Below are 60,948 nucleotides of genomic sequence, written 5' to 3'. Positions count from 1 at the left end.
ATGTGTTCGTATTTGTAAGAAACCTAATTTATCACATATTAATGTTAATGTTACTAAACAAGGCAAGTCCAATGAACAACGTACCTAATTCAGTATTATTAGTGGGCACTAGGGCATAACTAATTAAGCTTTTGATTTTTCAGAAATATGAAATGAAGACTGAAGAGGCATTTGATATATGAGAAGGAGCCAAGTAAGTGCCACAAAGGTTAATGACACACACACGGGTTCTAATGAAGAATGTCAAATTCACACCATAATAAGTGAAGCAACTGTCCAAGGTCAAAAAAATCGTCATCAAAGAAGTTGAGAACTGACCCAAAGGAACAGAAAGTTAGCTGGGAAAATTTAAAGCTACAATGTATGAAGTGAAAAGTAGCCCCTATTGAACCTTCACTTTGGTCTCAGAAAAATCTCATACTGGGTCCTTTTTTCATTAATTGGCCGGTTCCTAATACTGCTACTTCTAGTGTGACTCAACGAAGCAATTTTAATGCCACACGATCTTTTAGTTTTATTCTTTCACTGAAATGATAATATCCACAACTCCATTCAACGAATACCAATTAATGGGAGTCATGAGTGGAAGAGCCTGATCCATAAATGCGCATGAGATGACTCCAACTAGATATTGAGCTGTGATAAAAGAAAGAAAATTAATTTTATGAAAAATATGATATATATGAGTGAAATTAGAGCAAGATTTTATTAGTCATTGTGATTGTGATTGCTATAAAACTTGTAAAAAGTTATTGATGAATGTGGTTATCATGTGGCCCAATCACGGTAGACATGAAATCAAAGAAATGTCCATAATTTTAATATTGTGGCTGCAATTGTAATTATAAATCATAATCTAATAAAACCTTGAATTTGAACATTTATTTCATGCATATATGTTAAAAGTATGATCATAAATCCTAAAACATTTACCGTATTTGATCTTGAAACTTTGTGACTTGAAAAATAAAAATTTTCATTTGCTTATACATACCTTTAGTAGTACTCTTAGGTTTGAAAAAAATGTAAATGCATGTGCTTGTTTAAATTTTAAAAGAATTAACGATATAACTTTTTTATAAAAAAATTTAAAAGTTTAAATTTCATATATTGGTAAAGATTTTATACTATCAATTAACAAAAAATTATCGTAAATAAAAATATTAATTTAAAATAATTATTATAAAAATTAATAAGTTTTTATCATACATGTCAATATATAATTACATGATAATGTTGAAAAAAATATTGTAAGTTTTTCTAATTTTTTTCTTTCGTCTCTTCTTTTAACTGAAACGACTTTTTTTTTAGGGAACTGAAGCAACTTTTAATGATTTTTTTTTTTGGTAGAGTAATGAAGATAAACTCTTAAGGATATAGCTTTATAATTTTCTTTTTTGAAAAAAAATAGACAATTATTATTAAGTTTTAAGTTAGGTGCTCTGACAAGCATCGAGAATGAATTAAAATAAAGTGAATTACTTGAATCTAACTTTATCTTAGTTGATAATTTCAATCCTGATCTTTGATCAATCTTATCTTGATCTTTCTGATGGTGAAGATATACTTTTCAACCTTCCTTTTTTATTAAGGCTGGGTTACTAGGTGCCTGGCTGAGTGGACTTCCTAACCGAATAATAACTGTACTCGATTAACTGTTAAAAAACCTTAGTTTTACTAAAAAAAATTCGATGAACCAAATATTAGGGGAATATTTTATATTCCTTTGGAAATCATTCCAGACAAGTGCCATCATTAAACTTAAATGCATTTCTACACCCAAAATATCAAGTTTTTTAAAATAATATATTTTAATTAGATTTCAATAAATTCTTTTAATACAATTATTGGCATCAAATAATACAAGAGTACATCGACATCCTTTCACTAGTACAGGGATCCCTTCCAAATTTAAGCTACATAACTTATATAAAACTAACATAAACTTCTCAATTATTATATTTAAACACTAAACTCAATTAATATAGTTTTAAGAAATAAATTGTGATATCCTCAAAAAAAAAATAATGATAATTATGATTTCAAAATGTTCTTATATTTAAGAAAGATACTATTTCAGAATAATTAAGTGAGAAAAAAATTTCCCAAATCACCCCGAAAATAATTGCCTGTGTAAATCAAAATAATTCCTCAAATTATAAAAATAACAGCTTGAATTTATATTCTAATAATAAAATTGTTTTTTATTTTCTACAATTAAATTCTTTATTTATTTTTAGTCTTTAATTTAACCAAAAAAATAATTAAATACTAAAGACTAGAACAACTATTCTTTTATAAATTAATGATTTAAAACAAATAAAAAATTATAGAAACTGTCATTTCGTAGTCTTTTCTCATAATTATAATATGCTCTCTTGTTTTTGTAAAGAAAAGTTTAGTGATTTAGCATATATATATATATATAGTGTGTGTGTGTATATATCAATTGACATATTCTTGGTATTTGCAAAATGATACCCGATACATCCTTAGATGATACTACTAGCCGAGGATAGAAAAGCTCAAGGAAGAAGGTTTTATGGTACAAGGCTAGTGAATGAAAATGACATATATAATACACTTCTGTTCACAGTTGAGAAATAAAAGCTTTGTACCCAATGGGACAACAAAAACCAAGGAAAAAAGTTGAGGATTGCAGTGAATCTCAAGGCCAACCTATACCTTTGCAGAATGCTCTATCAAACTTCTAATATCCCCTACTTGTTGAAGGACTATGAATTGAGGCTATCATACATGTATATATGATTTTTGCCATATACCAACACCTACATCAGTACAACCCATCTGATGTTTTTTTTTTCATCATGCTTGTACACTTGGTTCAAAAACATCAACTAGCCGTTCAATCATCTGCAATTGATCATAAGGAGCAATCTGCAACACAAGGCAGAAATAAAAAAAAATTAACTATAGATCGAAGTTGCTTAATACTAAACAACTAACAGTAATAGCCTGTGTTAAGAACTGCTTGCTTGCTGAGTACTTGCTAGTTTCCACTGTTATTGGGTTCATCTACTAATAAGCTTGAGCCAAGGACTACGGGCTATAGTTCTTAAACCAATCAACCAGCTAAAAATATTGTTACAATTGCTTAAATGTGATGACTATAACTAACAATGGCACAGCATTAAGGTGTCAGCACTGTCTTTGGTCAAACACACGTTAGGTTTGAAGCCTATTCTGCTTACATAAAGCCCAGTCCAAACCTTATTTCTAGTTAAGAATGATTGATATGTTAATAATTTAAAGAGATTAATTTCTATACATTGTTAGTACAAAAAAGTTGACATTGTCCAACAATCAGATATCATATTATGTATTACTTTTAAAGCAATTATTGTAAAAATCAATTAACTTACCATACATGACGATTTTTGATTGGTTGATGATGAAAAAAACTCTTTACACGGTACATATACTATCTACTCATTTAAAGTTTTATTTTTTCCCTGGGGACTATCGCATCTGATGTATATATTACCTGACTAAACCCATCAGGCCAAGTTATTGAAACTGCATAATTTCCCATTGGTCGAATTTCTTCAGGTTCAATATCTTCAGGAACATCACCGTACTGCAATTTCTGCTCCCCCGTCCATTCATCCTGTTTTAAATAAAAGCCTGATGAGATGGATACCTAAATTGAATATAACATGCAAAGGATCCATGCAGACATGAATTTCAATTATTTAATTACATCAATATGGATTACTAGTCAAGGTGCAATTTTTCTTCTTAGAAAGCAACATTTTTTTTTCTTTCAAAGTATCTGGTATGGACTTTCTGTCACAACAATCCACTCTCATCAGCGGCCACTTTGAATTCCTGGTTAGCATGAATTTCAACTTCAATCCAAAAGTTCCCTTTTCAATTCAAAACAAAAAATAGACTTGAGTTTAGGAATTCCAGTTTTCTGTCACGAAGAGACTTTTGGCTTTAAGTTTGTTGAGATCCAACATTGACTAAGATAAGACCTAAATAGTGCTTATAAAAGCTTACATAAATTCGCTTCAGTCCTTCTGGGTTGAGTTAGGCTCAGCCCAAATTCAAGAAATCTTACTGGGTTGCAATGACAAATGCGCCACATTGTTATGCCAGCCATGCAATAACCTCCAAAACTATCCTTTCATTATATTTTTATCTTTCTTTTTTTACTTTCAATTTTCCTATTCCTGCAAGTTGTTTGACAAATTATGTTTCATAGTTTCTAACTTTCTGTCTGAGCAAGATATGAAATGTTAAAAGATATAGCATCCACAATATTTTCTTGGGTGACAAAATAAATAGTCCCAGAAGTATTTATATAGGATCATTCTATCATTCTCGTGTATAGTAAGCACAATACAAGTTAAGTATAACTATAACTTTAAAATATTTTGAAAATAAAATTTATCCACATACCACACTTTGAGCAGAGCGATCATTCCGTCTCACTGTTGCAGGATGCAGAAAGAATTCTTCCTTTGAATCTGGTACCTTCACTTTGATTGCCTTGATTGATTTATCATAGGTGACCGCAGTTGAAACTGAATTGAAAGTAAAGTATTTTATAATCAAAGAAAAAATATGAATGCTAAAGAGAAACTGATATCTGTATTCAAATCAATAGAAAGAATAATTTCTGAACATTGTTTCCTTGCTACAGTTGTACAGAGGTTATAAGACTTAAAAACAGCATATCTATAAGTTGTACCAGATGGCACTACTTGTGCTTTTATATATTAATATATCTCATTTTCTGATAATAATAAAAAAAAATACTTATGCAAACAAGTGCTTCAAACCATATAGAACATGGTTGGTTTATAGGGTTTTGCAAGGACCTTTTTCAATTACCACCTATAATGTTGCTTAGTTGTCAAGTTTAATAATGTATCTAGTTAATGCATAGGTTTAATTACTCATTTAGTTCTTATAGTCGTACAAACTTTACCTTTTAATACTTAAAATCATTCCTTTTAGTCCTTCTACATACTATTTTTAATCCCTTTTAATCCATATGAGTTTAGACGGTAGGGATTAAAATGGTATATGTCGGGACTAAAATGGATAATTTTTAACTATAAGGACTAAAAGGTAAAATTCATGCAACTATAAGGACTAAATCAACAATTAAACATAATGCATATTTAAAGGAAAAAATGCATACTGTTTCTCTAGACAGTATCCAATACAATAGTGGCACTAAACATTAATAAGATAACATTAATTCATAAGAGAAGAAAGACTCAACCTCTCAATTACCCCAAGTTGATCAGTGATCAACAACTTAAAATTTAATATCAGTTAGATACAAGAGAACAATTAGCTTCAGTATCTTGTTATTAATAGATTTTATTAGAGGCTTTTTCTTCTCAAACATTATCAAGTAGGAAAAGAATACCTTGTTGGCGTATTTTGGCACACTGCTGAACAACACATACTCCTAGATTTTGGAATATCTTGGAAACTTCACCTTGAGGATCAGCTACCACTTCAGGCATTCCACTGTCTCCAGAAGCAGAGAGCTGTGATGATTATTTAAATAAACTTCACTTGTTCTCAAATCTTAGTTTGTATTTAGCAATAAAGCCAGAACACTTAGGGCTTGAGAATGGTATAAACATAATATCTTTGAAGAACTAAACAAACTCATTGTGTACACTCTGCACTGTATAATTAATGTGTCACCAAACAATGCTCCTACAAAATTTACAATTCAGTAAGCATAGGCAGACCTAATTTTTGCAATTTACTATTGCTAAAACATATGAAACACAGAATGCCTTCAAACTGCCAGATGAATATCAAATTTTATAATATCTTCCTCTCTTTTGCATGTGATTTGAACACAGCTTATATCACGATGGAATTGGGTTTGGATATGCCAAATCATAAACTACTTCTAGTAAAACTGTTAGAAGCTTTTAATGGAGAAGAGAAAGAAGGGAGACAACGAAGGTGAGTTTTTTTTTACAAGATCAGTACTTTTTTATTTTTAAATTGAATTAATTTTACTTTAATATTTTAAGAAGAAAAAAAATAATTCTGTTTTTGACAAGCAAACAAAATATATAAACATTTTCCTTTTCTTGGCTTGTTCTTCAACGATCATGTTTCTAGGCAACATTTATGACACCACATGGTTTATGTCATTATCAAGTTAGGATTTTAGTTTTATGAATTTGATAGAGCCGTATATCCAAACACGGTTCACAACGGGTCCAATAAATAGAGTACTTTACAGTTTTATACCTTTAAGCCTAAGACAACAATAGTTTAATTATGATTAGGAGGGAAACATATAAATGGAGAGGGGAAGCTAGTTATAGGGGGAAAGTAAAGATGGGAGAAAATATAGATCTGAAACATTTGAAAGGCTTTGCGTTCTCTTTCAAGTTCCCTGTATTTTAAGGAGGGCAAATAACAACTATGTTTGGTTCAGGTGGCAGATTTTATGCAATATTAAGGTGAAGTGCTGTATCCAATGTACCCTTGCATGATTGGGGGTTTAAACTTTTAAATGGAATATTGTCTTCAAGTCCTCTATGTTGATAAACTCTGGAAGGTTAAAGATATTTTTTTTTGGTAGTATAAAAGATGTGAGAGAAGAGCAGAAAGGATTGAAGTATAAAAGATAAAGTAAAATGAAGCATACAGTTGGTCTAATAGGGAGATCAAATAGATGAGGTATTCCAAACTGCTGAACAACCTGCAAACATAATCAAACTATCAAACACATGCCACAGACAGAACATAGTTGTTTTATATTAAGTATCATGAACTTGTCAATATTTTTTTCTTTGAATATGATGAAGCAAATAAAAAGTTAACAATCAAAGACATTATTCGTGCCTGAGAACCTGAACCTCTGCCAAATGGGTAATATCGTTTTCCATCAGCATCAAAATGACACATGTTCTCCACAACAGCAACACAAGGCACCTTATGCATTAACAGACGAAAACTAAATATAAGTATTAAATGAAAATAGAATCAAAAGAAGTATGACTAGCAAATACTTTCACATTTTTTTTTAAATATATATAAACAGAGGAAGGATAAAAAATGCAAAACACAAGCATGGGATTGAAAACAATAAAATGGAATAGTTATGTCTTCAAATTGTAGAAGAAGCACCTTAAGTTTTGAAAACATCCGAACTCCTTTTGCAACATCAATGAACGACAGCTTTTGAGGAGTGGTAACAATTACAGCAGCAGTTAATGGAACTACCTAAAGAAATATGCAACCAAAGTCGAATCAATGAGAACTGGCAACTAAAAAGACATTGGCAAACAATTAAAGGATATATACACTATACAGGCTTCCTAAGCCAAATGTGATAAAGCTGGGCCAAATTTAAGCTAAGAGGAGTGCTAGCAATACACTCTCTAACACACTTTTTCTAACACATATTCCGCTATTGGTTGAAATTTATTGAAAACTTCAAAATTAGAAGAGAGAATCATTAAATGAGAAGTGGGATCCACCAAAATAAGTAATTTCTAATAAACTCCCGCCAATAGTAGAAAGTGTATTCAAAAGAGTGTGTTGCTAGCATTTCTCTTTTGAAGAGTGCTAGCAACGCACTCTCTAACACACTCTTTGTAACACACTTTGTCATTGGTTGAGATTTATTAAAAACTACAAAATTAGGAGAAAGAATCATGAACCCACCAAAATTAGTGCAAAACTCCAAAAATAATTGGACAGACCAGATTTCCACTAAAAAAATGACCCAGCTGAAATCAGGCCAGTCCAATTACTTTTGCACTAATATTGAGCTGAAATTTGGATCAGCTTGATCACCTTTGGGATGAAATCTGACCCAGCTCAATCACATTTGACTGTTCTGATTTCATATCAAAGGTGTTCAAGCTGGCCCAATTCCAGCCCTATCAGCCAAAATGTAATGTGAAACAAGCTAAAGGACCAGAACCTGGCATAATGTGAGTTGAATATCTCCAGTTCCAGGAGGCATGTCAATAATGAGGTAATCCAGCTCACCCCTACATTGCATAGAAAATCAGGACTATAAATCAAGCAGAACCCATTTGATCTTCAAATATAATTTTTGGAGAGGACTAAAGTATAGATTACTATATGAATTCAATTTTTTTTAAATCCAATACATGCTCTGGGGTGGACCCATAAACTTGAATAATATATATATAAAAAAAAAACGGTAACAACAAAACAACAACAAAAGCCTTATCCCACTAGGTGACTTATACAATAAATATTAAATACAGTGCAAAATTCTATGAAAGACATGGTTTGGTAAGCCAATAAAGCATGTAACAAGTCCCCTATGCCCTCCTTAGTATTTTTTTAAAATGTTTTTCAGAAATGCATACCACTCAGTAGTAGTCAGAAGTTGATTAATGACTCCAGAAACCATGGGGCCACGCATTATTGCACGTCCTTGTCCAGCAAATCCAAAAGAGATCAACTTTACTCCCAAGTATTCAGTAGGAATTATGGTCTTCTTCTCTGGATTCTGCAGCAAGAATCTGAACAATTATGTTTGCAGTACTCAATCAACTAAATATTAAAAAGAAAAAATTGGTTTATCAGATCATACCATTACTAACAGTCGGTTTTCAGGAGAGACCATAGTCGGTAAGCTTGGACCATAAACATCAGCATCAAATAGACCAACTCTAGCACCCATATCAGCCAAAGTGTAAGCAAGGTTTACTGCTACAGTTGATTTTCCCACACCCCCCTGCAAAGTTTGACATAAAAGGCATTCATGACATGAAATGAAATGCAAATCGTGGTAAATAGATTGGCTCATAATTCCACATAGCAAAACTTTTTAGCTTCAACCCATAGTTGAAACGATATAGTGGTATTGTTTTTTTCAGAATCATTCTCTAAATGCATTTGATAGAATATAATGCAAAAATACTTTTGTTCCTTTCATCATGGAAGAGCAGCATTTAGTTTATGTTCAATCAAAAACTCGAGAAATTTTTCAGGTGCTATATATCAAAAACTACCATACATAATTTAAATAAAAGTTCTATTTAACTCATTTAGAAACCACAAAGTCTTTAATCAGCATGAATGAGGGTAAAGTGTGAGGAAAAAATATTGCAAGAAAGCAACCAAATCATGGCAAATAACTTGATATAACAAGACCAATATATGAAGAAGAAAAACCTCCCACAAGACCAACCTTGCAACTGGACACAGCCACAATATTTGAAATTGTCTGTAGACCTGCTGGAAGTTGCTCAGCATATATGGGTCTTGCTGGTTGTGCAGACATTGTAACTTTTACATTCTTGACCCAAGGGAGCATTGCCACCACTTCATTTGCCTTCTGCTCAAACTGTCATGCATATATATTCATTCATAGTCAAATCAATACATTAGAATTAGGGATGGGGAAAATCAAGTACGAAACATTTCTTTCTCTATAATGGAAGATAGATGAAATATTTCATTTATTATCCCTGCTACATAATGAGCATACAAAAAGAAAGGTCTACCACTCTAACCTACATCAGATATAGCTCAAACAATGGCAATTTGTGTCATTTACCACGTCCTTGATTGGACATGCTGGTGTAGTGAGCTCTAACCGAAACGATACCTGAGATTCAAAGGAAGAAATTTCAGTAAGAACACTATCATTTGCATTTACATGTGTGTTGCAGAAAGTTTTGGGCCTATGCTTTTTAAGACCTCTCCTAGAGCTTTATCAATCAGCAGATCTTTCACAAATCCACAAGTAACAATATCTGTTCCAAAGTCTGGATCAATGATCTGAGACAAGGCTTTCAACACATCATCCTCAGCCGTTCCAGTTGATACTGAAGAATCTCCAACTGCATATATGAAAATCCACAAAATTAAGGCATGAATCAACTACAAGTATTCCATTAATAGTATAAGGTGGCTAAACAACTTATGGCATGTTTACTTTTTATGACAGGTTTTATGCATGGGAATATTCAAACTTTTCTAATATACATCTGACATCATGTTTAACCAAAAACGTGAGTCATTAGGCTGTGAACAACAACAACAACAACAACGCCTTATCCCACTAGGTGGGGTCGGCTACATGGATCAACTTCCGCCATAATGTTCTATCAAGTACCATACTTCTATCCAAACCATTAATTTCGAGATCCTTTTTTATAACCTCTCTTATAGTCTTTTTGGGTCTTCCTCTGCCTCGAATTGTTTGTCTTCTCTCCATCTGGTCTACTCTCCTCACTACAGAGTCTACCGGTCTTCTCTCTACATGCCCAAACCACCTAAGTCTATTTTCCACCATCTTCTCTACAATAGGCGCTACTCCAACCCTCTCTCTAATAGCTTCGTTTCTAATTTTATCCTGTCGAGTCTTACCACACATCCACCGCAACATCCTCATCTCCGCTACACCGACTTTATTCTCATGTTGGCTCTTGACCGCCCAACATTCTGTTCCGTACAAAATCGCCGGTCTTACCGCAGTCCGATAAAACTTTCCCTTTAGCTTGATCGGTACCTTTGCATCACATAACACCCCCGATGCTTTTCTCCATTTCATCCATCCTGCTTGAATGCGATGATTCACATCCCCTTCAATTTCCCCATCATCCTGTATTACAGACTCAAGATATTTAAACCGTGTGACTTGAGGGATAATATGGTCTCCTATTTTCACCTCTGAGTTAGAAACCCTCCTTCTTTTGTTGAACTTACATTCCATATACTCCGATTTGCTTCTGCTTAGGCGAAAGCCATGTGTTTCTAGAGCTCGTCTCCAAGTTTCCAACCTCTCATTCAATTCCTCCCTCGACTCTCCAAGGAGGACTATGTCATCTGCAAAAAGCATGCATCTCGGCGCTATCTCTTGGATTTGTTCCGTGAGGACATCCAAAATTAAGGTAAAAAGGTAGGGGCTAAGGGTTGACCCTTGATGTAAACCAATTGTGATGGGAAAATCGTCTGACTCTCCACCCTGTGTCCTAACACTAGTCGATACCCTATCATACATATCTTGGATAGCTCGAATATATGCAACCCTAACCCCTTTCTTCTCTAGAGCTTTCCACAAAATCTCTCTAGGCACTCTATCATACGCTTTCTCCAAGTCAATAAAAATCAAGTGCAAGTCTTGTTGGGCCATGCGATATTGCTCCATCACCCGCCGTAATAAATAAATCGCTTCCATGGTCGACCTTCCCGGCATGAAACCAAATTGATTCTCAGTAACTTGAGTCTCCTTTCTTAATCTCCGTTCGATCACTCTTTCCCATAATTTCATGGTATGACTCATGAGCTTGATTCCCCTATAATTTGCACAATTTTGTATATCCCCCTTGTTCTTATAGATTGGCACTAACGTGCTTCTCCTCCATTCCTCCGGCATGCGTTTTGACCTCATAATTTCGTTAAAGAGTTCGGTGAGCCACTCAAGACCTCTATCTCCAAGAGTTTTCCACACTTCAATAGGTATGTTGTCTGGCCCCACCGCCTTACCATTACTCATTCTTTTCAACGCTTCCTTTACTTCCTGTTTCTGAATCCTACGATAGTACTTATAGTTCCGGTCCTCTTCTCTTGTGTCTAGACTGCTAGAGTCATATCCATATCCATCATTAAATAAGTTGTGGAAATACGCCTTCCACCTTTCCTTGATATCTTTTTCATGCACTAAGACTTTGCCTTCTTCATCCTTAACACACTTTACTTGATCCAAATCTCTAGTCTTCCTCTCTCTACCCTTAGCAAGCCTATATATAGATCTTTCTCCGTCCCTGGTTCCTAGAGCTTGGTATAGTCCGTCAAAAGCTTGGGCTCTTGCCTCACTCACCGCCTTCTTGGTTTCATTTCTAGCTATCTTATACTTATCCCAAGTTTCAGAATTTCTACACCTAGACCACTCCTTGAAACACTCCTTTTTTACTCTAACTTTGCTCTGAACATTTTCATTCCACCACCACGATTCTTTACCCCTAGGTCCAAAACCTCTAGATTCACCCAACGTCTCTTTAGCCACTTTAATAATCTCTTGGGACATCTTGTTCCACATATCATTTGCACTTCCTTGTGATTGTCCACACCAACCCTCCCATATCTTTTGTTGGAAGATTCCTTGTTTCTCACCCTTCAAGTGCCACCATTTGATCCTTGGTGCTACCAGAGGACTTCTTCTCTTTGCCCTATCTCTAATTCTTACATCCATAACCAAAACTCTATGTTGGGTAGTCAAGCTCTCTCCCGGGATAACTTTACAGTTCAAGCAATACTTCCTATCAGACTTCCTGATAAGGAAGAAATCTATCTGAGAACATGTCCCTCCACTTTTGTAAGTGATAAGATGTTCCTCTCTTTTCTTAAACCATGTATTGGCTATAGAAAGATCCAAAGCCTCCGAAAACTCCAAGATGGATTTACCCTCCCCATTCATCTCCCCTAGGCCAAAACCCCCATGCACCCCCTCAAAACCTCTAGCCACGCTACCTACATGTCCATTGAGATCCCCTCCTAGGAAAACTTTCTCTCCTTGGGGTATATCCTGAAGTACCCCTTCTAGATCCTCCCAAAATTTTACCTTAAAGTGTTCTGCTAACCCAACCTGAGGTGCGTACCCACTAATAACATTAAAGGTGTCCTGTCCCACTACCAATTTTAAGACTATGATACGATCTCCTACTCTTCTTACATCCACGACATCCTTCTTCCACTCCTTGTCCACAATAATCCCTACCCCATTTCTTGATATGATTTTTCCCGTATACCACAGCTTAAATCCCGAGTTGTCTAATTCTTTCGCTTTTTCACCTGTCCACTTAGTTTCTTGTAGGCACATAAAATTGATCTTCCTCCTCACCATAACATCCACTATTTCCATAGATTTTCCAGTAAGTGTGCCTATATTCCATGTACCAAAGCGAATCCTCCTGTCATGAACTAGCTTCTTTACCCACACCCGTTCACGAAAATGTGGGAACCCTTGCTTACTTTTCACTACATCCGGGCGGCGATGCAGCGGCTCTTGCTCTTTTGACACTGTACTCGAGCCATACAGCGCGTTGCTTCCGGGCAACGACCTAGCATTCACATTATTACGTAATTGATCCATGTCATAGAGATTCGACAAAGTTTAACGTTGGCTGTCGAAAGCCTAACACAACCCTCTCCTTTTATCCGGGCTTGGGACCGGCTAAGAATAGCAAAGCTACCCTAGGCTGTGAACATGCATGTATATTCCTTATAAGTTATAATCCATCACCTGACTGACATGACTTCCATGTGCACATCTTTATATCATTTGACACACAACCGGAGATACTTACATTGACATGGTTTAACAATCATCTCCAAAAACAACACCAGGCAGCGAATAAATATGAATAATTTCTGCAGTCTCCACCTATACAAGTAAGCCTAAATCCCAAACTTTATCCTCTAACAATCTTCCTATTTTAATATAGAATTTTGAAATTCTGCCCATTCATTTATCACATCAATCCTGAAAGGATCTGATAACAAGTTAGCCAACCTCTGGCGAGCTTAAGGTTGATCAAGCATTGGATTTACATTCAGAAACATATCCACCAGAACCCAGAAACAGGGAAAATGGATTTTTAATTATAAAACAGTTCCATTATCCATACACTCTAAACCCATAACCACAACTATATTCATAATGCCCACATCCTAGTTCACAAAACTTTAACCAAATTCCAAAACTTTTGCACACATTTGAGGCCGGCCAATGAGCAGAATTAAGCACCTTCCTTCCATGTACAGAAAAGGAATCAAATTTAGTAGTTTACCTTCAACAGAAGCAGCTCTGGTAGTGACCCTTTTATGGGGGGTCCACAATAAATGCTGGTCCCTTTGGGAGTGAAGAGAAAAATGAAAGGTGGAAAAAAGTGAAGAGTTTACACTCACAGAAGAAGGAAGCAAACCTGCAAGTAGAAAGAAGTGTGATGAGCATGACATGATGTGAAAGGGGTCTAAGAGGGAAGTGTATGAGAAGAATCAGTGGCACACCCCATGTTCGTTGTGGTGCTTTTGAGGTTTGGATAGAGAAATATGGAGAAGAAGATGGAGCCTGAAGAACTTGCATTGTGTGTGAGCAAAAAAGAGGGTGAGGTAAGTGACAGTTTGTTTCTGAACCTCATGTTTCAGTTGCTAGCTGCGACTACCATATAATAATTTTTTATTATTTTTTATTTTGCAAATTACAAATTCAATGTTTTCTCAACCAAAATAATTTGTTTTATGAAAAATTGTGGAAATTGGTTTGTCGTTTGCTGTAGTAAGGTATGGGCTAAGCCCGCGGCTGGTCCGAATAACTTGCGGTTCATACAATTTAGGATTAATAAAATGATTGAATTTAAATGCAACTATAATGTAAAGATCTTTTATATTATTATTCAATTGTAGATTATATATCATAAAATTATTTATTTTTGTATTAATTATTTTAAAAACCATACTTATAACGATTGTTTTTACAAGACTTATAATAATTTTTAATTAGTTGATAATGTAAAGAATTTTACACTAATAATATAAATAATTAAAATCTTAGTAAATATTTAGAGTTATTTAAATATGCTTTCCTTATTTCATCTTTCATACAAATTTAATTGGAATGCACAAATAATATAAAGGTATTAAAAGTTTGAAAATCTCGGTTAGTAAAATGAATAAGAAAATATTTTTTAAGTAATAAACTGATAAAAGAATATATTTAGATATGAAAAATATATTTAAATTTTTATTTTTTAATTTTAATATGATATAAAAAAATTTATTTTTACATTTTATTTGATTAATGAATGCAACTTTGTTATATTTTAAGTTGATCCACTGATTTAATAATAAATTTTAGATCTTTTTTAAAAAAATTCATATTTTTAAGTTTTATATAATTTTACTGATCATGCAAGTTTAGACACTAACTTAAAAAGTTAAAAATAGATTAAAAGTAACTTAATAATTTTATGGATCTATTTCTTTCACATAAATCATGTTGATGTGAACTAAACCACAAAATCTTAAATGGTATTTAAATAATTCTCACAAACAAAATAAAATATCCACACCCAAAAGGATCGTGAGAACACATAAGGATTATATCGTAAAAAAATAATAATAAATAATTCGACACACTTATTATCTATGCTCACATAATCATTTCAAAAAAATATTTCACTATCATAAAAATGATTACAAGATTGTAACTCATTTCATGTATCACTCTATAAACCCGAGTACCCCAGTTATAAGAAATAATAACATTTTCACATATTTCTACATGTGTGTTGTTTCTCCACTAAATATCTTCTCTATTTGTAGTGAAGATTCTCACCAAATATAATAAATAAGTTCTCTTAGAAGTTGGAACAAAAGCAACTTTCAATGTATCCATTCAACTAAATTTTATCTAGTAAAATGTAATCTTTCACTTTGCATTTAAGTCACCTAAATTTTATTGATAAAAAAACTCAATTTTCAATGTGTATGCCTCTTATCTTTTGAGGTGAAACTCTATAAATGATTCTTCGGATTTTCTCATACCAGAATGATATGATGATTTACTAGTTGCTCCAAATCAGGCCGCTGGTTCCCTTCAATTCCATCACGCATAGCAGAATGAAATTACTATGAAAATTTTAATGTTCTTCCAGTTGTTTCACCTCTTAGTTTTTGCAATTATCGATATAAGCAAAATCCTCTGTACAAACACTCACAAGTCACCAAACTAAAATGTTAGCGGAAAAACATTATAAGCCGTACGTTCTCATTTAGGAGCATTCCATTATTATCAAGTTACTTAGATGTCAAATAAATAAAGGCAATTTCCATTTGTTCAGTTATGTTAATTTATTGTGGTCAGCAACCTGTCAAACTTGGTTGCAAATTAGTTCTGAGCTTATGTTCTTATCTTGCTTCAATTTTTCTTTCTGGAACAAAGCTTCTGTATTCAGTATTTTACCATAAAGAATGTTATTAAAAAATTATTGTTAGCCTCGAGGGTTATAGGGTAATGTTCTCAAAACAGGACCAAGAATAAACTAATTGTAGATGCCGAACAGAATATTGAAGGCAATAGAGCCTGCTCTCAGACTGTTAAAGTGAATTTCAATCCTTAAATCAATACAAGCTAATTATACCACAAACAAGGCAATGATCACGATTCATTTTAGTTTTTTTTCTTAAAAAAAAGAAGTATTTAAGAGAACCAAAAAAAAATAAAAAATCTTACACTTGCTTGACCACTCTAATAGAATTTGTGGCATACAAACAGACCATATACTTATCTATCAGAAAGTAAGCAGTGAAATAATTAAATTGGATATCTCCAATGGAAAACACGAGGAAGGTGGAAAAACAAAGTGTTGATGAGAGAGAATCACAATCTTCTGTGTTCATCATCTCCAACTCATAGCATGCCATCTGATTTTGCCGGCATCCTCCTGAGGAAGTTTTGTGGGACTGCAGGCATATCAAATCGAAACCTTGGAGGCCTTAAGACATAAGTGACCCACATGAACATCAAAATGCGAAAAGGAACCAAATATGTCACAATGACAGCCACAAAACAGAAAATAACAAACAAAAATGTTGCTCTTGGATCCCTCCAGCTGAGTAGAGCCTGCACCCTCTCTCCTTGAGTTGCCAAGTCAGCCATCATTTCTAGCACCCTCCCCGAAATGGCTCTTAATCGATCATACCTCTTCTTCAAATTATCACCACTAAATTTAGATGGAAATGGGTCAAATTCTTCTTCTAGTTCTTCAACGGTGGCTGTGTCAGCCTGAGACAATCTCATCCATATGGGAAGGATATCTTGGCCTTGTTCTATAGTGCCAAATCCCAACCAAGAGGAGGAAGGAAAATGTTGATGGCAAAACTATTCTTGGACAGAAAATAACAAAGACAAACATTAAGTAACTAACACCGTGGTAATTGAATTCTTCCAAGCATGTATCTCATGAAACTGTTTAGCAACAGAAACCAAAACATTGAGAAGACAAGCAATCCTGAAAAACTGAACTTTTCCCCTCCTCATGCTCCACACATTTGTCCCCATGTCTAGCATGTACTCCACAACCTCTTTACTGAGTGGTGGTTCAGCCCTTTTGAACCTCAATGTGGCGATGGCAGCAGCTTGGTTCCTCAAATTATCCAACTGAAATATAGACAATGGGCTTATATAGTGCATTCTTGGGAGCAAAGGTTGTGCATAAGTTTGCAAAACATTCAACAATGATGAACAAGAAAACCTCACAGCCAATTGAATTTCTCCCATCTTCCTGGCTCCTTGAGTGTGCAAGTTTATAAGAGGGTAAGAGTGAGAGTAAATCCTATCACTTTCAAGTGTTGACAACCGAATCCTTACCTTGCCAATTCTCCTATCCATTGCTCCTTCAGCCTTTTTCCCTCCGGCATTTTTGCCTCCATTCAAGTTTCCATTATGAAACACAACAATGGTGATCACAGTGCAAGGATCAAACACTTCCCATGTATATTGCTCATTCCAATTGGGAGAAAGACTATCTACAATAGTCCTTGTCCTCACCCACTTGGGACCATACTTAGCGACACAAAAGGCATCGGTGCGGTTTTCCTTACTCATTGGAGAGAGCCCCACAGCATTCAGGATTCCCAATTCAAGAACACCAATACTTGGCTTGCATAAATACTTAGAAGATGGCCTTACATCACTTGTGTAGTGAGTGGCCTCATCAAGAACATGGTACCCTCCATCCAAAGAGATCCTCATGTTAAGTTTACTTGAAAACCCAACCTCCTCTTCACCCTCCTTTTCCTTTGGCTTCTGAAGATTGCACCACACACTAGCTTGTGGAGTGGCATCAATTCTCTGCTGCACATTCTTCAAAGGAACCACACAAATTCCCAAGCTTTCGTGTTTGTGGGGATTCCCCTGCTCAATGGTCACAAGCAAGCAATCGTCAAAGGGTTCTGCCACAACAAACATCAAATCCTCATTCCACATGGGGCTTGCATTACACTTCATAGGACGGCTCCTCAAAGCTAAGTTCCCCAAAACACCTTGGATGAAAATTCCTGATAACGGCTAAATAATTATATTTTAATAATAGAAAATTAGTCAAATATTGACCTGAAATTAATTATTTAGCAGTTATTTGTGATTAAAAGTTAAAAAATTAATTAAATTGAATTTTTGGTTGCAGATATAAAAATTGGAGGTGTAGCAAGCAAAAAAGGCAGAAAAATTGAAGAAAAGAAGAAAATTTGAAGAAGGCCCAGTACAATACGCGCACGTCACGGGCTAAGCGGGCCAGGAAGTACACGCGCTAAGCGCGGGTGTCGTGCTAAGCGCGCCTACGAAGGCCCAAAGCCCACTTCAGCAATTATAAATAGAGAGCGAGTCCAAGGAACAGAGACACCACCACAGAACCCCCTCTCCTAGGGGTTTCATTTACTCCCTTCCTTTCACCCCTTATCATTGTAAAGCTCTCTTCACTATGAGTGGCTAAACCCCCTAGCTAGGGTCTGGCCTAAAAAGCCAATGATGTAGAGAGCATTTCAAGAGTTATCAATAAAAATTTTGTATCTCAGAACTTACTTTCTGTTAGGGTTTAGTCCACTCGGGAGAGGGTAAAGCCTAATTAAGGGTAAGGAATGAATACTTGAATCTGTTTTAAGGGTTAGGTCACTCAGGAGAGGGTAACGCTTAATAGAACACTTAAAGGAAGAAATTATCGTGTTATCTTTTAGAGGGTTTTCCTTCTACATTCTTTTATGTGCTTTTCTTTCTTATTTATTCTGCATCTTTATTTTCTGTTAGTCTTTAGGCCACTCAGGAGAGGGTAAAGCCTAATTAGGGATAAGGAATGAATGCGTGAATCGATTTTAAGAGATAGGTAATTAAGGTAGGCTTGTCATCATGAGGCATCAAGGGCAAGTAGATGGATAGATGTGGGGCAGAATTAGTTCGTATTGATAACAGACAAATCCTGAATCCATGTATCTAGGCTGATTAGACTTGTTAGGTTTTAGCGATTTTAATATATAAATTTTATTCCCTATTTTATTGTTGACTTTTCGTTATCTTATTTTTCTTATTTGTTTTTCTTAGAAGTAGTTATTCCTTATTTGACCGTTGGATTTTTTTATTAGGAGTAGTTATCCTCTATTTAGGAGTAAGTATTTAGGCTTAGTAGATTTAGATTTTATTCTGCCTTTATTTGAATTTTGTAGAAGTAGTTATCTTTATCATATCGCAATTTAAATATTTTATCTTCTATTTTGATCTTTCAATCTTTTATCTTCTAATTTTATCTTTAAATATCTTATCTTTTCTTTACCTTATCTTATGAGATGTGGATTCGACACTCGAACTTCCGAGAACTTTACTACTTTGTGACGATTTGGTACACTTGCCAACGAGTTAACAATTCCCGAGTCATTACCAATATTACTATTTTTTAGCAACAAATCCTCGGCTTGAATCACATTAACTCTAAGGTACCAAAGCCTGGGAGAAATATATACCTTGGAACGAGTGTGAGCAATGCTTTCACCACTAGTTTCTGATGCATCTGAATGCCAAGCCTCAGAAAAAGCTTCATCTGCCTGAGTTCCCATCCAAACAGACACCATCAACTCTCCTTGAAGCTTCACCCCATTTTGATCCTCAAGCTTGTACCATTGCGGCGCCAAGGGGCTATCGGGACGAACTCTCACTGGGACATCACAAATTGTGAATGCAACACGTCCCATGAACTCATCAGGGTCATCATTATCCTTGTCCTTCACCACAATCTCCAAAACTAGCACTTGAATTCTCTCCTTGGCAAAAGCAAAGACTTGGTTCCATTCTGGGGTGGTGGTTTTCTCCAAGCATCTTGTTCTTCCTGTGAAGCTTCCAAGATTCACTTCCACAAAAGGGTTGCAAGGTTGAGATTCACATTTCTCAGACAAGTCTTTGGCTTTCACGACCCTGACAAACAGAAACTGCATTTTCTCAACCAAGTCAAATGCAGTGGGGAGCCTATCACTACTGATTGCTCTTCCAGCACTGATGTTTGGAGTTGTCGCCTTCAGAGAGAAATCCTCTTTGTTCTTCTTTTGGTTTTGGTTTTGGTTTGCCATTGCTTATTCTGCAAAAAAGTTAACACAGACTACAATTAAATCACTCACACACACACACATGTATATATATAGCATGAACAAATGGCATATAGGACTAACGAGAAAACATACAATCACAAACTGTTGAATTTATAAAGAACTCAGAATGTTTGCTCAGAATTTCAAAAGATAAAAATGGTGTGAATCCTTATAATGAAGTGCAGGTTTGGTGAAAAAGATAAAAACAATTGTCAGTTGAATGCAGTGATTACGGTTTGTAACAACAGCAACGTAAACATGAATTTGAAATTGAAAAGATGCCATTTTTTAGTTTTTGAATTTCTACTATTTATGGTAATGCATATAAACATAACACCACACCATGCATCGTGAGAGTACTAAATAAAAAAAATGACCATGCAAGCAAATTTAACGAGAAAATTCAGTATTTTTTTTTAAAGTAACAAGGATGAAAATTCAGAAAATGAAAAAATGTGACGCTCACACACACACAAAAAAAAAAAAGTGAAAGATTATGAGAGAAAGAAGAGGGAACTTACGTGAACTTGGTTGGTCTGACAGTTCAATTTGCCGTAACCACCAAAAAGACAAACAAGTCTACCACCTTTGACGGTGTTTTGACGGCGTTTGCACGTGTTTCTTTTTCTTCAGAATTACTTATTACTTACTAGCACTGGTCGTTTTTAAAAGAAGAAGACGCATTTAATTTAATTAAAACTAAAAACAGCGGTTACTGTGGCTGTTACACAATTTCAGAGTATAAAAATGATGGAAGAAGGCGAGTGGTCTTATGGATTATAGATTATTTTGATAATAATACACATTTAATTTTATTAAATCATCATAATGTGTGCTCTTATGGTCTTATTTTTTTATTTTTGGTTTGATTCTATTATATTATTAGTAAGGTTTCATTTTTTCCTTTGGAATGTAGTATCAGTTTTGTATTTGAATTTTTGAAGACGATTCAATTTAAAACAATTGATGTCATCTAATAATTGACAATTAATCACTTTAGTTTTACTTTTTTCTGCGGCCCTTGATTAAATATTTTTTGTATATATTAAATGAGAAATTTTTATTTCTATTTTCTAAATAAACTGAGGAATTATTAGTATGCCAAGTATATGAGGAATAAATAATTAAAAAAACGTTAACTCTGTTTAAAATTATCAGAAACTTGGAAATCATTTTAATTATCAAGATCTTTAAAATATTACAAACATTTCCCGCCTATTTCAAATTATGATTGCTATAAAGTTAAATCACGTTATTTTTTCTTACATAAATCTCCCAAGAACGCGTATCGTTACTACTGAACCAAACACACTAAATTGACAACATTAAGAGAAAACAATGCAATCATTAGTTTCAAAAAATGAATTTAAAACAAAAGATAAATGTGATTAATTTTTTAAAAGAAAAATAAATTCCAAGATTTATCCACTCACTTTAATTTAATACATAATGTTTTTTTTTAATTTACTTCGATTTCTTACCCTCAAGTTTCAATTAAAAAATAGAAGTTGCAACTTGCAACATTAGAAAGATTTCCTTAATCTTAACATGGCTGCAAAGCATGATACAACTACAATGTTAAGTTATTGTGCCGGGAAATCAAAAGAAGTGAGTGATAAAACACCAAAGAAATCAAAAGAATGACGGGATGAATAAAATCAGCCATCACAATGTTGCTTGTCAAATGATGAAAGTAATTAAAAGAAAGTTCAACACTAATATCTACTTTGACTAAATTCATAATTGACAAATAATTGCAGTAACTTAGTAAATAGCAAATTGACTTCAACATTCTGAGACTTCATGTCCAGAGATCCTTCTTCCCTTCAAGGATGAATGAGTTACTGTCTGCGCAATCATCAATGCAAATCCTTTTAGCAGGACAAAAACTTGTCCCAATAAATTGAATTGCGGTGAGTAATAAAAAATGCATGTACAAGGCAGAAACAATCAGGGTGATTTGTAGTTTTGAAATGGTACTAGTCTTGAAGCAAATAGGGATCTCGGGTAACAGGATTCCACAGCCTTAACTTGATGACACAGCCTTATTGGAGAACCCATTTCTTGGCCTCTTGTTGGATATAATATCAGAAAATGAGTCAACTAGTTGCCCTGCCAAACTACTTGGATCATCAATCAGAGCTTGAATGAAAGTATTTACCACCCGACGTTCTTGTTCTGTCGACCTCAAACTAAACCATGTCAGCAATTTCAACCTAAATTCCTGCTTGATATGACCCTGGCATTCTAGCCAGCGAATTACTTTCACGCAATACTCAAAGTTCTCATCTAAGGAGAATGGACCATCAGATGCACGTAAAGGAGAATCATTTATCAAAGTGCTGTCACAATCATGTGTCTCTTCATTTGTGCTTGCTACCCTCTTCCTACATGCATCTCCACGAGAGTCAACTGCTGGAACTTCACCAGTAGGTCCATGGTTCCAAGTTTGGGAACCACCACTACCGTGTGATCTTGCTAAATTTTTTTCTAAATCATGCGAAGCAGCATCATCATCTGCCTCAACAGCCTGCTGCAAAGTGCAACCATTATCTTCATCCCTAGAAGACTCGAATGGAGGTGTAAGCTCTTCATTTAAATCAGGCACCGAAACAACATTTAGATCAAGGTCGCGAGAAACTGAAGGCAACAGCTCTTGTGGATTGGTAGGCTTGATTGTTTCACTTTGCCCACAGCATTTTCTCTTGTCAGCGCAGCAAAATTCCTCAGAGCAGCCTTGTTCTTGAGCCCAAGAAAGATGCAAAATTTTCCCAAGGTCTCGAACCTTAAATCCAGAGTCTTCCATTGTGGGATTGGGCTCCATTTTGGAGCCAGAAGAATTGCATTCAGTTTGAAGGTTCTCCTTTTTTTTATTCATGGCAACTGATGACGATGAATTCTTTTCCAATATCTCAATGCTCTTGGTGAAACACTTGGCCTCAGAATGACCCAGGTCACCCATATCTGTAAAAGATACAACCCGAAATGTATATTCTGTGCAAGGCTGGAGGTTGGGTATCAAAATCCTTCTCTGAGCTTTGGGAAACACAGAAACGGGATCTTTAGTGTGCGACTCCTCCCTACTCTTGTAATACCAGAGCTTGTATCCCTTAATGTCCCCAGAAGATGCATTTGACATTTCAATTAAAATGATTTTGACTGAGGAAGCTGTTACCTCTTCAAACACAACCTTGCATGCAGCAGGAAGAGAACCCTCTGCAAGTTAAAGAAGTTCATCATATAAATCAAAATTGCTTGGCACGCAAAAAGAATTTATATATTAAAAAGAAAAAAAAGTAATAGTTCCCACCTCTGGATTCTGGATGTACATTGGGAACAGTGGCCAACCATTCATCAGCTTTCTCAATAGCAAGAGAGCAGAGTTTTTGTACGTCACTGGCAATAGGGAGTCTGCTGACAATCCCACGGGCCATCTTGGCAGAAACCCCATTAACTGGACCAACTTCAGTTTCCAGTTTAGCCTTTGCCTCTTTTACCATTTCATGCAATTCTTTAAATCTTGAAGTACCATCCAAAAGCCTGTAGCTCAAATATATTCTGTAGCATAGTACATCTACACGCCGGGCATCTTTTGCTATATTTAGCTGCTTCTTCCAACATCTGTCGGTATTAAACATGAGGCACCAATTTCATCAACATAAACTAAAATTTTAGTCACAAACACAAGTTGAAAATGGTTTAAATCACCACAATATTCCATTTCACAATCAAATTAAAGGAACTGAGAAAGGCCATAAAGGAATTCATTTCTCTTGGAAAAAGACACAAAGGACAACAAACACAGTAGCAATTAAGTTTGCTTCATTGTTGCATGCTAGTCAAGTGAATAATGGACAAGAGAAGCAGGAGACATGGGTGAATTCATTTTTAATTCTCTTATTCAATATATAGTTATATACAAAATGCAGGTTGATACATATTATTTCACAGCATAAACAAAGAAATTTGAAAGATCAATTGAAGCCTCCCAGTATCAATAAAATGATACAAAGAAGAGATAACTAGACAGGTAAAGAAAATTACTCACCCAAGTATCCCAGTAACTTTACCGCAGGATGCACAACAATAACCACCATCTAGTTGCATCAGTTGTCCATGATCAACAACTCCTACTTTTTCATGTTGAAGAGCACACTCAATATGGCAAGACAACCCACAAGAGTCCCCTTGAGAAGATTCACATGTGCATACCAACCAAAGACTAGGATCCTTGTTATCATCAAAAAGGTGGCAAATACAGCAAGAGCACCTTCTACAAAATGTGTCATCTTTAGAGAGAACAGCTCGGCAGGCAGAATTCTTACAGATCCAAGAGTTTGAATGTCCAAAATCACTAGGTGGGTCAGGAGTTGGTACGAACCGCACCGGGTTTTCTCCTTTGCGATGTTGCTTCCTAGAAGGCTGATTGCTGATACCAGAAACTTTTTTTGAGTCCTGTTTCTTGGCAATCTTACTGGTTGACTTGGTTTCAGCCATCCTGCTTTTTGAAGAAATGTTCTTTTTGTCCTTATCAAAGCAAGTTCGTAAAATTTCCTTCTTAGGACCAGATTTTAGGAACTCCTGAAGAAGTTCTGAACTTCTTGAAGCATCATCTGAATGGCCATTTTTTTCTGGAGTACTTTGTGCACTGGATGAAAGGCTTTGAACACCAGAAACTGAAATAACAACCAAATACAAAGTAAGTCCAGGGGAAACAGAAGGAAAATCCAACTAAAGTAAACGATGAAACCTGCTCTGTTAATCAACTGAAGAGAAATAAAATAAAATAAAAAAATAGCAGATTAATCTAGAGCAATAACAAATGAGATAAGTAATAAATTACACACAGGTTCCACCAAAGAAATATGAATAGAAGATTAATCACAGAGCAGTTTAACCTTGAACAGAAGAACTTCAGCCCTTCTGTGACTACATCATTTAGATCAAGGTAATCAAACTCGAGATTTTACTTAGACTTGTGAAGAGGAAACAGAAGCAAAAACCATGGAATCATAATTCGTAACACAGCATAAGATTCTACAAGATTCATAAAATTCATTTATAAGCATATTGCAAAGCATAAATAAGAGAAAAAAACATTATAATGCATATCAAATACTTAAATAAGCTTAAATTCATAATCATAACCATCTCCTTCATCAACCATATTAGCAAGATGATCCTCATATAGATGTGGCACAGCAAGAACATCCTCATCCATATTTTGTCTTGAGGGAGGGTTGCGAGAGGTTGAAGATGGAGACAAACAGTTGTTTTGTGTTTCTCGGTTCTCTCAGTAGATGCTTCTAGGTTCTTGGTGTTAGGGTTAGTGAGCACTTGATTTATGGGCTTGGGTTTACGGGCTTAGGTTTGCAGAATCCTAGAATGGCCAAAACAATTTGGAGCCTGACTTGCCAAGTAGAATCAAAAACTCTACGATTCTGTGTGGCAGTGCTGCAGATTTGTGAGTCTGAGCTCACACCAACTCATGTAGGGAGTGTAAAATCGTGCATTCTATGACTCAGCATGTAATTGTGACTACCATGGTTCAGATTAGGGTAACCCTAAAAATCAGCTTCAACAGAGCTTATTTGATTTCCTTTCCCAAACAAAATCATGGCCCCAATTGTATATATTTAACATCAAAGCTGAGCATATGTTGCTACTCTTGGCCCATTCGGTCTCATTCTTGCTCTAGCACCTGTGTTATTATTAGTAAACCAATACCTGCTTTAGCTTCACACTTGTAAGCCTCATATTTTAACATCATACATGGGCTTAAGAGTATAAACTGGAAATCCAACAACTACAGATAAACACGTCAAGGTTATGTTTCTACCTATTTATCATGTATGCATCAATCAGCAGTAGCTAGAGGACCTGCACTAGAACCCAGAACCCTCCCTATTCCAACGCAACAGAAGAATGTAAATAAATTGTCCAAAATAGTACATTACAAATGGAAAACAAGAGAGAAGCCACATAACAGGATGAACAAGTTGACTGCAACTCGCATGAACTCAATCTAAAAACAAATTGAACTAAATGAAGAATATAAAAACAAAAACCTATGAAGAGTTGATTCTGGAGACAGCCATTATTAATTCATACGCAAAATCAAAGACAATTCAAAAGTATTAGCACATTTTTTATCCATTCCAAATAATGCTACATAAAGCTGTTTTGACTCTTGCATTTTAAATCCTTTATCATTCAATCATGAAGTATCATCCTAATGTTAAATTCTAATTAACACAATCATTGTCTTTGAAAGGATTCCTCTTTGTATGGACAGAACCAATGTCAAATCCATTTCCACCTTCAACTTCATAAAAACAATAAAAAATTTTAAACATCAATGTCGAAATTATGAGCAGATACTAGTACTATACTAAATCAGGAAATGAATTAAGCATTCAAGAGAAACAGCCAACACGCCAAAAAAATATTGTATTCAGTTATTTCAGTTCAAGATGAACAACAAACAACCAAGGAGAAAACCTGGACTCAAGTTCCTCCGGTTGAAATGCAAAATTCATAATTAAATAGGAGTAACAAAAGTCAAGCTACCCTGAATCAGTTAAAATTACAAAGCATTCTCCAAATTATATTCCAAACAATAGGGATCACACCTTTTCACCAAAAGTTTGACAATACACAACAAGGGCACAACACATAAAATATATGCACACATCAGGCATTCTCATAATTCAAATACCTAAAAGACTACATAGAGATCCTCATAAGCACCAGATCCTCCCTACCATGGAAAAAGAAAAAGAAAAGAGATATCCTGACAGAGTCGACACTACAGCACCTCCACAGTCAACAATGTGATAAATCCAGGGAGGGAATTCAAGGCCAACATGCAACAGGTATAGTTTGGAATAACCCTTTATACTAGACTATGCAGGCAAAGGAGAAAGACCTAAAGCTATAATTTTAATTTATTATGCACATCTATCTTAATCAATACAAGTGCAAATCTTTATACGCATACGCCATTCAAAATATTTTTAAGGAATGTCTTCTTCATCAGTCCAACCATTGAAGTATACTTAATTGTCTTGATCCTTCTTGCCAGATATTTGAAAATTTGGTCCTCAAGAAGTACATAATTAAAATTTAATATTTTAAGCATAAAAAGTATACTGAATGCTCATCTTATATATTTTCTAGTGAACAATTACAAATCAATTTAAGATTATCTAAATTAAGAGAATTGATTATCCCATGGAAGATTTTCTATGAAATTTGTGCTATAAAAAGTCTTGTCAGGATAAACATAAAACTGTACAGTAGAAATAAATAATATTTCAGTATAATTATATAATCACCAGACACACTGCAGTTCTACTAAAGTTGTATCTATTTTAAAGTACCAAGTGCATGCTTGGATAATTGGTAAAGTATTACTGGAGTCAGTGAGTGGAATTCATTTGGAAGAAATATCTTCTGTAGAATGAGTTGTACATTTAGGAGGGTTCTTCCTAAAGGTAATTGGTGTAAAACTACCAAAATTACTTTCAACTAATACCCTAATAAATTTTAGTTTGGTAACTGACAAGACAATTTGGACAACAGAATCACTAGTTGAGGAGTTATTTATACAAGGACTAAATAAAATAATCACACTCCACTCTTAGCATTTATAATACCATCAAATTCTACAATGTTTGTTTTAATTGGGAGGATTATATGTACTTCAATTCTTTCTAATTATACTCTATCCATAACAGAAACACACATTAATGCATTAATATTTCATAATTTCATACGATAAAAACACAACATCATTGGTACATCAAAGAGAAAAAATAAATGGACATTCATATTGAGAATAAACATAACAGGAAAAGGGGAAAAAATCCATTTAAAAAGAAGTCCCAGATTGGTTTTGTAGACAATCTTCATACCCTTACCTGATTTATTGCTGAAAATTTGAGTAAATCTTATGCCACATAATTCTTCATTGTTATTTTCCTTAATAAGGTATTACAAAGGTTCACAAAGTATAACATTTCCATACAACAAACGACAAACAGTACTGTTTATTTAGTATAATATAATTCCAATTAACAAAAAAGAGGAAGAATAGGAAATTAGATATACCTTTATGCATTGCAGCCCATAGCCACAATTACTTTCCAAACCTTATACCATACAGAGGAAGAAATACAAACACTTGATTGAAACCATACGTGTTCAGCATTTACTAAACCTGAGAAGCTTATTCAGATATAACATTGATCCTTGATTCTTAAGAAAATAGCCAAGCAGCAGATATGACCTCAGGCTTATGTCATCATATTACTCTATTTTAAGCACATTTTATAATATATTGCATCATATGAGCCAACCAACTTTCACGTCAGGGTTTGGCCAATAAAAGGGAAAATATTGGTGAAGCAATTAAGCACTAACACAAAAGTTATGAGGCACCTAACCATGGGGCTATAAATTGATTAAGTGACAAAAGGCCTAGCAAAAGAAGCCACTTTCAATATTTAAACCAAACAACAGTGGACTGAAACTGTACATAAACACTAGTCCTTATAAGGGAAGAAAGCAAAAGAAATTTGATGGTTAGTTAGACATGTTTTGAAACATGTAGCAGTGTGTTGGTCAGTAGTAAAACACATAAAATAACAGAATCATTAGACAAATCACACAGCATGCATCAGCCAGTCAGCATTAGAAACACAACAGAAAGGGGTATAAAATTGTTGCAACCTGTCACTACTGAAAGAACAAACTAAAAAAGAAGCTCAAAAACATACCTTTAGCGAGGAACTTGTCTTCTAAATCCATTTGCAAGTGTCCAACACTGTAACAAAATGGCCCTTCTCTGACAAGCAGATAAAAAATGGCATTAAAAGGCTGCTTACGTTATTGTGAAGAGAAAATGAGTCTCATGCATGAATCATCACTCCACTCAACTCCCACATGAACAGAAAAAGGAATCATTTTTAGTGAAGTCTAAGCCATGTGTATCACACCAAAGAAAATTAACAAACAATAGTTAACCAAATCTTCAACATAACCGGCACCTCACTTAAAGCACAAATTCCATTTTTAAAATGATCAAGAGGAGTAAACAACAATTACCAAATACTTCAAAAACTTATTCTGGATTGTCACTTTTTTTTCATTTACCTTTAACGAAAAATAAAGTAATAATTTAGCACAGGAGAGAGAAGCCATGTTTCAAATACACCAATGTCGGAATGTAACTAGCTCCTCATGACTTGAGCACAATAAACAAACACATTCAAAACGCAAAACCAATAGTACATCTTTTTTCCCGTGAAATTCGAACAGTGTCAAAGTTTATAATAATTCACACATCTTCGCCAACCACCTGAGCTAAAACCCTTCACCATACCAATAGTACATGACACCAACCATTAAAAATAAAAATATATACCTCAAATTGAAAAAAAAAAAAATCAAACTACAAATACAGCTGTATTACCTTGCCCATTTGACTTAAATCCACGTTTCCTCATGGAAAAGATCCAATTCCAATCAACTTTCAACAGCTAAATAAAATTATTATTATTATTAACTTAAAGTCTTAAATACATTCCAAAACAAATGAAATAATATAGAGATAAATAAATGAGAAAGTGAACGTAAAAAGAAAACCAGAAGCACAACATAATCACGATTTAACCGCTCTTCCAATACGCATTGCGTGCCGTGCATTAACAATAGGGAGAAAAAAATCAAAGAGAGTCTCTAAATTATTTTTCTTAATTTAAAAAAAAACAAATCGAATAAGAAAAATTTAAAAACGAATAAAAGCGGTTATTTATGCGAGAATCACGTGGCGAACGTGAAAATAGGAAAAGAGACCGTGGAAGGGGGGAAACGAGAACGAATCTGCGAAGAAAAGCGAATCGAAAAAACGCAAAAAAAGAAAATAAAAAAAAAAAAGCTGAATCACTGACCTTGGGAGAATGGGGAGAGGAATCAAGGGTTTATTGTTGCCATGAATCCCTAACAACACAACACGACCAGACACAAACGTTGTTGTTGTGGTGGTGGTGGTGGTTGTTGTTAGTTTGCGTTGTTGCGTTTCAATAGAGAGAGAGAAAGAGAAAGAGGAGAAAGACCTTCGTTTTGTACGAGTCACTCACGTTTTAGGAAGGGAGGAACGTCACGCGCGAGGGATGGCGCGTGGAGTGATGGTAGTTTGAATGGTTCGGTTTTTGTGGGTGAATGGATACGGATAGTATAGTCAGGTCAGCTGTTGCTACTCCTCCAAAGTTCTTTCTTTTTATTTGGAGGAATATATTTGTCTAAGAGAATAAAAATCATTTAAAATAAATTTTATATCAATTTATGAAGATAAAATAGTGTAACAATATATTAATTATTATAATTTTTTTAAAATTATCCTAAAACATAAATATATCTTATATTTCACTTTTTTGTATCTTAATTATTTTATCAATGTTGATGGATAAAAGTTAACATTAACATGTATTATATTTTGAGGATTAAATTTTTTGCTTTCATCTTTTAGAGACATATTTATTTACACATTTAAAGACAAAAATGATTATTATTCTCAAAAAGTGGGGAAGATGAAACTCAAGAAAATGTTATACGATAAATATGTCATTATGTTGGCAAATTAAAGATAATCACATTGAAAATCATTTGAGTGACAAATTTGTTTCTCTTTGACGGACGAAAATTAACGATGGATATAATTAAGATTTTCTCGATGAGATTTAAGATATTCTCTTTTTTATTGAATGTATTTGAAGAATATTAATAACATTATTTTTAATGTATTTTTAATTAAAATGAAAAATAATAATTAATGCAATTAGGGTTGTCTTGATGAGACTTTAAGATATTCTCTTAAACTTTGACCCTAACTATATGATTAATCTTGAATCTAAAATCTAATATGTGGTTGGACATATGTCCAACATGCACATTTAAATAGAATTATGTTAGCATAAAAAATGTCCACTGCCATCATCAGCTAAAACAACTGGACTAAGAAAGGATGGGCAAGCCTGCCTCCTAGAATACATAGGCATGTTGAGATGAAGATCATTCTTTGGCAAACCAATCTTTACACAAATTAACTTTTCTTAAGGTATATTGGATGTTGGTCAGGAGAACACGAATTTTGTTAGTTAATGATGATAGCATAGGATGCAACAGAGACATGTGTTGAACCAAAAGCTGATATGCATTCATGGAATTTGTTTCACAAATCAAGTGCAATTAACCATATTCCCAAGCTATTTTAAGAGCATGGTATATAGCAAACAATTTTGCATGAAGGTTGGTAGTCAACAATAGTCGAAGTAATCGTTAATCCATTTGTGAAGAGAATTGCGAAAGATTCCACCAAAGCCCGATTAAGTGTAAACAATGTGACACTTGTAAAATATTAGAAAATATATAGAATTAAACACATTGTTAATCACATCTAAAGTTATTCATTCGTACTTAAGGATGTATTTGACGTGAATAAAACTCAATTTTCTTTTACAAATTTAGTGTATGTTGTGAATTAAATAACATTAATTGATAAATTTGATTATATACCTTTAGATTATCTTTAGTGATAGAACTAATTTTGAATTTTTGAATTTTTTTTTTTTGAGTCTCATGATATTATTAAGATTTTTTCTTTTTTATTCTAGTAATAGATTTTACTTTTGGTTCTTGAAATATTTTTGTGGGTTTCATTATGAGTCCCTTAAATATATTTTATCAATAAATTAGGGAGAGAGATATTAAAAAAAATTAAAATAAGATAATTCTTGAGAATTTTTTAATAGGAATTCAATCTCCATCCATAACAGAAATCTTCAAATCATGTATAATGGTAAATCTAGTGAAAAAAAATTCTTAAACTCAAGAATTCAGCCCAAAAATCTTCATTAAAGATATTTTTATTAGGATTCTTGAGTTTAATTTATGATAATAACCAATATATTAGAAATTGTTGGTGGCTTTAATTTCTTTATTTGACCATTGCGGTTTCTCTCTCTTGTTACCAACTCGTCGTTTTCAGGTTTAAAAATGAACATTGATGGACATTAATGCCCCTTTTGTTGAAAATTATAGAAGTATCAAATCCGCAGCATTTGTTTTTGCTTCTGTTTTACGTAACCCCATCAACAGCTGTACTTGTCACCGAAAGAAATTGAACTGAATAAGAATAATAACCTACTAAACCTAGTTTTTTGTTTAGGCAACCGTTCCTATAATTTATTTTGAATAAAGTAATTTATGTTTAGATAATAAAAAAATTGTACCAAATTAAAAAAAACACTAGTCAAATTAATATAACTTTTTGGTTAAATTAATGAATAGGTTTTTTAACCGTTTAGGGATTTTTAATTAAGTCTCTAAATTGAAAACGTATTGTAATTCATTTTTTTAATATTTTAAATTTCAATTAATTGTGTTTCTATGATTTTAAAAACTGCTACAAATTATTTTTTTCCTAATAATTTTGGATATGTTACAGCATATGTTTCAATGCATATACAGCATACGAACAAAAAAGTAAAGATGGAGTTCTTTTTACAAACTTACGTTTAAGCTAATATAAATTAATTTTAGAGACTGAAAATATAGTTTGATATAAAAAAATGTCTCACTTTATAGTTTTATATATTTCTGCATAAAATACATTGTAATATTTCTTTTCTTTGTTCAAAAATTGTAATAGTAATTGATTCGTTTCTTTTTCATTTATCGTAAATGTTAGGTCAAATTTACTTGTTTAACATAATATATGAGCATGATATTATTAAACTTTACAAGTTTGTACATCTGTAAAAATCAACTAAATGCGATTTTCTGTCCAAACTTAGGTTTGAGCCAATTTCTATTTTCGAAAAATATTCACATTCTTTCTTTTGCAAAATTAAATTTGTGGATTATCATTTGTTTGGTTTGTATTTTTATTTTTATTTTTTCAAAAGATTAAAATTATGAAAATATATTTAATTTAACTTTTTGTTTTTTGCTTCTGGAAGAAAGAAATAGAGAAGTATGAAAAAAAATAAGTTAAAATTACATTTTTACCTTATTTTCATTTTATCCAGAATGAGGTTATTGTTTTTAAATGAAAACGAACTTTTGTTGTTTCTATTTTTTGATTTGTTTGTAAAAATATTTTTACTAAAAATGTTTTCAAAAATCTAACCAAATACATTTTTGCCACTATTTTTTATTTTCAATCAAAATAAAAACAAAAAACAACCAACCCAAACAACCCCTAAATTTATCTCGGATTTCATGTACCACATCTCAAGCGGACATCCAAACATGCCAAGCTGATACAAAAAAAAAAAGTTAATTTATCAGCGACTTTATTGGAAGAATGTATGGTATGAACAAGTTTGATGGATCCAATAGTTAAAGGCAACTACTTTGCAACCTAAACTGTTAAATTAACATGAAATGTATAAATTTGTTAGCAAAGACTCCTCTACCTTAATTGAGAAACTTCAGTTTTGGCTATCTAAAAATACATTTATATTAAAAACCTCGCAAGAGCTTTTCTATCCATACCAAAAACTTATTGAATTCGACCAAAAATATATAGTAAAATATGCAATATAAAAAATTACATTTTAAATCATTTTTACTTAATTCAATGTAAAAATATATATAGATTTACCGTACATAAAAAAAAACAAATGGGTAAAAAGTAAAAACAAATGACAGAGTAAAAATGCTCATTAAATTTACATTAACATGAATAGCTGATGAGTCTGCATCAGCAGAGAAAAAGGTACATTAAGCACGTGATTGGTAGGTGCATTCTCCTTGCTATCCATTGCGCGTGAGAATAACATTATCCAACAAATTATTAATTATTTTTCTTGTTTTTATTTCATTCTATTTTATTTATTTTGGACACGTACTATTGGAGACAAAAAGCGTTATTTGGAGAAGCGTTTGGCTGGGACGTGAGAAAGAGATCACATAACACAATATCGTGTTTTATGATCCATCATAAGGAAAACATAAACAAATAAATGTTCATATTTGTGCATATTTGGTTTTTTAATTTTTTTATGGAAAACAAATTCACTCAATCCAATATAGGTGGCTCAAATGGTGACGCAAAAGATCTGAATTCAAATGCCAAGTTCAATTCTTATAAAAATACATTCTTAAAAAATGTGAAATATTTTAAGTAGAAAATAGCTCATCACTGTCTTAAAAATACTAGACTTGTAAACATATCTCAAAATTTTCCAGATAATTCAATATTTTATTATCTTAGTAAAAAAAAATATTCAAACATTCTTTCTATATCATAAAAAGAAAATTTTGTTTTAATTAATTTTTAATTTTTTTTATTAATCAAAAAATTTATTTAACTATTTGATAAATAATTTTTTTAATAATTTTTTAGTAACTTCTTATGTTTTTTTAAATGTTACTTGAAATAATATTTTTTTAAATATTAGCTCCTAATTATTAACTTTTTATATTTTCTTTCATTTTTATCTTCAACATACTTATCAAATTTCTTAGTTACTCTTTTTAAATAAATTATAATTTTATTATTTTTTTTATTTTATATTTTTCAATTATTTTAATAATTAATTTTATTAAATATTTATAAGTAAATAAATTAATTTTTTAACTTTCAATTAACTTTTCTACTAATTTTATTCATAATCTATACTTAAAAATGTGCATAATAATATAATGAAATAAAAAATAAAAAATATTTGAAATATTTTCATGTATCATGTAAAATGATATATATATATATATATGAATGACAAATGAAGATTCTAAACCATCAAGAAAATTAATATTAATAATAATTATTAGTTAAATTTTATTTCTCATTCATTTGAATCTCTAATAAATTAGAAGGTTAAAAAAAAACATATTAATAAGAAAACTTTGTCGTGTACGTAATTAATTAGTTATGTTCTGTCATTCAGCTGCAGTGCTAAGGTAACAGCTAGTTATGTTATGGAGTCAGTAAAGAACCCTAAAATCTTTTTCGAGCGATATAATGATTAGTTATAAATTAGTAAACTTTAAAGTTAGCTGTGATCCCGTGATTATTGCCGTAGCATTACCAATGTCAAGGTAGCAATGCATGCATCTGCTATCTAGTCACAAAATACTATTGTTATCTTTTTTCGAGTCGTATGATGACTAGTCATTAGTAGTATTGACTAAATTAAATAAATAATAATTCAGCAAAAAATAAATAAATAAATAATAAATTTACTTGTAATCCCGTGAATACTGTCATGACATTATTGTGTGTTTGTTTTCTTATCAGTCCCATCCATTAGTCTTATAAAACTATTGTTCTAATTATCAACTGTATTGACTCAAATCCACAATAATTTCTTTTTAAATGGATAAAAAAACATGATACTCCCCATTTAAGAAAGAAATTCAAAATATTGATGAACACCTTGAAACAAAATGGTTCTGAATTTAGGCTGGTCAAAAGGCCCACACTGTTAAGAACATCAACAATATTGCAGTTATTTTACATTTCAATATTATTTTTATTAGAGTTTACATTTATGTTTATGTAGTTAAATGTTGTTAAGGCTCATAAGTATAAATCCGGTTGCATATAATTAGGGTGTGCTTGATTTAAGATGATGAATTTGAGATGTAATTGAATTGAAGTGGTTTTGAGGGTGAAAGTTGTGGGATGGGTATATGTTAGGGGTGATTTTGAGCTACAAGTTATAAAAAAATGAGTTTTATTGGGTAAAATTTTTATCCCAAAATGAGCTCAAAGGGAGTGAATTTGGACTAATAACTAAGATAAAGAGTTCCTATTCCAAAATTACCTGAGAGAATTTGTGATCCTGGTTAAATTGAACATTTTAGTATCTACATAATTAGTTATCCTATTCACATAATTGGTTATGTAAGGTTATGAAACTTTTAAATTTTATTGAGTTAGTCTTGGGTCACCAACATAATCAATTATGTTTATAACATAATTGATTAAGTATGACATTGGATTGGAATATTTTGATGTCGGATTGATCACATAATTGATTATTTTGTTAGCATAATCAATTATGCATCTATTGAATCGTTCAAAAATTGAATCCAACTGATTTTAGGTTTGTAATATAATCAATTATGCTTATAACATAATTGATTATGTAATCAAACGAAGTTGCATAATTGATTGTGTGATTTTCATAATCCACTATCAACTTAATGTTAAAAAAAAAATTGTCACCTAACAAGTAGGAACCTTTTTTATTTAATAGGGTAAAATTGACATTTGATCCATGTCTATTTTTTTAACCTTTCCTTTTTATTTTTTACCTACTTACTACTTTAATTCAAAACTTTCATTTCTTTTACATTTTTTTTCATCTCAACCAAACAATTTCACTTTGTACTCTCTTTTATCTATCTGATCATCTTTATTAGGATTTCTTCTCCCAATTATATTTTTTTATTATTCACAAAATTCAAACCAAGACCTTGTTTAAGTAAACCATGTCTCACTTGGACCAACAACTTGTGGGTGGTTGGTGAATGTATTTTCAAGTTTCAGCTAAAACAATTAATAAAAAGTTGGGTAATAATTAAGCACCAAACTACTTCCAGCCGTGGGACCGGAAGCAATTGTTGATGGTGGAATTGGACCATTGGTAGGGTCTATTTTTTGTTATAAGGATTCTCAAGTTTTTTTTTTTATAAACAACATTTAAATCTGTATTTTTGATATAGCGTACCTTTTTCAAAAAGTATTATTAATTCTCAAGAAAATAATATTTTGTTTTTTTATTTGTTTTTCTAATAACTTGCTAAGAAACTGTACATCAAACACGTATTAACATGGTTACATTATAATTATAACAAGAATACATTTTTAAATATAATTTATATAAAACAAATATTATTTTTGTAATTTAAATAAGTTTCTTGATCAAATTCATAACTTAAGTTCTTGTTTAATAAAAGTTTATTGGATACATAATTAACTAAATCATTTACTAATTAATTTGATAATGTAAGGAAAAAAAGGGAGATAATTTACATGGCCATACTACTACAACAGAGAATATTAAATAAGAAACGTCCAAAGTGGCCTTATTCAGGGGTAATATGAACATTAAAGTGGATTCGTCGTGGCATAAATACGATGATGTAAAAGTAATACTATCCTTGTAATATTACATTACACACAATCTGCACTTAGTGGACACTGGATGGATGCTATATCATTACATAACACACGAAGGCTGCGAATAAGTAGCTAATACCCTGCATACATAAAGGAAGATCAAATCTACGTTAGACTCCACAAAATTAAAGGCTGGCTAAAAAAAGAAAGAATACCGTTAACGAAACTAGAACAGATTCTTGGCCTTAAAAAACAAACTGTTTTATTAATGCAACTAAATATCATTCGTAAGTCAACTGGAACAGATTCTAGGACTTAAAAAACAACCTGTTTTATCAGTGCACCAAAATATAATTCGTAAGTCAACTAGAACAGAATCTAGGACTGAAAAACAGCCTGTTTCATCGATGCAAAAGAAATTTTATAATAAGATATCTTGGCATCTCATCCCGGTCTTCTATTCTCCCAAACCAAAAGAAAAAGGAAAAAGGAATTTGCAGTGCACCAAACCACCGTGCATGGCTTCAGCCTGAAGTCTTGTAATAATGGGAATATGTCAGAGTCTCACAGACATCAGAATATGCTTTCTTCCTAGATTGAAGGAAGACTTCTAAGTTGGAGCAAAGTAATATTTTCAAGTTCAGTGGATTACCGAAAGTCATATTAATGGAACTGAAACGTGGTTAACATAGGAACAAGAACCACTCAGACTCAAAGACACTGGAGTGGGAAAACAACAATGGATCTATGAAAATCAAGCAAATAGACAGAATACTTCAAAGCTTAAGCAAAACTCCAGACCTCATAGGACCAAACAAAATCCATAGTAATAGTCACTAATCAAGTGGACCTAACTAAATAAACAAGTCAGTAGCATAAACCCTAAGCAAGTCAATTTCTAAAATGACCCTCCCTCCGGTCTTAAATATAAGAGAGAGAAAAAACATTTTTTTCTTGGTCTCAAATATAAGAAAATTTCAACTAACTATCTTATTTAATGCTGTAATATCTAAAACACCCTTCATTTAATTGAGGTGTTAGTTTCAATGACTCTTTCTTATGTTGAATACCAAGTTCCAATGAAGGGTAAGTTGGAAAAAAAAAACCTTTCAATTGAAATTTATGCAATCATATGTGGTTAACCAACTTTCTTAGGAGGTGTTTGGTTTGATTGTTTTCTATTTTACTGAAAATAGAAAATGGTGATGGAAATGCGTTTGGTTGGATTTTTGAAAATATTTTCAGTAAAAATATTTTCTTAAACGAACCAAAAACTGAAAACAATAAAATCTCGTTTTCAGTGTTTTTAGTTGAAACTGGGAATCTCATCTTGGTTAAAATAAAAACACGGTGGCAAGGAATGTAATTTTAAGCAAATCTACGCATTTTCAGTGCTTTTATTTCTTGAAAGCAGAAAACAAAAAATCAAATCAAACATGTTTTCAGAATTCTAATCTTTTGAAAATGAAAACAGTTTTCAGAAAATAAAAACAGGAAATGAAAATAGAAAATGAAAATGGAAACCAAACACACCCTTAGTTAACGTGACATTTTTTTTTCTTATATTTGAGACCAGAGGAAGTAAGTAATAGCAAAATAATTTGCAACCAGATAAATTTAAGAGAAATATCCCATCAGTTTCTAAATGTTAAAACCAAGGCAAACGGTTAACACGGAGAACTTATGGCATGACAGGTAAGGATACCAATGCATGGTAGCGGATTTTGTAAAGGTGGAATGGTGATAACAATATATTAAGCATATTGTGGGCTGGCCAACCCAAAAAAACCAAACCAATATCTGAGTGTGGTGATCAACAAAAAGATGCTATTGACAGAGTCAGTAACTTTGCCACTGTCAATAGAAAGCTACGAGAGTCCGGCTCAGAACCAACCACCAAATTGCTAGAATTTCTTTTTCAATTTACCTACTTAGAATAGAACAGAAACAAGTATACCAAAGCAGTGAACAAAATAAACAAACACTAAATTCCATCAAGCCATGGGTCAAAAAGATGAAGATTAAATAAGAAATAGCATGAGCAAGGTAACAAAATTTATCAATAAAAATGCAAATCAACATCCTCGTACATTTAAAACAGTAGCAAAAAACTTTAAGCAGGAAAACTAAATAAAATTTTGAGGGTGACAATGGTGTTATGAAAACAGCAAAGATCTAGAATTATTTCAAAGTCTGATATCATCTAATAGTAATACAAAAAAGGAAAGAAAGCATAATTAACACACCACAAAAGCTTTTGCCAGCCATGGATCTTCATGTTGAAGAAAAGAGAAAACTCCGTTGGCAGGAAACAGTCCATCAAAAATTAGTCAAAGCTTAGATAACAAGTAAAATTATTAATAATAACTGTTACCCACTTATCCCAATACAAATCCAATTATGTTACCAATATTCTCTAAAACTTAATGATTATATTGATAATACTATGGTTCTATTTCAAAGAGTTTATTTACAGCTTATTTAAACTTATCTTAGAAGAATGTTTGAGAAAGTTTATGAGAGTAGTTTATGATATATTTATAGGCTGTTTCAGCTTAAAGCTCTCAAACATAGCTATGAAAACAACTTATATAGCTTATATGAAAACAATTTAACCTTATTTCCTCTTTAATTGTAAAAACAACTTATACATACTATGTTTACTTAAAAAATACACATATTAAATGATAGTTATTTACCCCAAACAAGCCATGCCATCCCAAAAAAACTATACTAAACCCAATGAAAGGACAATGTCAGCCTGTAATTCTAATGAACACATTCTCAACAAGCTGCCAATCAGACTCATGATATAAAATCCCTCAAAGTGAAGAAGATAACAATGACCAACAAATTAGATTTTCAATTTTTTCATGGCCCCGTGTCATCATTTTGCTTTTGCAATGTAACAAAACATGAAAATGAAAGAACTATATAACAGTACAGCTCTCTCTGTCATTCTATCCCTATCTAAAGCTTTGTTCACATTTCCAATTACAACACATAAAACCACAAAACAAAAAGGAACAACCAAATCACCGAAAAAATTAAAAGGAGCATAATTATAAAACAGTCTATATGCATTTACACTATTATCAAATTGTCAATTTGTCATATATGATAAGTCCTTAACCTATGAACAATTACCCAAAAGTTATATCTATCGTAATTTTTTATTATTAACGGTATAATTATTTTACCAATAGTACATAAAAATTAATCGCTTGTTAGTTAAATTCGCATATTCTCACATCAAATAAATTAGATTCCTTTTTTTATAAAAAAAAATCAAATAAATTAGATTCCTGTGCAATTGAACATCACGCCTTTCTAATCAAGCATCACGAACCTGCGAAAAGAATATAAAAATAAACCCTCACCTTTTCACGAAGAAGAGTGCTGGCCCTCGCACGCGGGGCTATCGTCGAAATTCTTCGATGGATACTTCGCCGTGACCATACCGACCTCGAAGACGATATCATCGCCGGAGGAGCGGATTCCGGTGATGGACCACCACTTGAAGAACGCGCGAACCCTAATTCCCTCGAGTTCAGCGATTTTCCCCTTCACGATCTTCCCTGTGATGGTGTCGGAATAGGTGGCGACGTAGTTGTCCGGCGGGAGCGTGATCTTGCACGCGCCGCCGAGCTTGACGGTAAAGTCACCGGAGGTACGGTTCACGGCGTAGCCCAAGACGGTGGTGGCGGGGAGAAGACCGGCGGGTAAGCCGTGGTTGATGAGCTCCACGTGAGCCTGCGATGACGTTGATTTGGGGGTTTTAGGGTTAGGGTTTTGGAACGAATTGGATACGAGATTCAGAAGCAGAGCAAAGACGAAGAGGATTTTGGGATTCATGGCGATTTTTCGTTTCGATTCTAAGTTTTTTTTATTAAAAGAAATTATTTTCCTCTGGTCATGTATAAGGAAATGAAACTGATATTTTATTTTTATAAGTCAATTTTGATATTTATCACGGATTCACGGTAATGACGAGAGTAGATGAGAATATGCCTATAACTATTTATAAAAGAAAGATAAAATTGTATTTTTTTTTCCTTTAATTGACTTTAATTTTAATTTTAGTTTCTTTTTAAATTTATTAACAAATTTAGTTTTCCAATATGATGTTAAATTATCTAAATGTAATCCTCAAGCTTAAATTTAAAGTTGATTGTCATATGTTACTCTTATTCCACATTAAAAGGTGTGTCAAAGAGTCAACTCTAATATTTCTTTTATTCATCGTCTAATCAAAACGTAATATGTCAACTTTTGTCTATGTCAATCAACTTGACATAACTGGAAGACTAAATTTGTAAGTAAATTTAAAAGAGGACTAAAATTGAAATTAGAGACAACTAGAAAGATTAAAAATACAATTTTGCCTAAAAGAAATATTATGAATTTTGCTTAAAATTGAGGATCACAATTTTGCCCAAGTTTGTAAAAGAGAAGTGCTTAAATGTTTCATGTGAAAAAAAACTAAATATTATGAATTTTTAGAGTTAATAAAAAAATCAAGATCATGATAAATGATTTTGTATGTGTGTGATAATTTTATATTCGTGGTCTACTTGAGTCATTTCTCAATTAAAGATTAGATAGAAGAACCTCCACAAGATATTATAAATCGGAAAATAAGGTATGAGACATCTCGAGGAGGAGTAGATTTTTCAATTTTATTCTTATTTTTTTACAAATTTGAGAGAACCTTAAGAGTTTTTGAGTGTTGAAGAATGTGGACAACATCACTAAAATGCATCTTGATTATTGTTCTTGTCTATTGATATGTCTATGTTTATTTTATCTATGATTGTTAGTGTTATTCTAATCATAAGTGGCTAGTCCCCTAGTATGGGTTATGAAATAATTGTCCATTTGTACCATTCTCCTTGTTCTTAATGAAATTCTCAATTGTTTTTGTGTTAATTAATTATTTTCTTATTTTAATTTTTATTTGTCACTTATCATTCTAATACTTAATCAATTGCATAATAGTGATCATTTGCATTTAATTGGTAGATCTATGTAGAGAATGTTTTGCACCAAATTACATATCAAATTGTTTGGATAATCTTCTATAGATTAGTTAATATAAAATTAATCACAATTTAGTGTAAGTGTATAAGACAAGTGCTTAAGAGGTTTCATATGGAAAAAAAACTAAATATCATGAATTTTTTGAGTTAATTAGAAGACCATGATCATGTTAATTTTGTACAGCCACAATTATTTTGTATGTGTGTGATAAGTTTATACGTTTGCATCTAAATCCTAATTGATGATATTCTTTAATTAAGAAAATATAGAAGGAGAACATCCACAAAATATTATAAATAAAGAATAAGACATCTCTCCTTAAATTGAAGTTGATTTTTCAATTTTATTCTTATTTTTATAAGTTTGAAAGAGCCTTGATTTGAACGCAGACAACACCACTAATCATGGTTCGCATAGTGGTATGTCTATGTTTATTTTATAGGATTATTAGTGTTACCCATATCATAAGTGGCTAGCCCCCTAATTTGGGGTTACTGTTCATTCATATAATTCTCCATGTTCTTAATGATTTTTTTTTGTTTTATGTTAATTAATTTTTTCTTATTTTAATTCTTATTTGGAACTCATCATTCTACTACTCAGTCAATTGCATAATAGTGATCATTTGCATCTAATTGATAGATTCATGTAGAGAATGTTTTATACCAAATTGCATAATCAAACTGTTTGAGTAATTTTTGATAAATTTGTTAACCTTTAATTAATCATCCCTATAATTGATTGTATCCTTTCACTAAAAATTGGTACTAGTCATAACCCTTGGTCATTCTTATCATAATATTTATATTCATTTAATTATTTTCTTATAAAAATCAAAACCACAAATATTTAAAATTCTCCTTTTTCTATCATTTTAAATAAACTTAATTAATCAAAAATACAACCAACCGATCATTTGGATCTCATATTCAAACTTTCAAGTATACTATTATTATTATTATTATTATTATTATTATTATTATTATTATTATTATTATTATTATTATCATCATCATCATCATCATCATCATCATCATCATCATCATCATCATCATCATTATTATTATTATTATTATTATTATTATTATTATTATTGCCTTCGTTGAGGGGATAGACACATGTGCATCAAATTTGCAGCAGGACATAGGCAAATATGTTAGAAAAGTTATTTTACTATTTTCTTTAACTCTTTTTTTAAATAGATATACTTAAATCTACCGAGTGAGTCTAAAACCTCTTTTTCTTTGTATTGTGTAGTCATGGTCATTTAACCAAGATAGGCAAGATAAAAAAAGAATAAAACTTATGAAAGCAAGTGAGAGAAAAGAGGTCAACAAATTGGTGGTTTTGCCTATAAAAATAAAAGAAAAACAAAAGGGCTGGGAATTTAATATAACAAAAAGAGCAAGAGGAGAGAAAAAGGACACCTTTAATTAATAAGATTTGTGAGAATGTGAGTGACCTATGGAGCGGTTTAAGTTTGTCTTTTTATTCTTTAAAGTCAAACCCTAACGAGAGTTGAGTGACAGAGGAAATGGGATTGTTGATTTTGGAGCTTAAGTGAAGGTGAATCTAAGTTTAAGTGAGAGTACAATTTAAGCGTAGAATCACTTAAGCTTACGAGTCAAAATAACAGAAGAAGTTTGTTATTGGAAATGATGCTTAGATGAAAATCATAAAAGTAGTGAAAATATAAATAAGAACCTTTATTTTTCCACTTTGATACTCTCTCTCTCCCCTCATCCTCACTCACAACTTTTTTTTTATCCCACGATGTTATATTAGATAAATTTTTTTATTTATTTTTTGTCACACTATTTGGTAATTTGTCTATATCTATTTTTATATTTAAACAAATTATATTTTGGTGAATAAAGCCAATAATATTTAAGATAAAATTGTGGTGTTAATTGAATGCAAAAATAAATTCACTAAAATTTGTTACATGCGTTGACAATTGTCTATGTATATTTTTACACTTAGACAAATCTTATTTCATGAATAACACGGGTTAAATATGACGCTTGATATGCTATAGTTTTACACATTTCAAATGTATTTTTAGTGAACATTGCTCAATAATTTACTTCCACTAAATAAAGAAAATGACATTTAAAATATTTTTGTGGTGTTAATTGAATAAAAAATCAAATAAAAATGGTTACACTATTTGATAATTGTTTTGACTATTTTCACATTTGTTAATCAAATTTAGTGGATGACATAGTTTAAATAAACAATTTGATGTTATTATATATGTTTATCACAATTTAAATATTACACTTGTATTATTTTTATTGTGGTTTTACATATTTTAAATATTTTTTAATAAATATTGTTGAATCATTTAATTCCATCAAACAAAACTAAATACATTTAAAATAAAATCACAGCCTTAGATAAATACAAAATAATAAAGTGAAAATTTTCATATTCTTTGACAAATGTCTATGCACATTTTCACTATTAAATAAAAAATAAAATCCAAATAAAAATACTCAACTCTCTATATGCATGTTGTGCGGGTCAAAAAGCTAGTTGAAAGTACTACCATTAAATTCATATGGCCAAAAGAAATACCTGAGAATTTATATATTACATGAAAAGAAAGCTTGAAGCAGTCAGTCATTGGATTGAAATTTTAATTTAACAACAATCATTTATTTGATTCAATAATTTTGTAAAAAAATGAACAATAATATTTAAAAATAAGGATTTTACAATTAAAAAATATATTTTATAATTGATGAAAAGTATAGGATAATAAACATTTATCAATGATTTTATAAATATGTAATTAAATTTAAACTAATTTATAATTAAAGCTACATATTTTAAAGTAACTAATATAATTTAAAATATTTTATAATTGATTAACATATTTTAAAATATATATCATAAACAATAATGATTAAAAATAAGGATTACAATATCAATGTAAATATGTATCTATATAGTATATGTAAAAGAAGTTTGGAAATCTTATCAATCATTATATCAAATTTTTAATTTGACAATAATGATTGATTTGATTCAAAGTTTCATCAATCATTAGATTAAATTTATAATTTATAATTTGCGGATTTTAATTTCACATCAATCATTTATTGATTGTTGCCAAATTTATTGTAAATTTTTTTCATAAAATAAAACGTTCAAGCAAATATTAAATCAAGAAAGTGATATCAATAAAAAAATATATTCAAATTAAAATTATAATAATAATAAAAATATAATTTTATCATAATAATTTATATATTTATGTGACTTCATCTAAATGAATTAAGTGAAATTTCTACTTGCATTTATAAGAAAAAGAATTCATCGTTGTGTTATATTTTTATAATTCATAGTTTAATATATTATCATATGCATATCAATGTATTAAATTAAATTAAATTAAAATCTTCCCAATTATAAGAAAATAATGAATAATTTATTTAGGTGAGAACATAATAAATAAAGAAATGAATAGTTACTTTCCTAGAAAATTAAATTTTGGCACTAATTTTTCATGAAAAAATAGTAATGATTATGTCAATTTAATTTGATTTTTTAATTAAATATATATTAATTATCTAAATGAATATTTAACTTTGATTGTACAAAAGTATTTAGTTAAATTTTTTATCCGTATGAGTTTAGTGTAAATTTTTCAACTTGTTTTTATAATAAAAATGTTTATCCATGTGATACATTTTATATATTTATATGATAAGCTAAGTCTAAACTTAAATTTCTCTTTATATTTTTATGAAAATTATTGATCTCCTCTATTAAATTTTTTTATACGTTCTAAGATGGTAAATTAAAACATTCAATGAATTATTTAAATAAAGAAATAGGCATTCATAAAAATTATATTTAAATTAAAACAATCATAATAAAAAATAATTTAGCAATAATAATTTATATACTAATATGACTTCAGTTAAATTGTTTTTCCTTGTAAATTAGGTAGAAATTTCTACTCTCTTTTATAAGAAAAATAACATTCATCCACGTGTTATAATTTATATATAATTTTTATTTTAATACGTTGGGATATCAATGTATATCAGAAAATTAATAATTGCCTAAGTGTAAGAAAATTATGAATGATTTATTTAATTTAGAAGATAATAAATAATAAATAATAAATTATTTGTTTTAAAAATTAATTTTAGATATTAATTTTGCATGAAAAAATAATTGTGATAATGTTGATTTAATTTGATATTTTAATGTATATATATATTAGTAAAACAACATGAATTGAAAAAAAAAGAAAAAGAAAATAACAACATTTACAATGACACAATGTAAAATACCCAAGTGTTTCGTATAATTTTTAAAGGCGTTTTTTTAATTAGGGTTCAAGGACAAAAGAGAGAGAAACAGAAAGAATCTTAAAGAAAAAAATCATATATAAAAAATGACTAGCTAAGATTTAAATTGATATATTGAATATACCTTTACTAATTTATGTAGTTTCTCCCCTCATAGTCCTAATATAGATGGGTGAAAAGATGAAAAAAATGATGATTCACATATCAAAATACATGCACACTTTAAATTAATAGCACATAAAAATTCATCGTTGAAATGGTTGCATATTTTTTCTCTTAATAGTAGTAATCTTGGCTTTGTATACAGAGTTTATCCTAAACATAATAAATGAGAATGATCATATACAAAAATCGAATGAAAAAGAATATATCTTTTGGGAGAAACAATCACCACGATTTTAGAGGTAGATAGAAGAAACAATCCCAAATTTTTGTCTCTTCAGTTATCACATAAATCAAAGAAAAAAGGGGAATAATTTTGATAAATTGCAAAACAGCCCGACTAATTAATTGAAAAAATTTGAAAAATATTAAAGGAAAGATGAATTTAGTATGAAAATGAATGGAGAAAGAAATATCTTTTGGGAGAAATACTATTTTTTTAGCTCACACTTTACTTCAATACAGCAAGAGTTGCAAATTTGTCTCTCCAGAGTTTCTACAAACAAAAGACAATCAATATGAACCTCCATTTCTGTCATTCTCGTTACCCTTGTTGCTGCTGACGGCGCATTCACTATGAACTCCATTCTGTCATTCTCGTTACCCTTGTTGCTGCTGACGGCGCATCACTACCATGCATGGAGGAGCACCACTGCTCCTTTTTCTTCTCATATGATATGATATACATAACATTAAACACAATTCTTTCTTTCTAATCATGTTAAAGATATCTTAATAAATATTGGACTTAATATTGCTGCCTAATTATACTTTCATACATATATTTTTTTCATCAGTGTTTAAGTAAATTTTATATATTAAATTTATTGATAGTTTAGCAGTGAAGGAACATGTTATGTGATGTGCTCCATAAACTACAAATATATTAATTTTGGATTTTGTTGGAATGGTCCTACATGTACCCTATTTATCACTATTAAATACAGTACATGATCAGCTAAAAAATAGATTATATCAATAGAAATATATATTGCTTTAGTTAATATTAAATTTGGTATTATCGATTTACGTGGTTTATAGAGATGCTTTTACAAATGAATTATATTCTTTCGTGCATGCAGGGAAGTTTGGTTGGAAAAATTCACTCTTATTGCGAATTCCTTAACCAAGCAAGGGTATGATATACTTAAGTAATTTATTGCATGCCGAAGAAATCTTTCTTGACTTAAATGTCTAATTTTTTAGATGAGATATAGCATAAGGAGCTTATATTTCTATTTTTTATTTGAGCAACTTGCATTGTAATAACTATGAGAATTGACTATGAAGTAGCTGAGTTTTTTCCCCTCTTTTTTCCTTGTGAAACAGGTCGTGAGGAAACCAACATCACATGTCATGTAAGTAGATCTATATTTAAATCTTAATTTTTCTTAATTGTCCTGTGCTAATTACAAAAATAAACATTTTTTAAATGCTAATGAAAAAAATAAAAAAAAAATCAAAATTTATTTAAAACCTTTTAATTAACTTAAAAAATATATTTAATATTCTTTAATATACAAAGCTAGTTAGCTAGACCCTTTGCTAGAATATATTTTAGAATTTTCACAATAAAAATCCAAAAATACACATAATTGTTTAAACTCGTAATTTGTTTGGAGAACAATTCAATTTTTCAAATAAATGCAGTAGTATAAAGTTAAGAGGTGCATTCTAAGAGATAGTGGGATATATCTTAATTCTTCTAGAACTATAGTAGCATAATGAAATGGTAGTGGAAACTGGAAAGTCAGGAGTTGCATTTCAATAAGTAGTGAGATGTATCTTAACTCTTCCAGAACTTCGGTACCATGATGAGATGAGACAATTAAGATTCTCCAAGTCTCATTCATGAATAGAGCCATGAACCTTTACTATATACAGGACTCATGTGAAAAAGACAAATCATCCCAAGCAAAGCAAGAGAAGAAAGTAAGTTGTGATCACTTGTGTGAGAGACCCTTAGAGTGATATATAATTTGGAATAAGCTATAATTCTTGTAATCATATTCGATATAGGTAAAAAATGTCAAACTACATTAATCATTGTATTTACATTTAAAATCTTTTGGACAAGTTAGTGATTATGTTAGTGATATCTTTTTTCCGACATAACTACTGATTTTTGTTTGTCATTGCAGGCTTACAGATGAGTGGTCAAAAAGGCTCAAGATCGCTCTCTTCTTACCCACAAATGCTATCAACTATACAATGAAGTAAGTTTATGGCATATAATGTTATTGTTTTTTTTTTTAATTAACATTGTCTTTTGTGATGAAATCTTATACATATTTAATAATGTTTGAACTTAGGATTATTGGTAGACCCATTGATTATGTGTTTTTTCACATAATTCAATTCAACAATCTTAACTTATACAATTATATGATGAGTAAAAATTTGGTGAGTCATATACATAAAAATTGATTCTCTTATAAATTTTACCATGAGAGAATTCTTTCATGTTTGTTATTAACTGAATGTATATATTTAGTTGCATATTAATGTATTTTCTAACATATATATAAGACAAATATTTTGTGCAGTGTGCAAAAATTGAGCTTCCTTCACAAACTCTTATCTTATCTATAACCCAAAGCAAATATCATTATTTAGGAGCAATTTTTTCAGAAGTGAGTGTGGAAGTCAATATCATTTCACATTATTATTTAATTTTCCTTAATTTCAAGTTGTAATTTTGTTGGAACATTTAGTTAGACGTGGGAGAATTAATTTCCTATTTTTTTCAATATTTGCAAGTTGACTAATCAGTGCATAACGCAGGATACGATATTTGTTGAACTTGCCTAAGTATGCATTTTGGCTTGTGGGTCAAAGTAACCCTAAGTCATGAACAAAAGGTTCAAAGAGTTGTTGTAAGCCAGAAGACCCTTCAAATAGTCAATGAACCTTAACAAATTTGTTGATGCAATAAAAAAGAAAATGAACATATCACATAGGGCTGATGGAAACTGTTGTTGGTGAGAACATTGCAAAAGAGAATAAGGTGTAAAGGAGAAGAGTGAAAGATAAGGAAGGAAATGGTTGACACGTGTTGTAGCAAGGTGAGCTAGAGGCAACAACTTTGCATAAGCTGACACATTGGTTGGATTGTAGTTTTAAGAAGTGTTTTAATTTATAATTTTTTGCTTAAACATTTTATAAAATAGGTACTATGGATTTTTTCCAAAATTATTCTCTGTCTATTTTTTGTTGTTTTATTTGATTTTAGTTCTCTTTATTGGCCATGTCATGTACAATCTGTTTTAGCGAATGGGGTTATGGACTTGGTATCTGTACACGTAGACTATGATTATTAAGAGATCTTCTACTTTCCTTTGATTTTTGTATAGCTTTCAATTAGCCTGTGTTTTGGATTGTTGAAACATGGAACTGGTTTGATTAGAATCATATATTCAATATATTCTTACTACAAGAAAAATAATATATGCCTACAGAGATTTTTAACTATAAACATAAATTATTATAAGTAAAAATAAAAAATACTTATATTTACAATTATTTATTATAAGTAAAATTTAAAGATTTATACTTATTATTATTTGATATAAATAAAATTCAAAATAACTTTTACCTATGATTATTTGATGTTGATAAAATCTTATAAAACTTACACCTCCATTACTATAGATAAAATTTAAAAAGTTTCTGGCTACATATACAAAATGTAGGTAAAATCCCATAAAACAAATCCATATTAAAAAATTTAAAAAGTTGCACCTACTTTTGAAACACATTCATTCTTTTCTCCCACACACACAAGCAAATGAACCAAGTTCTTCTTCCCTGTGATAAGATCGTACAAATTTTGGAACCCTAATTTATTACATTTCATTTTGGACTTTCATCTGAATCGTAAAAATCAATCATGTCGCGCCACTCGCATCCTTGCTTCTTCGTCGTGGAACCAGGTCGTCTGCGACGATCGGAGCCCGTTGTGGCGGCTCAGGCTTTCTCGATGAAGGATTTCCCCTCTGTTGTTGTTCAGGTGGACGATTTTAGCTGCGTGAGGTGTGACCACGACATTAAGATCCGCTCCAACAGCGACAGAGCAGTGCAACTAAGGTAGAGAGACAAAGAGATAGTCGAACATGGTTCGAGTTCTAGATCGATGACACCGGTGGTCCAAGCCTCCAAGGTCGACGATGGTGAAGTTTGGAAAACAGAGGTTAATCTCCCCCCCCCCCCCCCCCCCTTTCCCCTCTCTGATTTGGTTTGGTGGAATGTTAAGGTCCATTCTAATTTGCGAGTGGTTGAAAAGTGAGTTTGGGTTTACGGGACATCAGTATAACTAAAATAAATAAATTAGTTCTTGTTTTAGAGTAAAATAATTTTATCTATAACTTTAAAATTATTTTAAACTATTTCCTAAAATAAGTGTAATAAGAGTATGTTTCAAATTTATTTTTTATTTTTAATATTTGTATAAAAGGTAAAAAAAATAAGGGGGGAAATCATTCAAACTAAATAAAAATAAATAATATTTTTATAAATAGTTGTAAAAACAAACATTTTTCAAATTATAAATATAATAAAAATGTTTAATTACATTTTGAGCCTTAATTGCATTTTGTGGCAAAGCCATTGATTATGTGTTCTTCCACATAACTCATTTCAACAACCTCGGCTCGTATGGTTGTATGATAAGCAAAAAATTTGATAAGTCATATATGGGAATATTCTCATTAAATTTTAACAAAATATTTTTTAGCTACTGTTGGCTAAATGGATACATCTTTGTGCTGTGCAAGCATTGAGCTCTCTTCATAAACTGCACTTAAATGTATTTTCTAGTATATAAAAATCATGTAAGTATTACATCTTTGTCCAGTGTGCAAGCATTGAGCTCTCTTCATAAACTGCACTCTTATCTACAACCGACAACAAATATTACTTGTTAGAAACAATTTTTTCAGGGGTTAATATGATGCTAATATCATTTCATATTATTATTTTTCTTAAATTTCAAGTTGTCTTTTGATTGAACATCAGCTAGACATGGGGATTTAATTTCCTGTGTTTTATTCAATATTCACAATTTGTCTAATTAGTGAAAGACACATGATACAATATTTGTTGAACTTGTCTAAGTATGCATCGTGGCTCTCGAGCCAAAGCCGTCATGAACAAAAGGTTTAAAGAGCTGTTGTAAGCCAGAAGGACACGAAATCAGAGGAAAGAGAAAGATGTTATAGAGGGGGGAAATGAAAGCAAGGGAAGAAAATGGTTTCCACATGGTGCTATAGCAAGACGAACTAGTAGTAGCAAGGCTTGTGGCTCTAAGAATTCGTCTAATTTATAAAGTTTTGTATGGACAATTTATAACAGGCACTATGGTTTCTTTTTCTTTCAAAATTTATCTAAATTTGGTTATGTTGTGTTTGATTTTAGCTCTCTTACTTTGATGTCATATACTGTCAATTCAAGCAAATAGGTGTGATGTTTTTATGGGTTTTTGTTATTTGTACAAATAGATTAAGATTATGACATTAAAGTTTTTAAGTAGTATCGTAGTCATTGCTCGATTCTTGAGAAGGAGCACCTCTACCTCTGATTTTTTGTACAGTTTCCTGTTCACTTATGTTTTGACTTTAGAGGTTATGTTTGACACAACTTAATCTTGACTTATAAGTTTCTAAGTTAAAGTAAAAGAGCTTAAAATAAAAAGTAAAAATTGTTTGTTAACTTTTATTCTTTTATCTTAAAACCAAATTAGCACATATAATGATAAAAAAAATAGTACATATAATAATCTTCATAGTTCATACACCATACATCTTCTCAGATTTTATTTTGTTTCTTATGTGCAATTTACGGTTGTGGTTCCAAAGTTTCCGCGTTGCCAATTTTTCATGTATTTTTTTTACCAGAGGTTTTGGCTTTGGGTGAAGATCTTAGAGACAAAGAGCATGGAATGTTGGGGTACTATTGAAAACAAAACAAAGTAAAGTGAAATATGCTGTAACAAGAATCGAAGAGAGTCGTTGACAAAATAAGCTCCGCTTAAGCTTTGTAAAAGCTACTCTGACCAACTTTTTCTAAAAGCTACTTTTTATAAAATTTACACTATAAAATAAGTCACTTAAAATTTAAGAAGTTTTGTGTAAATATTGTTTGGGAATGCTTCTCCTTTTAAGGAAAAAAGAAACTGAAATTAAGTTGGGCCAAACACACCCTGAATAATTGAAAAATATGGGATCGGTTTGTTTGAATTAGAATAATGCTATTGCCATATATTCAACAAATTGCAAGAAAATAAATTGATCAGAACCCTCACATCAAAAAAAAAAAAATTGATCAGAACCCATTTAATGGCCATGGCAGTCAAACATTACTCATTTATGTTCATATTCCTCTACTATGCATGGTTTTTCTTAGTGTATCTTCAAAATGAAGCACAGATGCAAATTTTAATTTTATCAGATTGAGTTAATAGTGAGGCTTTTAAGCCCTTTCAAAAGTATATGTAAAGCGGCAAATTACTCATTGTTAAAGGAAAAATCTTCTATTATACAGAAATCACTGTCAATGACACTAGAAACAATTGTCTCCAATTAACTTTATTAATCAAATGTAGAAATCCTCTAACTTGGAGGACTACATCAAAAAGTAAAAAAACAATGATTCAAAACCTGGAGGAGTCCTCTAACTCATTCAATCTCTCATCCTTCTTCCTCTTCAATTCAGCCTCATAATCTCTCAGCCTTTCATTCATTTTCTCCTGTACTCAACACAAGTATACCCACATCAAACACTTGAAAAAAGAAACAATCTTTGAAGAGAAAGGAAAAAGGGTTTCAGATTATGCTACCAACCCTCGACTGGGTAATTCAAAAACCCATAAATTTGAAGAGACAGAACAAGCAATTGAGAAGAGAGTGATGCTATGCTAACCTTGTAGTTAGTTTCAAGGCGGTGCATGACATAGAATCCAAGGATGCCTCCAAAGATTGTACCAGCCATGATCCGAATGTAGCCCCATTTCTGAGAAGCAGTTCTCATCATCGTTGTTTCACTCTTGATTAGTTCATAGAACGGTTTCAGGATCTGCGTTAAATGCTATCATGGGCTTACTGATTTGTGAGAATTATACTTAATGTATTCTAACAAAACATGGAAAGGCCTGTAATGATGTTTATAAAGAGATGAAGGACTTGATTGAATTGTAGAGTTTCAAATTGGGACCAAGCATTGATGATGTAGATGTAAATTTGTGATACTACATGGCATTCTCAATCAAAATTTTATTCTGTCATACAAATGTGTTAATTATTTAAAAATGGGTATGTGAAGCTGTGAAACAATGTATAGAATATTTGTAACCCTTGACAGCAGGGACGCTCAGTTGGAGATGCTGATGCCCATAGGGCAAACCCAAAGGTAAAACAACTAAAGCTTGAGAAGCTTTAGGCCTACCAACATTTGTTATTAGTTTTTTTAAAATAAAAAAGGTCACTCGACTAAAATGTCTAATACTTAAAATAACAAAAAATTCTCTCAATTTTTGCGTTAGGCCTCACTAGTAACAAATCTATATATGTGACTGTTTTACTTACAGTATAGTCTAAAGGGACATAAAAATCTAACTTAGGAACAAGGAATTGAATTAAACAAGTGGGTAATAATGTTGAAAGTTGAAAGCAAGAGTTGCCATAAGTAATGTGGTGTAGGGATGTCAATTGATGGAAGTTACCAAAAATTTTACACAACATCCAAGCAATCAATGATAATAGAATGTCATGATCCAACACATCATATTTTAGGAAAATTGAATGTCATGATCCATCACATCTCTGCATATATATTTAGTATTAACATGTGTACCAGCAATCCTAAAATGTTCTGTGCACCTATTTTCCATTCAAAGACACTAAGCAAGATTAGAGACTCCAAAATTAATTTTGTTTTATACCAATTGCTATTATGCTTTGCTGTGTCTTGCTAAATGCATATTTAATTTGAAGCAACTTCATTATTTTTTATATTATCTGTTAATGCTTTAATTGGAATATAGTTTACAAGCCAGGTAATATATAATTTAGATATATGTGCAGACATGTAATATTGTCATGTAAATTTTAATTTTTAATTATTGTTACGTTAGAGCATGTGCATGCAACTGTTTTAGAGAGAGCTAGTGATAAGTGAAGCTAGCTCACAAACAATTCAAGATGCAGTTAGCTCTATAAGCTAGGCTCATGAGTCATGATTTGAGTCTTATTTGAGAATTGAATTTTTGACCCTGTTTAGTAAATGAGCTGAGCTTCAGCTTTTAATGGTTTGTTCTGATACAGGTCCATTAGTAGCAGCCCAAGGAGATGGACCTTGGATATGCAGGGTTTACATTAGAGAAATAAAGAAACAAACCAAAATTAAATAGACTAGGCTAGGACACATAGTCTTATCTGTTATATTTCTTTTTTGGTTGGGATGCACTAATAGTGGAGAGGTAGTTATATAGGAGTAAAACAGGAGGGCTATGACTTTTCTTTCTGTTGTTCCATTCGGCATTTCGGCTTCTGCCTTGGGCTAGGATAGTTTTTCTGTGGAGTATAGCTCTTGGGCAGGAATTAACAATGTTTTCTATACCACCACAAGATGTTGAACTCACTTTGATAGGGTGGAAGTACTTTACTTCCCATGTTCATTTATTTTTCTAAACCATAACTTGATGAAATCTCATGGTTATCTATTTGTAGTGAGCCTGATGAATTTTTTATCCCCTATTAGGTGGAAAACATGACTCAGAAAGCCCAGCTTCAAGAAGTTGAGTTGGAAAGAACAAGTAAACAGTTAAAAGAAGCAATAGCAATACAGCAAAGCGAAGAAACTGCCAAATGCAAAGCAGCAAAGGAATTGATCAAGTCACTCATTGCCCAGGTAGAAACTCTTACCCCTCTACCCAATTTTCGAAACTATATTCTTATGATAGCTAGAAGTTCTCACTCATGAACCCAAATATCAACAACCCCCCAAAAAAATCATTTTCGTGCATTGCATTGGGTTTGCACCCTAACCTTCATCCACTCTATCACCTCATCCCATATCTCATTGCTCACTTCAGCATCATCTGGCAGACACAATATTATCTACAATTCAACCAATCAGAAAAATTAACACTAGTTTCTGCACAGATCATGCAAAACAAAAGCTAGCCTAGAGAAGAATTCAGCGATTGGCCTCATGGTTTACTAGCAATTGGAACATTTGGAAACAAGAGTGAAATCAAAGCAGACTTAGACGAGAAAAATACACAAGAGGATCAGTAATGCACTATGCAAACAACCAAAACTAATACTAAAAAACATTTAATTCCAGCAACCTAGCTATAAGGGTAAAGCGACAAACCTAACTTGGACAGAAGAAAAACCTAGGGCACGGCGGGGCGCACGGCGCACAATGCTTCGAAGCCAACCGCGAAACAGGCAACCACGAAACACGGCGCACAGGTAAAGCAAGATTAGCCTAGGGCAGGTCCTTCGAGGATGTCAGCTTCCAGCAGGTCCTTCGAGGTTCAGAGCTTCCAAAACCGCTTAAATTGTACGTCCTAAAAAGGGCTTTTTTTAGTAGTGTTCCTCTATTCTTTTTTCCTCCTCTTCAACTTCTATTCTATATATATAAAAAAAAAATCAATATTTTTCAGAACACACATGCATTGCATATTACCTTTCGGTAGAGAAACCACGAATTGATTCCTCTGTAAGTAAGAATCTAAAACAAAATCTAAAAGCAATTTTTATAATGAAAATGAAATAGAGAAGGAAAAATATAAAAAGGAATGTTATAGTAAGAACAAAATAAAATACCTTTAAATATATATTCACTACCAAAATAAAAATCCTTTAGAATTCACTGTAGTGCTTTCAAATCTTGTGTCCCTTTATTTCTCTCAATTGCAGTTAATTTATATGAGAAATGCTAATTGACAATTGAAATCAGTGAATTGTGTTAAATTTTCAATTAAAATCTTATTAATATATATTTTCAATTAAAATCTTATTAATATATATTTTCAATTTCAAAATTCAATACATGTATGCATGTTCCTTTCTACATTTACGTTTTGCTGCACGTTTCAGTTTTTAACATTTTATTAAATTAAATTGCAACATGTTTCCATTCCGGAGCATTTTTGAAATGAACAATCACAAAACTTTTCATTTATTTTGTTCATTGGAAAGTAAAGTTCCATATTCTTCGAATATTGTATAATTAAAACTTACTATTTTAAATTTATTTAATAACTGCACAATTAATTCAATTTAATTATCTCACATAAGTGCCTATTAAATGACTGATCTACCCCTAATTGTGGTAGAGAAAATGAAATTAACAATAATACTCCATGCCTACTTCCTCTTTTATATATATAGATAAATATTTAATAATTATAAAAATAAATCCCCCTTTTGTAAGTCTCTAGATTCGTCCCTTAAAGGAATTAGATGAAATAATGTAGTTAAAAACTATTATATGAACATGTGATAAGGATAATAGTTAGTAGAAGCCCAAAACTATTTTCTTTGATAATTTTTAGTTTTTATATATTTTTAAAAAAATTATTTTTGTGAGACTAATTCACCCTTAAATAGGATATATTGTATTTTTCAAGCCATATTTTTAAAGTGGGTCAGCTCATTCCGACCCGGTTGAGAAAATTAAAATCAAAATATGTTAACCTATTTTATCATTCTTAATTCATGCAAACCCAATTAAGGATGTAAAGAGGTGAACAAATTTACCTAATCACAGAATCATAGTTCAAAACTGAAATCTTGTAAGGAAAATCAAGTACCTTATGGCTTGTGCTATGCATGTGACATATACTCATTTCTTTGATTTGTAAAATTAACAACTTTTCTAAACTAGTTTCTAATTCTATTAACGTGCCCAAAAAGTTAGAGGAGCAAAACAGAGCTGGACCTCTCAAACTAGCATTATACATGTCCCTTGTCCTTTTTATAACTTGCACATGTCCTACATTATGTTAGAAACAAATTTAGCCCTTTTAAGTAAGAGATGCGTTCCCTCCCCCCCCCCCCCCCCCTATTCTTTTGTCTCTTTTATTTTTCATGATTCATGACAGAGAGAATTGTGATGCAAATTTGTACTTGTGCATTTTTCTCTTTGATTATTTGTGACATGGGAGCTCAATAGCGTGAGAAAGAAGGTAAAGTACAAATCATACATTTATTTAATGGTGGCGGCTATATTAAGCATGTAAGGAAAACCATTTTCCTTCATGCTGTATTTGTATTTAACACATTTGCTTGTGACTCAATTAAGCTTCTTTTAGTCTGTGGCCATGATATAATTATTTTGTTTGCTAGCAGGGACACATTTTTGTTTAGTAATTCAAACTAGTAATCTAGTATAGAAGCCGTGCATAATGGATCTTCCTTTTAATCTTTCCTCCTTTCTTTTAATTATTTTGCAAGCAATAACTATAGATCTTTTGTTGCCTTTAATAATATAAAGTATAAACATCATTGGCCAGTGGCCACCCCAGAAGAGTTTGAAGTCAAACTTTGACCACTGCTTGAACTATCTACCTTGTTACCATATGTCAGTATTTCCAGTGGCCTCAAAGTTCCGGTCACTGCCACATTACTACTAGTTTCCAACTTCCACGAGCATATTTGTTATTTGGGAACGAAATTTGAGGTAGAAGCTTTTAAACATTTGAAATTATTTTATGGTTTGAGATCACCGTGTGTTTATAATTTCCATCAATCTTCACCAAACATGTAACCAAATTTTACTATGTGTGTTACGTAGAAGTTGACTAAGATCATAAATATGTGGAAGCATACAATAATTTCTCCCTAAAAAGCTGTACAAAAGAACAAAAAAGAAGGTTCAAAAGAGCAGAGATATTGCTACATATAAACAGAAAATGCAAAGAAGTATGACATATATTTATGGCACAACTTGGTCAAACAGAAGGAAAATTTTAATCACTAATGGAAATGGCTTACATCTGATCACCATCACAAATGTGTTAAAACACATCAAGTCTCATAGATAGAGACATTAATAGTAACACTTCTGTTCTTTAACTTTTCTTTCTTGCACGACAATTTCTGGAGCTTGGCAATAGGTATTAACATGATACACTATATACAACACCAAAAAGCACATAGAAAATAAGAGCTCCTTAATTCGTTTCAACATCTATCTTTGTTGAATTTGAATCTGATGAAGATGGATGTTGTGTCCAAAATTATTCCTTACTAGCTTGAAAATTCCAAAGCTCCGCATTTTTCACCTTAGATACACTCTGCAACACTTCAGAGGGAAGAATATCACCCATAACCACTACTATTTTTGTTTCCAAATCCACCTTATATGAGCTCACTCCTGTTGAAAGAGGTAGATACAAAGCATACCACACAGTCACACACATACTGAGAATAAACAATAATAATGTTGACTTTTTGCAGATGTTGTCAAAAGGAGTGGTTAACATATTCTCTATTCTGTGGTGGACATTTGGGCAACCCCACTGTTCATCTTAGTGTTCAACAATATCTGACAGAATTTGCTTTAGCTTCTGATGAAATTTAGGGAAAAAAGATAAAGCAAAAAGCTAATATGCCTACTAGTTACAGTAATGTTACATACTTACAGAGTTACATTTATGATTAGGAAAAAAAATGGCAATATGCTCACCTTCCAACTTTGAGATATGTTTCTCAACTTTTTTTGCACAGCCATGGCAATGCATGGACACCCTCAATGTCACTATCTGCATGTTTGGTTACCAGAAAGATATTAGATCAACCTTGACTAGATGTATAATATAATACCAAACATGTATTTTCTTTTTTCATTTTTGGAAAGAGAGAAGGACTAATGATGTTATACTAGAAAATTCATTGTAACAACATCAATAACAAAGCCTTATTCTACTAGGTGAGATTGACTACATGGATCACACAATGTTATTTAATTCAGTTAAAGATCAAAGTTTCATAATAAGAGATGGAACAAAAAGAAAAAAGGCCTCACCTGGGGTTTTAGTTGAAAAGCCAACGTTTGCTTTCCATCTACAACATCCTTCAATCTCAGTTTATGATCACTGTCACTTACTATCAAGGGCTTTTTCTCAAACTCATCTTCAAACTCCATGGAGTTCATGCAGAAACAGGTGTTTGAACCAAAAGAAAGACAGAAGGTATCCAACACCCTCCCTAGTTTCCCCATTTCAAAGTCCTGTTCTCAGTCACAGGCAAATCTGAGTTGAAAGAAAGACACACTTGTAACAACTAAACTAACCTTCCACACAAGTCTCGAGTCTCATCTCAACCAAAGCAAGGTTGTAGGAATATCTTATATTAAGGAGGAGAGAGACTTCAAGGTAGTGGGGCAACAAATAAGCTCAAGGTCAATTTTTATTGGGGAAACCAAAAGCAACACAGAACCCAATATATTTTACGAGGAATAACAATAGAAAATAGTTTCGGTGTGGTTAGATATTGTCATGTGATGAACCTCCAAAAGCACTTGACCAAACTAAAAAATCAAGGATGCTACTAGGATGACATTAATTGTCACTATATACTACTACTAATCTTATCGATCATAACTCACAAATTTTAATTATGTTGAATCAGATAATGGGTATAATTGTAAATGTATATATAATTGCTTTAGAAAACGTGATTTCCTAGTGCAAACCCACTACAAACAAAAACATTAAAAAGTGTCATAAAAGGAGAAGCACGGTTTAAGAGTAGTCTATTCTGGCTATGGAAATTAAAACATAAGTAGTGTATTAAAAGAGGAGAAACTTGGGTCACATGATCAAGGAAAACATAAGTAAAGGAATACAGGGATCACAGGATTGGAAATAGAAATGACAAACTTTATTAGTGAATGTGATGAGACTTAGCCCAAGTAGGAGGAAAGGAATATGTATGTAGATCCATGTGATGTGTCCAAGTTAATGAACTATAAGCATTGAAAAAGGGTCAAATATATAAGAACAAGTGTGCCAAATATTTTTAATTTAGAAGGTGAGACTTATTAGTTCACTAATGTTGATACAAAGTAAACTACCGTCATATGACATTAGTGTATAGTGCTTAATTGACAACACAAATGAATTAAATAATCTATAAA

The 60,948-nt window shown here is 31.9% G+C and overlaps 5 protein-coding genes and 1 pseudogene across 8 annotated transcripts; all 6 read right to left on the bottom strand.

The window, feature by feature from the left end:
• Nucleotides 1-2,557: 2,557 nt before the first annotated feature.
• LOC100781396 (fe-S cluster assembly factor HCF101, chloroplastic) lies at nt 2,558-14,172 on the bottom strand. 2 transcript variants are annotated; one of them, XM_003528859.5, is made up of 15 exons: nt 14,017-14,172; nt 13,797-13,931; nt 9,703-9,845; nt 9,560-9,610; nt 9,191-9,346; nt 8,591-8,734; nt 8,364-8,506; nt 7,946-8,015; nt 7,144-7,239; nt 6,859-6,948; nt 6,662-6,715; nt 5,408-5,531; nt 4,426-4,550; nt 3,506-3,628; nt 2,558-2,898 (listed from the first exon to the last, which is right to left on the bottom strand). In XM_003528859.5, exons 1-15 carry the CDS (start codon nt 14,090-14,092, stop codon nt 2,827-2,829), a joined length of 1,602 nt encoding a protein of 533 aa, XP_003528907.1. In that variant the 5' UTR covers nt 14,093-14,172; the 3' UTR covers nt 2,558-2,826. The 2 variants fall into 2 exon arrangements, with proteins under 2 accessions (XP_003528907.1, XP_014633359.1); XM_014777873.3 differs by lacking the exon at nt 13,797-13,931 and having other exon boundaries at nt 13,932-14,079.
• Nucleotides 14,173-16,217: 2,045 nt separating this feature from the next.
• LOC100780696 (FT-interacting protein 3-like) lies at nt 16,218-20,156 on the bottom strand (annotated as a pseudogene).
• A 1,612-nt stretch (nt 20,157-21,768) lies between these two features.
• On the bottom strand, nt 21,769-30,262 carry LOC100780157 (VIN3-like protein 1). Of its 3 annotated transcripts, none has more exons than XM_006583335.4 (6): nt 30,090-30,262; nt 29,612-29,678; nt 28,917-28,984; nt 24,185-24,812; nt 23,447-23,757; nt 21,769-23,352 (listed from the first exon to the last, which is right to left on the bottom strand). In XM_006583335.4, exons 3-6 carry the CDS (start codon nt 28,945-28,947, stop codon nt 22,163-22,165), a joined length of 2,160 nt encoding a protein of 719 aa, XP_006583398.1. In that variant the 5' UTR covers nt 28,948-28,984; nt 29,612-29,678; nt 30,090-30,262; the 3' UTR covers nt 21,769-22,162. The 3 variants fall into 3 exon arrangements, with proteins under 3 accessions (XP_006583398.1, XP_040872880.1, XP_006583399.1); XM_041016946.1 differs by lacking the exon at nt 29,612-29,678 and adding an exon at nt 25,976-26,040 and having other exon boundaries at nt 30,090-30,261; XM_006583336.4 differs by lacking the exon at nt 29,612-29,678.
• A 6,791-nt stretch (nt 30,263-37,053) lies between these two features.
• LOC100500202 (uncharacterized) lies at nt 37,054-41,264 on the bottom strand. The gene is made up of 2 exons (NM_001251486.2): nt 40,654-41,264; nt 37,054-37,413 (listed from the first exon to the last, which is right to left on the bottom strand). Exon 1 carries the CDS (start codon nt 41,126-41,128, stop codon nt 40,658-40,660), a length of 471 nt encoding a protein of 156 aa, NP_001238415.2. The 5' UTR covers nt 41,129-41,264; the 3' UTR covers nt 37,054-37,413; nt 40,654-40,657.
• A 12,049-nt stretch (nt 41,265-53,313) lies between these two features.
• Nucleotides 53,314-56,562, bottom strand: LOC106799436 (uncharacterized). Its single transcript, XM_014777869.3, has 4 exons — nt 56,173-56,562; nt 55,842-55,913; nt 53,719-53,871; nt 53,314-53,545 (listed from the first exon to the last, which is right to left on the bottom strand). The coding sequence occupies exons 2-4, from the start codon at nt 55,845-55,847 to the stop codon at nt 53,450-53,452; spliced, it is 255 nt and encodes an 84-aa protein (XP_014633355.1). The 5' UTR covers nt 55,848-55,913; nt 56,173-56,562; the 3' UTR covers nt 53,314-53,449.
• A 2,193-nt stretch (nt 56,563-58,755) lies between these two features.
• Nucleotides 58,756-60,266, bottom strand: LOC100795735 (protein SODIUM POTASSIUM ROOT DEFECTIVE 2). The gene is made up of 3 exons (XM_003528887.5): nt 59,836-60,266; nt 59,497-59,572; nt 58,756-59,184 (listed from the first exon to the last, which is right to left on the bottom strand). Exons 1-3 carry the CDS (start codon nt 60,028-60,030, stop codon nt 59,048-59,050), a joined length of 408 nt encoding a protein of 135 aa, XP_003528935.1. The 5' UTR covers nt 60,031-60,266; the 3' UTR covers nt 58,756-59,047.
• Nucleotides 60,267-60,948: the final 682 nt, after the last annotated feature.

Source organism: Glycine max, chromosome 7, assembly GCF_000004515.6.
Source record: "Glycine max cultivar Williams 82 chromosome 7, Glycine_max_v4.0, whole genome shotgun sequence".
In the NCBI taxonomy this organism is placed as follows: Eukaryota; Viridiplantae; Streptophyta; class Magnoliopsida; order Fabales; family Fabaceae; genus Glycine; species Glycine max.
Note: the sequence above shows the minus strand (reverse complement) of the source record. Positions and strands in the feature narration are given on the sequence as shown.

Excerpts from the sequence above, each read along its gene's own strand:
- LOC100781396 (XM_003528859.5), bottom strand. The coding sequence starts at position 14,092 with ATGCAAGTTCTTCAGGCTCCATCTTCTTCTCCATATTTCTCTATCCAA. Across the intron at positions 8,735-9,190 it reads TGGCTGTGTCCAGTTGCAAG|GGGGGTGTGGGAAAATCAAC; the intron begins GTTGGTCTTGTG and ends CAAACTTTGCAG. Across the intron at positions 5,532-6,661 it reads ATCTCCCTATTAGACCAACT|CTCTCTGCTTCTGGAGACAG; the intron begins GTATGCTTCATT and ends TAATCATCACAG.
- LOC100780157 (XM_006583335.4), bottom strand. The coding sequence starts at position 28,947 with ATGGATTTAGAAGACAAGTTCCTCGCTAAAG. Across the intron at positions 24,813-28,916 it reads AGACAAGTTCCTCGCTAAAG|TTTCTGGTGTTCAAAGCCTT; the intron begins GTATGTTTTTGA and ends TTGTTATTTCAG. Across the intron at positions 23,758-24,184 it reads AAAGTTACTGGGATACTTGG|ATGTTGGAAGAAGCAGCTAA; the intron begins GTGAGTAATTTT and ends TAATACCGACAG.
- LOC100500202 (NM_001251486.2), bottom strand. The coding sequence starts at position 41,128 with ATGAATCCCAAAATCCTCTTCGTCTTTGCTCTGCTTCTGAATCTCGTA.
- LOC106799436 (XM_014777869.3), bottom strand. Across the intron at positions 53,546-53,718 it reads GCCTTGAAACTAACTACAAG|GAGAAAATGAATGAAAGGCT; the intron begins GTTAGCATAGCA and ends TGTTGAGTACAG.
- LOC100795735 (XM_003528887.5), bottom strand. The coding sequence starts at position 60,030 with ATGGGGAAACTAGGGAGGGTGTTGGATACCTTCTGTCTTTCTTTTGGT. Across the intron at positions 59,573-59,835 it reads CTTTTCAACTAAAACCCCAG|ATAGTGACATTGAGGGTGTC; the intron begins GTGAGGCCTTTT and ends CCAAACATGCAG. Across the intron at positions 59,185-59,496 it reads ACATATCTCAAAGTTGGAAG|GAGTGAGCTCATATAAGGTG; the intron begins GTGAGCATATTG and ends CTCTTTCAACAG.